The sequence below is a fragment of the Salvelinus namaycush genome, chromosome 21 (assembly GCF_016432855.1).
Source record: "Salvelinus namaycush isolate Seneca chromosome 21, SaNama_1.0, whole genome shotgun sequence".
Lineage (NCBI taxonomy): Eukaryota > Metazoa > Chordata > Actinopteri > Salmoniformes > Salmonidae > Salvelinus > Salvelinus namaycush.
The window spans coordinates 51,614,081-51,669,636 of NC_052327.1; the positions used below are offsets into that span (position 1 = coordinate 51,614,081).

The following is a 55,556-nucleotide window of genomic DNA, read 5'->3' on the forward strand; positions in this document are numbered from 1 at the left end:
AGGATACAGAATACAGGATACAGGATGCAGGATACAGGATGCAGGATACAGGATGCAGGATACAGGATACAGGATGCAGGATACAGGATGCAGGAAACAGGATACATGATGCAGGATACAGGATGCAGGATACAGGATACATGATGCAGGATACAGGATGCAGGATACAGGATACAGGATGCAGGATACAGGATACAGGATGCAGGATGCAGGATACAGGATACAGGATACAGGATACAGGATGCAGGATACAGGATGCAGGATACAGGATGCAGAATACAGGATACAGGATGCAGGATACAGGATACAGGAAACAGGATACAGGATACAGGATGCAGGATGCAGGATGCAGGATGCAGGATGCAGGATGCAGAATACAGGATGCAGGATACAGGATACAGGATACAGGATACAGGATGCAGAATACAGGATACAGGATACAGGATACAGGATGCAGAATACAGGATGCAGGATACAGGATACAGGATATAGGATGCAGGATACAGGATACATGATGCAGGATACAGGATACAGGATACAGGATACAGGATGCAGAATACAGGATACAGGATACAGGATACAGGATGCAGGATACAGGATGCAGGATACAGGATGCAGGATGCAGAATACAGGATGCAGGATGCAGGATACAGGAAACAGGATACAGGATACAGGATGCAGAATACAGGATACAGGATACAGGATGCAGGATACAGGATACAGGATGCAGGATACAGGATACAGGATACAGGATGCAGGATGCAGGATACAGGATACAGGATGCAGGATGCAGAATACAGGATGCAGGATACAGGATGCAGGATACAGGATACAGGAAACAGGATACAGGATGCAGGATACAGGATGCAGGATGCAGGATACAGGATACAGGATGCAGAATACAGGATACAGGATACAGGATACAGGATGCAGGATGCAGGATACAGGATGCAGGATACAGGATGCAGGATGCAGGATGCAGGATACAGGATACAGTGATTTGATTTGAAACTGTCACCTGTAACTAAATGAAGGGCACTATGGTAGATGGCAGCTAAATGTTTAACAGTAGTAGCAGCTGCACTTTAATAAATAATATCACCGTAATCAAGAACAGATCAAAAGGTTGACTGAATAATCTGCTTCCTACTGCTTAGAGAAAGACACCATCTGTTTCTGTAGAAAAATCAAACTTTAAATCTTATCTTATTAACCAGCTCATCAATGTTTTTAAATGTCAAATCCATATCAATCCCAATGCCTAAGTATTTATATACGGGAACACGTTTGATTGGAGAACAATCTAATGAGTCAACATGTAGTTCATCTGAAACATTCTTACAAGAGTTTGAAAACAACATGTATTTCATTTTGCCCGTATTAAGCACAAGTTTTAAATCAGCAAGTGATTCCTACATAGCTATAACATCTGACTGTAGTTTAGACACAGCCAGATCAACAGTCAGATCAACAATCAGGGTAATAGCAGACATAATAGTAGCATCCACATATAGATTAAGTTTACAATTTTGTACAGATTGACCAATGGTGTTTATATAAACTCAGCAAAAAGAAGAAACGTCCCTTTTTCAGGACCCTGTCTTTCAAAGATAATTCGTAAAAATCCAAATAACTTCACAGATCTTCATTGTCAAGGGTTTAAACACTGTTTCCCATGCTTGTTCAATGAACCATAAACAATTAATGAACATGCACCTGTGGAACGGACGTTAAGACACTAACAGCTTACAGACGGAAGGCAATTAAGGTCACAGTTATGAAAACTTAGGACACTAAAGAGGCCTTTCTACTGACTCTGAAAAACACCAAAAGAAAGATGCCCAGGGTCCCTGCTCACCTGTGTGAACGTGCCTTAGGCCTGCTGCAAGGAGGCATGAGGACTGCAGATGTAGCCAGGGCAAAAAATTGCAATGTCCGTACTGTGAGACGCCTAAGACAGCACTACAGGGAGACAGGACGGACAGCTGATCGTCCTCGCAGTGGCAGACCACGTGTAACAACATACCAGGAGTTACACCAGGAATGCACAATCCCTCCATCAGTGCTCAGACTGTCTGCAATAGGCTGAGAGAGGCTGGACTGAGGGCTTGTAGGCCAGTTGTAAGGCAGGTCCTCACCAGACATCCCCAGCAACAACATCCTCCTCCCTCATGTGGTACCCTTCCTGCAGGCTCATCCTGACATGACCCTCCAGCATGACAATGCCATTTACATTTACGTCATTTAGCAGACGCTCTTATCCAGAGCGACTTACAAATTGGAAAGTTCATACATATTCATCCTGGTCCCCCCGTGGGAATTGAACCCTGGTCCCCCCGTGGGAATTGAACCCACAACCCTGGCGTTGCAAGCGCCATGCTCTACCAACTGAGCCACACGGGACCACAGCCATACTGCTTGTTCTGTGATTTCCTGCAAGACAGGAATGTCAGTGTTCTGCCATGGCCAGCGAAGAGCCCGGATCTCAATCCCATTGAGCACGTCTGGGACCTGTTGGATCGGAGGGTGAGGGCTAGGGCCATTCCCCCCAGAAATGTCCAGGAACTTGCAGGTGCATTGGTGGAAGAGTGGGGTAACATCTCACAGCAAGAACTTGCAAATCTGGTGCAGTCCATGAGGAGGAGATGCACTGCAGTACTTAATGCAGCTGGTGGCCACACCAGATACTGACTGTTACTTTTGATTTTGACCCCCCCTTTGTTCAGGGACACATTATTCCATTTCTGTTAGTCACATGTATGTGGAACTTGTTCAGTTTATGTCTCAGTTGTTGAATCTTGGTATGTTTATACAAATATTTACACATGTTAGGTTTGCTGAAAATAAACGCAGTTGACAGTGAGAGGACGTTTCTTTTTTTGCTGAGTTTAAATAGTGAAGAGAACAGGTCCCAAACAGGTCCCAAAATCAACACCTGTGGTTCACCTTTATGTACTTCAAGAAATTCAGACTTAACCCCATCAATCACGAGTTCTGTCACTGTAAGATAGTCATGAAACCATAAACAGGCGTCAAAGCTCAGGCCTTTTGAGGAAAACGTATTCAATAAAACAACATGATCAACAGTATCAAAAGCTTTTGACAGGTCCACAAACAAAGCAGAACATGTCATTTTAGTGTCTACAGCATGGACAAGAAGTTGTAGCTGTAATAGTGCTGTGCCCAGGACTAAACCCTGATTGGTTTACATTCTAAATACAAAAAAAGAGCAAAGTTGTACATTTACCAAGGATTCAGGAATCTAAGCTAGACAAGGAAGCCTTGGAACGGGGCGATAATGATGAAGATGACCCCTATCCCCTCTTATGACCCCTATCCCATCTTATGACCCCTATCCCCTCTTATGACCCCTATCCCATCTTATGACCCCTATCCCCTCTTATGACCCCTATCCCATCTTATGACCCCTATCCCCTCTTATGACCCCTATCCCCTCTTATGACCCCTATCCCATCTTATGACCCCTATCCCCTCTTATGACCCCTATCCCCTCTTATGACCCCTATCCCCTCTTATGACCCCTATCCCCTCTTATGACCCCTATCCCCTCTTATGACCCCTATCCCCTCTTATGACCCCTATCCCCTCTTATGACCCCTATCCCCTCTTATGACCCCTATCCCATCTTATGACCCCTATCCCCTCTTATGACCCCTATCCCCTCTTATGACCCCTATCCCCTCTTATGACCCCTATCCCATCTTATGACCCCTATCCCCTCTTATGACCCCTATCCCATCTTATGACCCCTATCCCCTCTTATGACCCCTATCCCCTCTTATGACCCCTATCCCCTCTTATGACCCCTATCCCATCTTATGACCCCTATCCCCTCTTATGACCCCTATCCCCTCTTATGACCCCTATCCCCTCTTATGACCCCTATCCCCTCTTATGACCCCTATCCCCTCTTATGACCCCTATCCCATCTTATGACCCCTATCCCCTCTTATGACCCCTATCCCCTCTTATGACCCCTATCCCCTCTTATGACCCCTATCCCATCTTATGACCCCTATCCCCTCTTATGACCCCTATCCCATCTTATGACCCCTATCCCATCTTATGACCCCTATCCCCTCTTATGACCCCTATCCCCTCTTATGACCCCTATCCCCTCTTATGACCCCTATCCCCTCTTATGACCCCTATCCCCTCTTATGACCCCTATCCCCTCTTATGACCCCTATCCCCTCTTATGACCCCTTTCCCCTCTTATGACCCCTATCCCATCTTATGACCCCTATCCCCTCTTATGACCCCTATCCCCTCTTATGACCCCTATCCCATCTTATGACCCCTATCCCCTCTTATGACCCCTATCCCCTCTTATGACCCCTATCCCCTCTTATGACCCCTATCCCCTCTTATGACCCCTATCCCCTCTTATGACCCCTATCCCCTCTTATGACCCCTATCCCCTCTTATGACCCCTATCCCCTCTTATGACCCCTATCCCATCTTATGACCCCTATCCCCTCTTATGGAGCGGCAGCACAATAACTGATTCTCATAATTTTGGAACATTTCCTGATAACAATGTTAAATAAAACATGTGGAGAGTTTTCAAATCAAATCAAATGTATTTTTAAAGCCCTTCTTACATCAGCTGATATCTCAAAGTGCTGTACAGAAACCCAGCCTAAAACCCCAAACAGCAAGCAATGCAGGTGGAGAAGCACGGCGACTTCTTTTTGTTGTTGTTGACATTATTAACCTCAGTGAGAAAGGTGGGGGACACACCACCCTACTGCTTAAAGCCAGACCTGCAGTCACACACAACTGTCTGACAGATAACTCTCTTCTTTATGCTTATGACACGTCGTAGAAAAGATATGCCTCGTCCAATCTATTTACTGTCGTCGACTGTTCCATCATTGTCAAGCCGTACAATATACAGCGTACAAATTCCTATGGGACCAATGATGGTGTATATAAATGCGTACGTCTAGGTCTGTGTATGGGACTAGGTTATAGAGAGGCAAGGCTGATATAGCCTAATGTTTAAGCGCCATCATCTAAACCGGGGTTTCCCAAACTCGGTCCTGGGGCCCCTCCTGGGTGCATGTCTTGGTTTTTGCGCTGTCACTACACAGCTGTTTCAAATAACCAACTCATCATCAACCTTTGATTATTTGAATCAGCTGTGTAGTGTTAGGGAAAAAACAAAACTTGCACCCGGGGGGGCAGGACCGAGTTTGGGAAACCCGGATCTAAACAACTCATCCCCCCTATTCACCATCATATATCTAAATAACTCATCCCCCTATTCACCATCATCTATCTAAATAACTCATCCCCCCTATTCACCATCATCTATCTAAACAACTCATCCCCCCTATTCACCATCATCTATCTAAATAACTCATCCCCCCTATTCACCATCATCTATCTAAATAACTCATCCCCCCTATTCACCATCATCTATCTAAATAACTCATCCCCCCTATTCACCATCATCTATCTAAATAACTCATCCCCCAAATTCACCATCATCTATCTAAATAACTCATCCCCCTATTCACCGTCATCTATCTAAATAACTCATCCCCCTATTCACCATCATCTATCTAAATAACTCATCCCCCTATTCACCATCATCTATCTAAATAACTCATCCCCTCTATTCACCATCATCTATCTAAACAACTCATCCCCCCTATTCCCCATCATCTATCTAAACAACTCATCCCCCTATTCACCATCATCTATCTAAACAACTCATCCCCCCTATTCACCATCATCTATCTAAACAACTCATCCCCCTATTCACCATCATCTATCTAAATAACTCATCCCCTATTCACCATCATCTATCTAAACAACTCATCCCCCTATTCACCATCATCTATCTAAACAACTCATCCCCCTATTCACCATCATCTATCTAAATAACTCATCCCCCCTATTCACCATCATCTATCTAAACAACTCATCCCCCTATTCACCATCATCTATCTAAACAACTCATCCCCCTATTCACCATCATCTATCTAAATAACTCATCCCCCTATTCACCATCATCTATCTAAATAACTCATCCCCCTATTCACCATCATCTATCTAAATAACCCATCCCCCTATTCACCATCATCTATCTAAACAACTCATCCCCCTATTCACCATCATCTATCTAAACAACTCATCCCCCTATTCACCATCATCTATCTAAATAACTCATCCCCCTATTCACCATCATCTATCTAAATAACTCATCCCCCTATTCACCATCATCTATCTAAATAACTCATCCCCTCTATTCACCATCATCTATCTAAACAACTCATCCCCCCTATTCCCCATCATCTATCTAAACAACTCATCCCCCTATTCACCATCATCTATCTAAACAACTCATCCCCCCTATTCACCATCATCTATCTAAACAACTCATCCCCCTATTCACCATCATCTATCTAAATAACTCATCCCCCCTATTCACCATCATCTATCTAAATAACTCATCCCCCTATTCACCATCATCTATCTAAACAACTCATCCCCCTATTCACCATCATCTATCTAAATAACTCATCCCCCCTATTCACCATCATCTATCTAAACAACTCATCCCCCTATTCACCATCATCTATCTAAACAACTCATCCCCCTATTCACCATCATCTATCTAAATAACTCATCCCCCTATTCACCATCATCTATCTAAATAACTCATCCCCCTATTCACCATCATCTATCTAAATAACCCATCCCCCTATTCACCATCATCTATCTAAACAACTCATCCCCCTATTCACCATCATCTATCTAAACAACTCATCCCCCTATTCACCATCATCTATCTAAATAACTCATCCCCCTATTCACCATCATCTATCTAAATAACTCATCCCCCTATTCACCATCATCTATCTAAATAACTCATCCCCCCTATTCACCATCATCTATCTAAATAACTCATCCCCCTATTCACCATCATCTATCTAAATAACTCATCCCCCTATTCACCATCATCTATCTAAATAACTCATCCCCCTATTCACCATCATCTATCTAAATAACTCATCCCCCCTATTCACCATCATCTATCTAAATAACTCATCCCCCTATTCACCATCATCTATCTAAATAACTCATCCCCCTATTCACCATCATCTATCTAAATAACTCATCCCCCCTATTCACCATCATCTATCTAAACAACTCATCCCCCCTATTCACCATCATCTATCTAAACAACTCATCCCCCCTATTCACCATCATCTATCTAAATAACTAATCCCCCTATTCACCATCATCTATCTAAATAACTCATCCCCCTATTCACCATCATCTATCTAAACAACTCATCCCCCCTATTCACCATCATCTATCTAAATAACTCATCCCCCTATTCACCATCATCTATCTAAATAACTAATCCCCCTATTCACCATCATCTATCTAAACAACTCATCCCCCTATTCACCATCATCTATCTAAATAACTCATCCCCCTATTCACCATCATCTATCTAAATAACTCATCCCCCCTATTCACCATCATCTATCTAAACAACTCATCCCCCCTATTCACCAGCATCTATCTAAATAACTCATCCCCCTATTCACCATCATCTATCTAAACAACTCATCCACCTATTCACCATCATCTATCTAAATAACTCATCCCCCCTATTCACCATCATCTATCTAAATAACTCATCCCCCCTATTCACCATCATCTATCTAAATAACTCATCCCCCTATTCACCATCATCTATCTAAACAACTCATCCCCCCTATTCACCATCATCTATCTAAATAACTCATCCCCCTATTCACCATCATCTATCTAAACAACTCATCCCCCTATTCACCATCATCTATCTAAATAACTCCTCCCCCTATTCACCATCATCTATCTAAATAACTCATCCCCCTATTCACCATCATCTATCTAAATAACTCATCCCCCTATTTACCATCATCTATCTAAATAACTCATCCCCCTATTCACCATCATCTATCTAAATAACTCATCCCCCCTATTCACCATCATCTATCTAAACAACTCATCCCCCCTATTCACCATCATCTATCTAAACAACTCATCCCCCCTATTCACCATCATCTATCTAAATAACTCATCCCCCCAATTCACCATCATTTATCTAAATAACTCATCCCCCCTATTCACCATCATCTATCTAAATAACTCATCCCCCCTATTCACCATCATCTATCTAAATAACTCATCCCCCCTATTCACCATCATCTATCTAAATAACTCATCCCCCGTATTCACCATCATCTATCTAAATAACTCATCCCCCCTATTCACCATCATCTATCTAAATAACTCATCCCCCTATTCACCATCATCTATCTAATAAACTCATCCCCCCTATTCACCATCATCTATCTAAACAACTCATCCCCTCTATTCACCATCATCTATCTAAATAACTCATCCCCCTATTCACCATCATCTATCTAAATAACTCATCCCCCTATTCACCATCATCTATCTAATAACTCATCCCCCCTATTCACCATCATCTATCTAAACAACTCATCCCCTCTATTCACCATCATCTATCTAAATAACTCATCCCCCTATTCACCATCATCTATCTAAACAACTCATCCCCCTATTCACCATCATCTATCTAAACAACTCATCCCCCTATTCACCATCATCTATCTAAATAACTCATCCCCCTATTCACCATCATCTATCTAAATAACTCATCCCCCTATTCACCATCATCTATCTAAATAACTCATCCCCCTATTCACCATCATCTATCTAAATAACTCATCCCCCTATTCACCATCATCTATCTAAACAACTCATCCCCCTATTCACCATCATCTATCTAAACAACTCATCCCCCTATTCACCATCATCTATCTAAACAACTCATCCCCCTATTCACCATCATCTATCTAAACAACTCATCCCCCTATTCACCATCATCTATCTAAACAACTCATCCCCCTATTCACCATCATCTATCTAAATAACTCATCCCCCCTATTCACCATCATCTATCTAAACAACTCATCCCCCCTATTCACCATCATCTATCTAAACAACTCATCCCCCCTATTCACCATCATCTATCTAAATAACTAATCCCCCAATTCACCATCATCTATCTAAATAACTCATCCCCCTATTCACCATCATCTATCTAAACAACTCATCCCCCTATTCACCATCATCTATCTAAATAACTCATCCCCCTATTCACCATCATCTATCTAAATAACTAATCCCCCTATTCACCATCATCTATCTAAACAACTCATCCCCCCTATTCACCATCATCTATCTAAATAACTCATCCCCCTATTCACCATCATCTATCTAAATAACTCATCCCACTATTCACCATCATCTATCTAAATAACTCATCCCCCCTATTCACCATCATCTATCTAAACAACTCATCCCCCCTATTCACCAGCATCTATCTAAATAACTCATCCCCCTATTCACCATCATCTATCTAAACAACTCATCCCCCTATTCACCATCATCTATCTAAATAACTCATCCCCCCTATTCACCATCATCTATCTAAATAACTCATCCCCCCTATTCACCATCATCTATCTAAATAACTCATCCCCCTATTCACCATCATATATCTAAACAACTCATCCCCCCTATTCACCATCATCTATCTAAATAACTCATCCCCCTATTCACCATCATCTATCTAAACAACTCATCCCCCTATTCACCATCATCTATCTAAATAACTCATCCCCCTATTCACCATCATCTATCTAAACAACTCATCCCCCTATTCACCATCATCTATCTAATAACTCATCCCCCCTATTCACCATCATCTATCTAAACAACTCATCCCCCTATTCACCATCATCTATCTAAATAACTCCTCCCCCTATTCACCATCATCTATCTAAATAACTCATCCCCCTATTCACCATCATCTATCTAAATAACTCATCCCCCTATTCACCATCATCTATCTAAATAACTAATCCCCCTATTCACCATCATCTATCTAAACAACTCATCCCCCCAATTCACCATCATCTATCTAAACAACTCATCCCCCTATTCACCATCATCTATCTAAATAACTCATCCCCCTATTCACCATCATCTATCTAAATAACTCATCCCCCTATTCACCATCATCTATCTAAATAACTCATCCCCCTATTCACCATCATCTATCTAAACAACTCATCCCCCATCCAATATTGACTTAAAAACAAATTAAGAGCTAACGAGCAAGGATATTCACTTGGGCTGAATCCCAGGCATGATTGAGTAGCAGTGACACCCCAAGCGTAAACATCAACAGTACATAAGTGTTCAGATGGAAGGGAGGGAACAACAGAACACATCTAAACCCACCGCAAGATGTGTTCTCAAAATCAATCTAAAAAGGGCGAGGCGCAGCACAGTCAGAGTTTATTTGAGAGGCGCCATTGAAATGCAATCACAGGTAACTAGCCCTAGAGGCTTGAAACTATGCCCAAACGGTGCAAAGAAATCAAATCACTAATGCGATTATTGCGTTGAAACAAGTCCACCAGTCGATTCAGTTTACATCTCAGAGGAGGATGCATTCCCTCAGATCAGTAATTTCATTACTACTTCTACACTGAGCCGCAAACAGCCTCTACAGTCAGCCTAACTATGTTTACACACAGGGGGGGCAAAGACCTGACCTGAGTGTACTTAACACACACACACACACACACACACACACACACACACACACACACACACACACACACACACGTCATTACGATCTGTGCCAGGCATCTAGGCTGCACCCATAGAAACATAATTACTAGATTGGGCATGGACAGTAATTTTATGTATATGACGGCATCACCTGGCATTAACGTCTGGCATGTCTGTAAATATTATCTTAATGAGTGTGATTACGTCTAAACCCAATTACTGAGGGCTGTAACTGTAGCACAGTGGGAGGGCTGTAACTGTAGCACAGTGGGAGGGCTGTAATTGTAGCACAGTGGGAGGGCTGTAACTGTAGCACAGTGGGAGGGCTGTAATTGTAGCACAGTGGGAGGGCTGTAACTGTAGCACAGTGGGAGGGCTGTAACTGTAGCACAGTGGGAAGGCTGTAATTGTAGCACAGTGGGAGGGCTGTAACTGTAGCACAGTGGGAGGGCTGTAACTGTAGCACAGTGGAAGGGCTGTAACTGTAGCACAGTGGGAGGGCTGTAACTGTAGCACAGTGGCTTGTGTATGTGGAGCAATCTACCTGTAGCCTCTAGGCCAGACATTATAGTGTCGTTTCCTGTAGCCGTTTCTCACTATATGGAACGATTACTGTATATAAGACATTATGGTGTCATTTCCTGTAGCCGTTTCTCACTATATGGAACGATTACTGTATATAAAACATTATGGTGTCATTTCCTGTAGCCGTTTCTCACTATATGGAACGATTACTGTATATAAAACATTATGGTGTCATTTCCTGTAGCCGTTTCTCACTATATGGAACGATTACTGTGTATAAGACATTATGGTGTCATTTCCTGTAGCCGTTTCTCACTATATGGAACGATTACTGTATATAAGACATTATGGTGTCATTTCCTGTAGCCGTTTCTCACTATATGGAACGATTACTGTGTATAAGACATTATGGTGTCATTTCCTGTAGCCGTTTCTCACTATATGGAACGATTACTGTATATAAGACATTATGGTGTCATTTCCTGTAGCCGTTTCTCACTATATGGAACGATTACTGTATATAAGACATTATGGTGTCATTTCCTGTAGCCGTTTCTCACTATATGGAACGATTACTGTGTATAAGACATTATGGCGCTGGGGTGGTTGTGGGGCCTTCCCTGTGCCTCCATGCATGTAAGCAGCAAGAATCGAGGACAGAGCGGTCTGTGGCCGCCCGGTGTTTATGCTCTAGGGATGTGGGGGGGGGGGGGGGGGGGGGTGTGATCCATCACCGGGTAGCAGCTGTCTCGGTTACCCAGGTGTCTAAGCACAGCCTTGCACAGTCATCTCACCTTCTCCTTTGGGTCGCATACGTGGTGCAGCTGGGTAGGGAAAACGGCTTCGAATTACCTTCAAACTTGCACTCACCAGCTGGTGTTTCCTCAGGTGTGTCTGTAGTTAGTAGTATGAATATATACTCAGTCTGAATCATCCATAATATTAGTGGAAGCCCAGTAAATTGAACCACCAGGGTAAAAGTGTAGGCAATCAGCATGTATTTACATAGCCGTGAAATACACAGAGTATAGAAAACATTAGGAACACCTGTTCTTTCCGTGACAGACTGACCAGGTAAAAGCTATGATCCCATATTGATGTCACCTGTTAAATTCAGTTCAATCAGTGTAGATGAAGGGGAGGAGAGAAGTTAAAGGATTTTTAAGCCTGGAGACAATTGAGTCAGTGTCAAGTGTCAAGAACTGCAATGCTGCTGGGTTTTTCACACTCAACAGTTTCCCGTGTGTATCAAGAATGGTCCACCACCCAAAGGACATCCAGCCAAATTGACCCAACTGAGGGAAGCATTGGAGTCAACATGGGCCAGCATCCCTGTGGAACGCTATCGACACCTTGTAGAGTCCATGCCCGGAGGAATTGAGGCTGTTCTGAGGGCAAAAAGGGGTGCAACTCAATATTAAGAAGTTGTTCCTAACGTTTTATACACTCAGTTTATATAAGTGGTGCCGTGTGCATGTGCTGTATCACCCATGTAAAAACATGATTTAAAAAAACATCAAGGACGTACACTTCATTCTTTATGAACGATGAACAAGTTGTCTGTTAATGGGGGAAAAGAACAGCAGTACTCAGATAATTACATAATAAACAAGACAAGAAGTGTCAGAGTGTTTCAGTGATGCATTTTAATTACACAATATACATGTTCAACACACACACACTGCTTACATCGGATCAATAGGAGAATGGTAATTAAAACAAATCAAGTCAATATCTCTGTCCATCTTGCCTTCGGTCCCTCAGGAGTGATGAAGACATCATCCTGACTACACAGTCATCAACCTGGGACCTTATTTAAAACATCTCAGAGTAGTATACTGCCCTACCATGAAAAAAGGCAGTAACAGCTCATAACATGGAACTGAGAAAAATGGCTTTTATTTACCTTGGTTTCACAGTAACTTTATGCAGTTACTGCTAACATGACCGCCATTTTCTCCAAAACACAGAGGCAGGATACTTGTCCACCTGATTAAGCACGTGTTTAATGTAGCAAAAATGGCTAACTCATTTGCGACCAGATGAGCAGTTACTGCCTTCTTGCTTGGTAGGGTACTATAGACTACTGATCATCATTTGACTTTCTGACCGTAATGAATTAGATTATCTGGAGAGAGGACCTGATCCTAGAGCAGCACTCCTAATCTGAGATGCTTGATGAATACAGGACTCAGGTTTGACAGTTGAAATGAGTCTATGCTGTGTAAGATCATTAAGCTATGTCATCATTCACTTGCCACAGCACTACTGTAACAGTTCCTGAGCAACAGTAGCAGTGCAGTAAGCAGCAGCCTATAATAGAATACAATCACTCTGTTACACCGGCATGATTCAAACTAACAGTAATAATACCACAACATGGCAGACGATAGCATAGCACAGGGGAAACAGCACTTCAAGGTAGCTAGGATGGAGATAACAGACCTGGGTTCAAATACTATTGGAAATCTTTCAAATACAAATTTGCTTTAGCCTTCCTGGAGTGTGGGTGGGCAGGGTTTGCCATTTTGGGACTATCCTATTGGTTATATTGTGCCATGCAAGCTCAATCAAGCACAGCTTAAAAAATGCGTTATACAAGGTTGTGTAAATTCAGCCAGTAGTTTTGAAAGTAGCGCTCGTGTACAACAACAGTACCCATTTCGTAGAATATGTAACGAAAGCCAATTCGTAAAATACGTCCTGAATTTGTATGTGCTGAAGATCCCATTCAATTTCTTTAAGTGTTTTAAATAGTACTTGAACACATGTCTGGAAAACAGCAAATTGGAGATAGGAAAGTGTTCCTAACCTGTTATTAGTGGATGCATAACATCAGCATCGCTCATGCAAATAAATTATAGAAGGATAAAAATTACTCTAAGCAAAAAAAATAAACAAAAGCAGCATGGATTTAAATCTAAATAATACAGCGTCAAAAGACTTCATTCAGGAGCATTTTAAATCTTAATGCATTTCAAACTATATCTACAACTTCACAATAGTAATACAACAGTCAAGTCATTGTTCTGTAACGCATTCTTAAAATCAAACAAGAGAGGAGTGAACATTTTGCAGCTTATAGGCTACATAAGCCATAGATCCTGATTAGGACTCTACTCTGATTTAAAGCAGCCGTATGTGCGAACTAGCCAGGTCAGTGGCTAACATCTTCCTCTAAATATCATGGTACATTTTTTTAATAAACAATTTATATAGTATATGTCAAAAAAGTTGTACCCTGATGTATTTACCAATATCACCGTCAACATTAAAATAATCAAATGAAGGACCACTAGCTGCATTGGTGTTAAAAAGTACTAGAAACAGAAATGTAAAGTGACCAGCCATTAATCTTTCTCTGAGGCATACATTCAAGTAAAACCTTGACATCCAACCGTTGGACATGACAAGATAGTTATCCCCCCCCCCCCCCAAATGGTATATGTTTGTTTATGGTCCTAACCTTTAAAATTAAGTTATTGGTGGCAGATTAGGTTCAAGTCAAAGTTAAAAAGACAAAAAACTATTTAAATCCAAAATATATCCCAGATATATCTCTTATACCGTGTCAGGATATAAATGGTTGTGATCTTTTGTTCTTTTTAAAAGGTGAAAAGGTGCTTCATTGGAGAACAGTCAGTCCAGTCGTCAGAAGAGGAAACCGCTTGTGTTCCAAATAGCACCCCATCTCCTATAGAACGCACTGCTTCTAACCAGAGCCCTATATAGATCTATTAGTGGGGTATTGGTAAGTTATCTACTCTGGCTTACAGAGTATGATAATAAGAAACATTCTGTTGATGTTGCCAGACCTCTCTCTCCAAGTGCTGCCAGAGCATAGGAACAGTCACTGTCAAATGGGTGCAGTAACACATACATGGGTGCAGTAACACATACATGGGTGCAGTAAAAACACAACAATAAACGTATTCTACCAATCTAAAATACATTGTCTACAACCACAGAGACTAACATATACATTATATTATTCTATGTATGATTCAGTGTTAGGAGAGAGTTTTAGGTGAAGTTAGTGTTGTGTGGTGGTGGAGTCTGAGACCTACTCCTCTACAGCTTGGAGTTGAAGATGGGAATACCATCGTACATGTCATGTTTGAGCTTGGCCCACTCCGTCAGCCTCTGGACGGTGGTCTTGTCCCTGGTGAGTATCCGGGCAGCTTTCTGCAGCTTCTCCTGGTTCCGGTCCAGATAGCGCAGGCCCTCGGCCTGCAGCAGGTTCAGCTTCTCACCACGGCTCTCATCCAGGGCGATGTCCTCGTTCATATAAGGGTTGAAGCGGAAGTACGAGTCAGGTGGAAGGAGGGCATCGAGCATGATGTGGACTTCTGATTGGGAGAATAGGGAGGGGGTGTGAAGGTTACACAAAAACACAAACAGGTCAAAATGGCACAAATACATCACCTTTGAAAAACTGTTCCCGTCAATGTTACCTCACTCACTTCTCTGTGGGAATGTGAGTCTCAGTTCAGGAGACATGTGCCATTATAGTACATAACAGATAGACTTTGACTCTGTTCAACACACTTTTCAGACGACAAATCTGGAGGCTGAGTGGTGGATTCTGGGTCCCAACCAATGCTCTATATAAAATCATTATCACCACAAATACGCTGAGATGGTGGAAGGATTGTTTTCACTGTTCTCATTATAAAAACACTCCACCCTAGAGCTATAGATCAACTAAAACTGCATTCCCTCTGTTGCGGCGCTGCGACTGGCCCTCTGTGGTATCAGTGGTGTAGTAGTAGTAGTGAAACAGATGAGTGCTGTGTGTGATATCAGTGGTGTAGTAGTAGTAGTAGTGAAACAGATGAGTGCTGTGTCTCTCTGTGTGGTATCAGTGGTGTAGTAGTAGTAGTAGTAGTAGTAGTAGTAGTAGTAGTGAAACAGATGAGTGCTGTGTCTCACTGTGTGGTATCAGTAGTGTAGTAGTAGTAGTAGTGAAACAGATGAGTGCTGTGTCTGTGTGGTATCAGTAGTGTAGTAGTAGTGAAACAGATGAGTGCTGTGTCTGTGTGGTATCAGTAGTGTAGTAGTAGTGAAACAGATGAGTGCTGTGTCTCACTGTGTGGTATCAGTAGTGTAGTAGTAGTAGTAGTAGTAGTGAAACAGATGAGTGCTGTGTCTCTCTGTGTGTTATCAGTAGTGTAGTAGTGAAACAGATGAGTGCTGTCTCACTGTGTGGTATCAGTAGTGTAGTAGTAGTGAAACAGATGAGTGCTGTGTCACTGTGTGGTATCAGTGGTGTAGTAGTAGTGAAACAGGTGAGTGCTGTGTCTCTGTGTGGTATCAGTGGTGTAGTAGTAGTGAAACAGATGAGTGCTGTCTCACTGTGTGGTATCAGTGGTGTAGTAGTAGTGAAACAGATGAGTGCTGTGTCTCTCTGTGTGGTATCAGTGGTGTAGTAGTAGTGAAACAGATGAGTGCTGTGTCTCACTGTGTGGTATCAGTAGTGTAGTAGTAGTAGTGAAACAGATGAGTGCTGTGTCTCTCTGTGTGGTATCAGTGATGTAGTAGTAGTAGTGAAACAGATGAGTGCTGTGTCTCTGTGTGGTATCAGTGGTGTAGTAGTAGTAGTAGTGAAACAGATGAGTGCTGTGTCTCTCTGTGTGGTATCAGTGATGTAGTAGTAGTAGTGAAACAGATGAGTGCTGTGTCTCTGTGTGGTATCAGTGATGTAGTAGTAGTAGTGAAACAGATGAGTGCTGTGTCTCTGTGTGGTATCAGTGGTGTAGTAGTAGTAGTAGTAGTAGTAGTGAAACAGATGAGTGCTGTGTCTCTCTGTGTGGTATCAGTGGTGTAGTAGTAGTGAAACAGATGAGTGCTGTGTCTCACTGTGTGGTATCAGTAGTGTAGTAGTAGTAGTAGTAGTGAAACAGATGAGTGCTGTGTCTGTGTGGTATCAGTGATGTAGTAGTAGTAGTGAAACAGATGAGTGCTGTGTCTCACTGTGTGGTATCAGTAGTGTAGTAGTAGTGAAACAGATGAGTGCTGTGTCTGTGTGGTATCAGTAGTGTAGTAGTAGTGAAACAGATGAGTGCTGTGTCTCTCTATGTGGTATCAGTGGTGTAGTAGTAGTGAAACAGATGAGTGCTGTGTCTCGCTGTGTGGTATCAGTAGTGTAGTAGTAGTAGTAGTAGTGAAACAGATGAGTGCTGTGTCTCACTGTGTGGTATCAGTGGTGTAGTAGTAGAAGTGAAACAGATGAGTGCTGTCTCACTGTGTGGTATCAGTAGTGTAGTAGTAGTAGTGAAACAGATGAGTGCTGTGTCTCACTGTGTGGTATCAGTAGTGTAGTAGTAGTAGTAGTGAAACAGATGAGTGCTGTGTCTGTGTGGTATCAGTGGTGTAGTAGTAGTAGTAGTGAAACAGATGAGTGCTGTGTCTCTCTGTGTGGTATCAGTGGTGTAGTAGTAGTGAAACAGATGAGTGCTGTGTCTCTCTGTGTGGTATCAGTAGTGTAGTAGTGAAACAGATGAGTGCTGTCTCACTGTGTGGTATCAGTAGTGTAGTAGTAGTAGTGAAACAGATTAGTGCTGTGTCTCACTGTGGTATCAGTGGTGTAGTAGTAGTGAAACAGATGAGTGCTGTGTCTGTGTGGTATCAGTAGTGTAGTAGTAGTAGTGAAACAGATGAGTGCTGTCTCACTGTGTGGTATCAGTAGTGTAGTAGTAAAACAGATGAGTGCTGTCTCACTGTGTGATATCAGTGGTGTAGTAGTAGTGAAACAGATGAGTGCTGTGTCTCACTGTGTGGTATCAGTGGTGTAGTAGTAGTGAAACAGATGAGTGCTGTGTCTCTCTGTGTGGTATCAGTGGTGTAGTAGTAGTGATACAGATGAGTGCTGTGTCTCTCTGTAGTATCAGTGGTGTAGTAGTAGTGAAACAGATGAGTGTTGTGTCTCTCTGTGTGGTGCTCCTGTAGTTTGGGATGAATCTTTCTCGCTCTACACCCATCTCCCCTTTCAGGGGGTTATTTATAACCAGCAGATTAACACGCTTAAAACACTGTTTTCCTCTTCAAAAACACTCTCCCCTAGCACCACGGCACTCACTGAGACCACCTCAGCCCTCTCAGTGCGTAAGCCAGTGTAGCGTTCAGGCTGTGTTGGTGTGTACAGAGATAAGGTGTGTACAGGCTGTGTTGATGTGAAGTGGACCTGAAGTCATGCAGGGGCTATGTGGGTATGCCTGTTTTAACGGGCTCCCAAGTGGCACAGTGGTCTAAGGCACTGCATCTCAGTGCAAGAGGTGTCACTACAGTCCCTGGTTCGAATCCAGGCTGTATCACATCCGGCCGTGATTGGGAGTCCCATAGGGGTGGTGCACAATTGGTCCAGCATCGTCCGGGTTTGGCCGGTGTAGGCCGACATTGTAAATAAGAATTTGTTCTTAACTGACTTGCCTCGTTAAATAAAGGTTAAATAAAAACCATTTACTCCAACCACAGACGGCATTCATTTCATCTCATCCTTACTGGGAAAATGTGGTGAGAATCAAAGTGGCCATTAGAACATAGTTACACTGCTATTGTCATTTTACAACTGCTTACTTATTTATTTTTCGTATTTTAAATGTTTAAACTGCATTGTTGGTTAGGGGCTCGTAAGTAAGCATTTCACTGTAACTGTACTGTTGTATTCGGTGCATGAGACTAATAGAATTTGTATTGCTGAAGTGATGCAGAGATGTATTACAGGGTGTATATCAGAGGGTACATGGACCCACCCAGACGTACCCTCTGTGTCGGTGGCAGAGCTGATGACGTTGGTGAGCTTGGTCTTGAGGCTGGTGTACGTGGTGTTGTTTTTGCCAGCCGTCTCCACGCGGCCCGTACCCAGTGACACCACACACTGGACAGGGGTATTGGGCCACAGGCATTGACACTCATGGATGGCCAACGCTGTGGGGTTGTTGATGAGGAGACCTCCGTCCTGGGGACAGAGAGAGAACAAACTATTATGATCCTGCTATTGCTATGCCCATTTGGGGCTCCCGAGTGGCACAGTGGTCTAAGGCACTGCATCTCAGTGCTTGACGCATCACTACAGACACCCTGGTTTGAATCCAGGCTGAATCACAACCGGCCGTGATTGGGAGTCCCATAGGGCAGCATCGTCTGGGTTTGGCTGGTGTAGGCCGTCATTGTAAATAAGAATTTGTTCTTAACTGACTTGCCTAGTTAAATAAAAGTTCTAAACATTTAAATAATACAGTATAGAATTTAAAAAGTCATGGCTACAGTTATGTACCAGCATCATTTAGCATTTAATAGTTATTGACACACTAAGTTAATTTCAAAGATTTCCATGCTTGTTGCAGTTTGGAAAGTAGGAAAAGCCAAAACGTCAGTTGTTAAATAATTTATGAACATCTGTGGAAAGGAAGGTAACAGAACAGATCAATGGTGTAGTTTCACACGTACAGGACACAGACACGCGTACAGGACACAGACACGCGTACAGGACACAGACACGCGTACAGGACACAGACACGCGTACAGGACACAGACACGCGTACAGGACACAGACACACTGCTGTAGCTTTTCTCTTCCCTTCTGTCTGACTGGCTTTGATATCGAACAGCCACCCAGGAGCAAGGTGGTGTCCACCCAGGAGCAATGTGGTGTTCACCCAGGAGCAATGTGGTGTCCACCCAGGAGCAATGTGGTGTCCACCCAGGAGCAATGTGGTGTCCACCCAGGAGCAATGTGGTGTCCACCCAGGAGCAATGTGGTGTCCACCCAGGAGCAATGTGGTGTCCACCCAGGAGCAATGTGGTGTCCACCCAGGAGCAATGAGAGTGTATGGTCTGAGGGGGGTGTTGAATATGCATGAGGCTGGGGGTGTTAGGGAGGCTGGGAGCCTCGGGTTGGCTACAGGATCAAACACTGAGGGGCCAGCCCTCATTAGGAAGGCCAGGCTGGGGGGGTGGGAGTTCTGGGGCCCGGAGTGTCTAGCTAGAAACTCTCTGGGGGAAGATTTAACAAGAAAATGTGGAATAAGTCAAAGGGATGTGAATACTTTTTGAAGGCAAAAGTCTCAACTAGAAGATGAATAAGTGTATTCCTACGAACTTGATTACTTCAACATTTTGTGAAAATAAGGCAACCCTTCCTAGACTACAGTACCAGTCAAAAGATTGGACACACCTACTCATTCAAGGGTTTTTACTATTTTCTACATTGTAGAATAATAGTGAAGACATCAAAACTATTAACACATATGGAATCATGTAGTGAGCAAAAGTGTTAAACAAATATAATTTAGGTTCTTCAACGTAGCCACCCTTTGCCTTGATGACAGCTTTGAAAACTCTTGGCATTCTCTCAACCAGCTTCACCTGGAATGCTTTTCCAACATTCTTGGAGGAGCTCCCACATATGCTGAGCACTTGTTGGCTGCTTTTTCTGCGGTCCAAGTCACCCCAAACCATCTCAATTGGGTTGAGGTCAGGTGATTGTGGAGGCCAGGTCATCTGATGCAGGACTCCATCACTCTCCTTCTTGTTTAGGTATCCCTTACACAGCCTGGAGGTGTGTTGGGTCATTGTCCTGTTGAAAAACAAATGATAGTGGGACTAAGCGCAAACCAGATGGGATGGCTTATCGCTGCAGAATGCTGTGGTAGCCATGCTTGTTAAGTTTGCCTTGAATTCTTAATAAAATCACCGACAGTGTCACCAGCAAAACACCCTCACACCTCCTCCTCCATGCTTCACGGTGTGAACCACATGAGCAGAGATCATCTGTTCACCCACACTGCGTCTCACAAAGACAAGTGGTTGGAACCAAAAATTTTACATTTTGACTCATCAGATCAAAAGGACAGATTTCCACCAGTCTAATGTCCATTGCTTGTGTTTCTTGGCCCAAGCAAGTCTCTTTTTATTATTGGTGTCCTTTAGTAGTGGTTTCTTTGCAGCAATTCAACCATGAAGGCCTGATTCACACAGTCTCCTCTGAACAGTTGATGTTGAAATGTGTCTGTTACTTGAACTCTGTGAAGCATTTATTTGGGCTGCAATTTCTGAGGCTGGTAACTCTAATGAACTTATCCTTTGCAGCAGAGGTAACTCTGGGTCTTCCATTCCTGTGGCGGTCCTCATGAGAGCCAGCGCTTGATGGTTTTTGCGACTGCACTTGAAGAAACTTTCAAAGTTCTTGAAAATGTTCTGCATTGACTGACCTTCATATCTTAAAGTAATGATGGACTGTTGTTTCTCTTTGCTTATTTGAGCTGTTCTTGCCATAATATAGACTTGGTCATTTACCAAATAGGGCTATCTTCTGTATTCCACTGCTACCTTGTTACAACAAAACTGATTGGCTCAAATGCATTAAGGAAAGAAATTCAAAAAATTAAAACTTAACATGTCACACCTGTTAATTGAAATGCATTCCAGGTGACTACCTCATGAAGCTGGTTGAGAGAATGCCAAGAGGGTGCAAAACTCAAAGCAAAGGGCGGCTACTTTGAAGGATTAAAACATTTTTTTTATACATGATTCCATATGTTTGATGTCTTCACTATTATTCTACAGTGTAGAAAATAGTAATAATAAAGAAAAACCCTTGAATGAGTAGGTGTGTCCACACTTTTGACTGGTACTGTATATGGAAACACTTCCATTGTGGTTGGTGGATGTGGGCTTGTCGATCGGTGTGTGTGCTGTACTCTGTGATGTACTCTTAATGGGAGGAAATCATGCTGCAGCCAGAAGCACTAGACAAAGTCGACTGACCGACCGGACAAAACAACTCAGTGCTTTTATCATCACTCGACCCACTGAGTGACTCCATTTTTCTTTAATTATGGCAGTGGCTTAGATACGGCACATCGCAGCTTCTTTTCCTTGATAGCTGGAGTGGCCAGATTTCAAATAGCACCGAGCACAATGCCTTCCACTCATAACCAGTGTGACCTAGTCTCCCAGTGAGCCGAGAGTAGAATCATTCTGAATGCTACAACTTGTCAATGACTCGGCACCTGTTAGGGTTATAGACAAGGGTCGGCTCATTGAAGCACAGGCTGCATCCCGAATGGCAGCATATTCACTACATAGTTCACTACTTTTGACCAGGGCCCTATAGGCCCTAGTCAAAAGTAGTGCACTATGTAGGGAAGTCTGTTTTTAAACACTGAAGACTATGAAGAGATTCCACGGTGTTATTATTATACTGGGTCTGGGTAGAAGACTGTTTCCAAAGACTGGTTTTGTTCACTGTGGGCGGCAGGTAGACTGGCAGGTAGGAGTGTTGGGCCAGTAGCCAAAAGGTTGCTGGTTCAAATCCCAGAGCTGACAAGGTAAAAATCTGTCGCTCTGACCCTGAGCAAGGCAGTTAACCCACTGTTCCCTGAAGACATGGATGTCAATTACGGTGTCAGACTTCTGATGCCATTGTATGCTTTGCAACACTGCTTGGGGTCTTTTCAGCTGAACACTCACTACAGTTTTTCTTTCCCAACTGATGCCAGTGCCACACCGAAGCACTGTTTGAGGTCTTTGGGGGGGAACTATCTGAGAAGCATACTGGTATGGCTTATACACTTGGACCATTGCCATGTTCTCACAGAAAGGGTCTCTTCAGAGTATAATTTGGACGGGAGGGTTAAAGTTAGAAACAATTATTTACTTAGGGGCCAAACTGTGGCAAATGAGCTGGGCACACAGAAAGAGGCAACAGAAGCTGCCTGTCAAACTCAGCATGACGCAGGTCAGGGGTCACTTCCCTTCAGAGGGATTTAGAGCTATAATGCAAGTCTCATTTTAATACCTCTATCCCGTAGCCAATGCCTGTATAGAAAGCAGCTCTTCCCACAGGTCAAAATGTCCTCCTTTGGGTGAAGGGTACAGCCCCTCTATTGAGGTGATTTGACAGAGTGTAACCCCGGTGCCAAAGGCTAAACTGCAATTGAAATATTGAAGAAAGGTTCAGGACGGCAGCTTAGCACCCCTTCAAAGTAGAACCCCCAGAATCAAAGGCAGAACAAGACAGAAAGGTGGAGCATGATGCAGAACTGCAAGCCAAAACATACTTACACTACATGCCCAAAAGTATGTGGACACCTGCTCGAACATCTCATTCCAAAATCATGGGCATTAATATGCAGTTGGCCCCTTTTGCTGCTATAACAGCCTCAACTCTTCTGGGAAGGCTTTCCACTAGATGTTGGAACATTGCTGCAGGGACTTGCTTCCATTCAGCCACTGATGTTGGGCGATTAGACCTGGCTTACAGTCGGCGTTGAACATTCGTGGCTGAGCCATTGTTGCTCCTAGACGTTTCCACTTCACAATAATAGCACTTACAGTTGACCGGGGCAGCTCTAGCAGGACAGAAATTTGACAAACTGACTTGTTGGAAAGGTGGCATCCTATGACAGTGCTAATGTTTGTCTATGCAGATTGCATGGCTGTGTGCTCGATTTTATACACCCGTCAGCAACGGGTGTGGCTGAAATAGCCGAATCCAATCATTTGAATTGAATAATAAACATTGTTTTGTATATATAGTGTAATATGTTTGCTGGTCTGGTGTTAAAAGATAGATCTTGTCCTCATACTCCTCCTGGGGCAACATTCCTCCTCTGGTGTTGTTCTCTCTCCTTCAGGCACTAATGGCTGATACACAAATCAGACTTGTTTTAGTCAGGCCACAAGATTCCTACTAGCTAATAAGGCTCTGCCTGCACCTGTGGGAGCATGTTTGACTGCTAAGATATTGGCGAATTAAACGGAATTAGTGTGTAAAAGAAGAAGTAGCAGAATACGTTCCATTAAGATCATATATACGAGAAGGGATGAAAGGATAAAAAAATAAATAGCTACAATTTAAGAGACGGTTAGTTCCTACTTCAAATTAATTCTGCTGCCATTACTGCCAAGACCTGTTGGCTTATCTGCATTGTTCCACTAAGCTGTTTTTAGGGGGTGTGATTTAGATAGAACCCAATTCCCATCTAGCGTTGTGATCAGTAAAAGTCATTTCACGCATCAGCGTTTGTCAGCGCCTATTAGCAACTTCCTCCTCACAAATATATATATATATATATATATGAGTCTCTCCATCCCTCTCCCCATACCTCCCTCTCAGCTATGCGCCAATAGCCCCTTGGGTGAGGGCCAAGATGAGTGGTCACAACACATGGGACACTCTGGTCCAAAGAGCCGGGTCCAGTACATGTGTTCCATGCTGCATTCACTCTTTTCAGCTCCAGTCAGCTGTTCTGGTCATTAGGAGCTGCTCTCAGAACGTCTGGCTGAGTCCCATAGTGCACTCTATTCCCTATATAGTGCCCTACTTTAGGCCGAGCTGGAGCCCAGTGCTGCTGGCTTGATTTACCCATAAGGACTTTGGCACTGAAGCTTAAACACGGTTTAATTGGGGAGAGGTTACATAAATCATTATGGACCATCTGATGGATGCTACCCAGTGTGTGTTACAATAGCAGCCCTGTTTTCAGGAGCCGATCCTTCAGCCTCCACGGTCATATTCAGCTAGGCCCTCACGGATATACTGAATAAGGTTTAGCATGAGTCTTCCTGTTCAACTCAGGATGTTAAGCTCAAACAGGTATAAAATCATGTTTACTACGCAATCAAGTGAATTAATCTGTCTGTTCTATTGATTAATTGTCCAGATTAAACCAACTCTTAGCTATGTAATCACAAGTATATTGAACAAGGTTTGCTAAATCAAGGGTGTTTGTTAAAGCAGATACACAACCTTAAATAATATCTATCCATCTGATCAAGTGAATAAATCAGGCTGTTCAATGAATCAATTGTCCAGATAACAACTAATCCATAGTCCCTTTCACCAATGAGGATGAGACAGACATACAATGGTGTTAGTGTGATGTCACCACCATCATCATCATCATCTAGGAATGAGTGGCCAAGTCAAACCAAAAGGTCTCCATGCCACATTATGTAATTACGCAGCCTGGTTCTCCTATTTGACCTTTGACCTGAGAGGACAGAAGGGTCAGAATGAGGTCCAAGCCGTCCTCCCACGAAGAAAATGGAGAGGGATGAAGTATTCATCTGTGTGAGACAGAGACACGGAGTGACAAATATGCCCTCAGGTTAGGAAAAGCAATTGAGTCTCTCCCACCCACCCACCCGAGAGCACTGAATTATCCGCTCCTCCTGCTGTGACCCCTGACATGTGACAGCACCCTCTTAGGCAATAGGTCATATTTGGCTGCCTCATATTCATATGGCACATTTTCACAGTCCCATTATAATAAATAAAGCAAAGTGATTTCCCAAGTGCATGAATCAGAAATGTCCCAGGGGAGATCAGTGGAAGTACAGGTCTAAGTGACTGAACTCACATATGAATGTATTAATACGTGATCGACGGACAGCCCGTTTTACAACAGCGGCTTCAATGCAGAGATTTCTATGAGAAAATCTCATTTGAGCCACTCCAGAGAGATGGCTGGTGCAGAGGTAGTACTGTGAGGGATAAGGGGGATAGGGATAGAGAGAGTGATGGAGGGAGGCAGTACTGTGAGGCATAAGGGGGTTAGGGATAGAGAGAGTGATGGAGGGAGGCAGGTTCTCACACAGCAGTCAGTCAATGTATATCAGTGGACTAGCCTAATGCCTAAAGAAGTGTGCTAGCACAACCAGGTGGGTGGCGTAGTGTGTGTGTGTGTGTGTGTGTATCAGTGGAGGCTGCTGAGGGGAGGACAGCTCATAATAACAGCTGGAAAGGAGATAATGGAATGGCACCAACACATGGAAGCCCTGAGTTTGATGTATTTGATACAATTCCACTTACTCCGCTACAGCCATTACCACGAGCCTGTCCTCCCCAGTTAAGGTGCCACCCACCTCCTGCGGTGTGTAGTGTAGTGTGTCTGAGAAAGAGATGGGAAGAGAGTGTAATGTGTGTCTGCAATAACAGAGTGAATGTGTGAATACCAGGGAGACAGTGTCTATAAGGGAATAGAGGGATACAGGAGTTGGATAGTAGCCTGGTGGAAAAGCTCCATGTTCCTCCAGGGTTTAACACAGGAGGAGAGCTGGCCCTGAGGAGGAGAGGAGCAGACAGAGCCCAAAGCACTTATTTATCCCCTATCCCTCCTCCACTTCTCCCCTAGCCCTCCTCCACTTCTCCCCTGTCCCTCCTTCCTGTCCTTTCTCCCTAGCCCTCCTCCACTTCTCCCCTAGACCTCCTCCACTTCTCCCCTAGCCCTCCTCCACTTCTCCCCTAGCCCTCCTCCACTTCTCCCCTAGCCCTCCTCCACTTCTCCCCTAGCCCTCCTCCACTTCTCCCCTAGCCCTCCTCCACTTCTCCCCTAGCCCTCCTCCACTTCTCCCCTAGCCCTCCTCCACTTCTCCCCCAGCCCTCCTCCACTTCTCCCCCAGCCCTCCTCCACTTCTCCCCTAGCCCTCCTCCACTTCTCCCCTAGCCCTCCTCCACTTCTCCCCTAGCCCTCCTCCACTTCTCCCCTAGCCCTCCTCCACTTCTCCCCTAGCCCTCCTCCACTTCTCCCCCGTCCCTTCTCCCCTAGCCCTCCTCCACTTCTCCCCTAGCCCTCCTCCACTTCTCCCCTAGCCCTCCTCCACTTCTCCCCTAGCCCTCCTCCACTTCTCCCCTAGCCCTCCTCCACTTCTCCCCTAGCCCTCCTCCACTTCTCCCCTAGCCCTCCTCCACTTCTCCCCTAGCCCTCCTCTACTTCTCCCCTAGCCCTCCTCCACTTCTCCCCTAGCCCTCCTCCACTTCTCCCCCAGCCCTCCTCCACTTCTCCCCCAGCCCTCCTCCACTTCTCCCCCAGCCCTCCTCCACTTCTCCCCCAGCCCTCCTCCACTTCTCCCCTAGCCCTCCTCCACTTCTCCCCTAGCCCTCCTCCACTTCTCCCCTAGCCCTCCTCCACTTCTCCCCTAGCCCTCCTCCACTTCTCCCCTAGCCCTCCTCCACTTCTCCCCTAGCCCTCCTCCACTTCTCCCCTAGCCCTCCTCCACTTCTCCCCTAGCCCTCCTCCACTTCTCCCCCGTCCCTTCTTCCCTAGCCCTCCTCCACTTCTCCCCTAGCCCTCCTCCACTTCTCCCCTAGCCCTCCTCCACTTCTCCCCTAGCCCTCCTCCACTTCTCCCCTAGCCCTCCTCCACTTCTCCCCCGTCCCTTCTCCCCTAGCCCTCCTCTACTTCTCCCCTAGCCCTCCTCCACTTCTCCCCTAGCCCTCCTCCACTTCTCCCCCGTCCCTTCTCCCCTAGCCCTCCTCCACTTCTCCCCTAGCCCTCCTCCACTTCTCCCCCGTCCCTTCTCCCCTAGCCCTCCTCTACTTCTCCCCCGTCCCTCCTTCCTGTCCTTTCTCCCTAGCCCTCCTCCACTTCTCCCCTAGCCCTCCTCTACTTCTCCCCCGTCCCTCCTTCCTGTCCTTTCTCCCCTAGCCCTCCTCCACTTCTCCCCTAGCCCTCCTCCACTTCTCCCCTAGCCCTCCTCCACTTCTCCCCTAGCCCTCCTCCACTTCTCCCCTAGCCCTCCTCCACTTCTCCCCTAGCCCTCCTCCACTTCTCCCCTAGACCTCCTCCACTTCTCCCCTAGACCTCCTCCACTTCTCCCCTAGACCTCCTCCACTTCTCCCCTAGACCTCCTCCACTTCTCCCCCGTCCCTCCTTCCTGTCCTTTCTCCCTAGCCCTCCTCCACTTCTCCCCTAGCCCTCCTCCACTTCTCCCCTAGCCCTCCTCCACTTCTCCCCTAGCCCTCCTCCACTTCTCCCCTAGCCCTCCTCCACTTCTCCCCTAGCCCTCCTCCACTTCTCCCCTAGCCCTCCTCCACTTCTCCCCTAGCCCTCCTCTACTTCTCCCCTAGCCCTCCTCTACTTCTCCCCTAGCCCTCCTCTACTTCTCCCCTAGCCCTCCTCTACTTCTCCCCTAGCCCTCCTCTACTTCTCCCCTAGCCCCCCTCGCCAAGCCCTCCTCCCTGTCTGCCTCATCTATGGAGGCAGCACAAGGCTGATAATAGCATCCCTTCTGGCCAATGACAACACAGAAAGAAATAAACTCTGCCAGGTTTACTAGCAATACTAGATAATAGCCTACATATTCAATATTTCAGTAGTACACTGGTACTTGAAGCAGGTGAAACCACATACTCAAAATGTCTTTATCTTAAAGGTTTTTAACTGAACATTTTCTGAAGCCCTCTCTTCAACGCTTCATTCTTAGTTCTCATCCTCTCCCGTCCATGTGAGTGACAGTGAATGTATAGACTGTATAGAGTGTAGTAAGTATGTATAGAGGGCCAGTATTCATTCTGCCAGGCCAGTGAGGAGTCTTCCTGTTTGGGACAGCACCGTGTGAGACAGGAGATTGCCACACAAACATGCCCCATTCCTGCCCACCGCCAAGGGAGATGTCTGACCGTTCTTCAGTTCTCCATGCATGGCATTCCCTGGCTGGCATCCTGGTATCCTTTGTCAACTTCTGAAGTCTTCTAGTTCTGTGGTCTTTAGAGGGATAATGGCAGCTTTAATGTGGTATGGCTCCTCCCTCTTCTCTTCCTCCACCAGAGAGGCATTCTCTCTATGGTTGTAGTGTCGTGATGTAATAGCGCTGTAGCTCCTCTGCTTCAAAGGTCTTCTTTCTCCACTGTTTACCACAGTTCTAGAATCAGAATCCTGTCAGTTAGAGCTTAAAATGTCCACCAATCCAGGGCTGCTGAATCTGGAAAGAAATTAAAGCGCAATCAAAACAATCTTGAAATGGTTGCTTGAGAATTCCAGAATTTCCCGGCATTCATTCAGCACATGGACATGGCTGTTTTATGGCACTTCCGACGATTGTTTCGGGGTTGAGAGGTAACGGAAGGGCGACCTATGACTCCCTCACTGGGGAATTCTGACATCACACACACACACAGAGACACCATGTTGTGCAGACTCTTCGCTTCAGAAAAACATCCACTCAACCAAAAGAAGGGTATCGGACTGCTGGTGGGCTTCTAAATATTGCTTATTGGACTGGAGAAATTATGAAAGATTATAGAATTGAGAAAATGTCATGATTTAATCTTACTCCAATGCAACCCCAATGTAAAAGTAATGGTATGGATAACAAGACCTTGTTGAAACCCAGGTGTCGTTTTTACATTTTAAGTACTAAGGTGACCCACTTTCCCCAGTTAGAGGTAAGAGCTTCCCCAGTTAGAAAGCACCTAGCGGGCTAGCAGAGATTTGACAAACATCCATAATGGAGGTTGTCTGCTTGCTTCTCTATTTTAACGAGGCTGATGTAGATGTAGCAGTCAGACAGTGTGGGATGAGGAGTGTGTGTGTGTCTCTGGGAGAGATGAGACCAGGAAGTAGCGAGGTCATCAACCATTCTATTTCATATGCCAGCCAGAGTTCCCCACTCACCTAGAGAACTTACACCAATTCCAATTAAGAGTGTTGGGAGCACAGGATTCCACCTTTGATGTAAAATGTGTGTGTTTCCTAAGCCAATTGGGAGGATATTGCCAGGATTACATTATGAGATGTCAAGCCCAGGCAGACATGAAACCACACACATCATTCACCTGGGGTTGAAGAGAGACATGATCCGATGTCTCTAGTAGCAAGCCAGATGGGCTTACTGATGAATAAGCCCCACCCAGCACTGTGTGTGTGTGTGTGTGTGTGTGTGTGGGCGGAAGAGGGGACATAATATTATTGATCAGTAAAATAGCTGAGTGGAGGGAGAGGAGTCAGGATGTAGGTATTTGTTGTTGCAGTGCTCTTCTCCTGTCTAATGGAATGCGTCTTTAGATGCCTATTTAGAATGGATAATGACGTTAAGTATCTCAGGCAGGCTTGCGTCTCAAACACCACCCTATTTCCTATGCACTACACTAATAGGTCTCTGGTCAAAAGTAGTGCACTATTTAGGGGATAGGGTACCAAACCCTTAGTTTGACCGACTCTTCCTGCTCTCCGTCCAAATGGAACTGCCTGGAAACAAACAAACACTGACGGGAGAGGGATTGAGCTCCTCCATTTTACCACGCTGATGGTTTTCACATTAAACCAAAACTCCTGAAGTGTATTGAGGAAATTGGGATGATCCAGGATAATGTGAAGCAGGAACAGACTGGAGGGAGGCCATAAAAAAACCTCAGTCCTTTAAATACAGGCTGCTGCGAAGGACACATCCTGAAGTATTCTACCATGAATAATAATCCTGTTACAACGCCTACATCAACCCCCGTCCATACTGACCGTGTTAGACCCTTGGTCCTGTATGACTCAGTTGGTAAGAGTGTGGAGATAGCAACACCAAGGTTCTGGTGCAAATCACATACACTATAAAACATTTATGCAGTATACTTTCTGTGCTGTAGGCCTATGTCACTTTGCATTAAGTGGTATACATTATTTAAGTGGTAATGCAGGTTTGGAGGATATATTGGCACGGGTGTTTGGCCCGAAACTAAGTCGAGCGCCGGCAAACAGTGACAGTATATCCTCCAAACACCTGCTGATGGCATTATCACTTTTATACAATGTTACCAACATATTAAAATGACTTACATATTTTCATTAAAAACATTATTTTGATGAATTAATTCATACCATTTCATCCTTCCACAAGATATAGTCCCGACACAAATCTAGGGTTGCTACCCAAACCGGCTGGTCATTCGTTCTATCGGTTCGGTTACCAGAGACGCGCCTCAGTCATTGTCTTTCTGTTCTGCATCTTTGGACGCGACCCAAGTCGTTCATTCTAAATGGTCCATTTCCATACGGTCTGGTAACGTTCTTATCCCTTGCTTGCTAGTCAACTACAGCTAATTTACAGTCATGTCAAACAGTGCAGCCAAAATAACGAAGTAGCTGTATTTGTTCAAGCTTTTTTCTAGTGACATTTATTTGGATACATCCATAACAATAAGCTAATGAGGTGCGATTTCGCCTGGCTTAGAAAACGTGCTCACTTGTCAGAACACTGTTGTTCAGAGGAGCTAGCCAACAACACAGCTAACACAATCACTTCAAACTGAAGCTGGAAAGACTGTAAACTAGCTGCACTTCATCTCACCTGTTTTCTTCTGGTCTTTGTGTGCATCCATAAAAATTATGCTGATTCATGATTTCAACTGGCTGAGTAAAGCAGTCTGCCATGTCCTGACTCCCAACACGTTCATTACCATGGGACAGCTGGAGATCAAATTTGAATATTGAAACAATGTTGTAAATGTCGGAGACAGACAGCAGGGTTTATACAAATCTCCGCTGTTGAAGCCTGTTGGTCTAAAAGAAATGTGAGATAATGTCTGGATGTTTTTTTTTATAGTGGAGATCAAGTTTATAAATTGCTTGGCTGGGCTGATGAGACAGTGGATTGTGCAGTCAGATGGAACAGAGTAAATGGGCATTTTAACGTAATAGATTTAGCTGGTGGTAACTTGTGGAATAGACACCGGCTGGAATGTGGTTGATAACCAATCAGCATTCAGGATTAGAACCACCCCTTGTATAATATATTAACACTAAGTCGTAAACTACACAGGCCGTCAGAGAGCTAAGTGCTGGATCCCTCTAACCGGAGAGGATGAGGGAAAAGGGATGTGGAATAGGGAAGGCAGACAGGAGAGAGAGCGAGGCCAGGGAAGATATTGGTGTATTGGTGGCAGCTGTAGTGTAGAGCATTGTGAGGGACAAAGCATTAGGGTTTCTAAAACTCGTCTTACCTGGTGAAGGTCGTGTCCCAGGGCAAACTCCTGGAAGTACCCTGGGGCAGCGGAGGACGCTCTGACAGCCTGCCACAGCTTGTGTTCACAGCCCCCCAGGTAGTGGGAGCGCACCCCTGGCTGCAGGTTATAGTTCCTGAACACATAGGCCTTCAGAGGAGTGCCCCTGTTCACGATGGTACTCACTGCTGCCATCTGGTGGTAAGAGGGTACATGACATGTTTTGTTTTTCCATTTGGCCCCATTTGATAAAGCTGCTGGTGATTTAAAATGTCAATGTACATAACCCTGTATTGAAGAAGAGTGGCATTAATAGAATGTGTTGCTATATCCACTTAGTCCCCATAAGAGAAACAGGAAGGGTGGCATATACATTAAATAGGACAATAACATTAAAAGCAGAACACCACAAATGCACTACTATAGAAGTTATATCACCGTAGTGACAACATTTAGAGCCATAAACATACTTTAGAACACAGTAATGCTCTGAGGACTGATTGAAATTAAATCTATACAACTGTTAGTCATTACACTGTCAGATGTTATAAAAGCCTAATAACACCACAGACAAGCACGTATTCTGACACATACAGTGTAATCCTTACCAAACACCTCATTATTATTTCACTGCCTAGCCTCAGCCTGGCTGTCGTACATGGAACTAGTGTATGTGTGGATTCTGTGTCAGCCGAGCCACCGGAGCTGCAGCAGTAGAAGTGTGTGTGTGGTAGAAATGGTTCCAGCCAGCCAGTGAGACGATGGCCAGGGGCTTTCTCAGTGACCTCATTATTAAGAGACGGAAGAACTTCCTTTTCATGGTCCTCCCCTAGCAACCGTGAGGGTGTGTATGTGTGTGTTTGCCAGCTCCACACTGTTAGTCACGCCATGTTACAAAAACTCACCTTTGGGCATTTGGGGTTTCTTGATGTTTCCACCATCAGATCAGAGCCCATTTTTTCTCTGTGGGAGAAAATGAAAGGAGAGCTTAGTCTGGGGCTGTCTGAACAAGTTACTAGCCTTAAAATCCTTGCTTCCTCTGTACTCGTTTTCTCCAGTCCCCTCAAAGCTCATTGGAGGAAGTCAGAGGAAGGGACATTTGATCATCTCCACCAATGAGCTTTGAGAGGAATTGATCTGCTGTGCTGTTCTTAATTCATGAAGTTAATCTATTCCATTATATTAAATACTGACTTGAGAATGTTCTCCCAGGTCTCGGAGTCGTAGAAGGCGTGGCTCCAGCCCATCTTGACGGTTCCCACGATGACGTTCTGCTTGAAGACGTCAGAACCCAGCTTCCTGTAGAGCACCTCACACTCATTTAGAGGGATCTGGAATACACCCAGCATGAAGCCCAGGATGGAACCTGACAGAGTGAGAACAGCAGGATATTCAGCCACACAGGACAGAGGATGTACATTTTAAAGATCATTATTTGTTAGTCCAATAACACCAACACATTTTCAGATTGAGGCCTGAGGAGAAACATGGATAAACCCTACCCCTTATAACTAGACACTACAAAACAAACCCTACCCCTTATAACTAGACACTATAAAACAAACCCTACCCCTTATAACTAGACACTATAAAACAAACCCTACCCCTTATAACTAGACACTATAAAACAAACCCTACCCCTTATAACTAGACACTATAAAACAAACCCTACCCCTTATAACTAGACACTATAAAACAAACCCTACCCCTTATATTAAAACCAGCTAATTGCAGCATTACCACAAAAATGGAAGAGGCAAGTAGAAGGGGGTTTCATTTAAGGACCAAAAACATGGACAGCTGTGTCATATAAATTGCAAAATAGTTGGGAAGAGATTTGATGTACCGATTCCATGGCACATAGTTCATGAATTGAAACGCAAAACGCCAGATTCAAAAGTTCTAATTTTTCAATTTAAATTATACAAAATTATTGCAACCAATAGAATGTTATATATATATATATATATGGGGGATACAATGTTCCCAGCTCTGCAGATTTTGCTGCGAGGAGGCAGAGTCATTAGATCATTTATTTTGGTACTGTCCATATGTAGCTTGTTTTTGGTCACAGGTCCAGGAATGGCTGAAGAATTGCAACATTTACCTAGAACTAATGCTGCAGATAGCAATACTGGGTTATTTGAAAAGTCATAGTCAATCAATCAATAATATAATAATTATTTAACAAACATTTTTATCTTTAATTTACAATCTGTAGAAGCTATGAGAATAGAAAGGTTCAGTACTTTTGTGAAGCATCACAGCACAGTAGAAAAATATATGGCTGCTAGAAATCCAAAATGGATGGTGTTAAGAGATAGATGGGAGGGGTAGAATGGAGCTGAAGGGTGGGACTAATAACAACAAGATAACCAATGTAAAACATACGGGGTGTGTAAAATATATATAGGTTCAGAAATTTTGTGAAATAGCACAGTTACAAATAGAAATCAAACTGGATGGACATCAGAAATAGAGGAAGGACTAAGAACAAACAAAATATAACTATTGTAAAATAGATTGCGTCTGTAAAATGTGTATAAGATGTTTAAACTGAAGGTAGAAGCCTAAGTGTTATTGTTTATTAGTTTACTCCAATTGGGGGAGGGGTGGTAGGGATTGCAGGGAATAATATAGGTATATTAAAAAAAAACGTATATATGAAAAATATATGGGGGATTGGAAATGATGCAGACAATTACATTGATGGATGCAGACAATCTATCTGCAATATTAAATATGATCCTCCCCCTAAAAAAAATGTATAAATAAATAAACACTACACCTTATCAATAGACACTACACCTTATCAATAGACACTAAAACACTACACCTTATCAATAGACACTATAAAACACTACAACTTATCAATAGACACTATAAAACACTACATAGACACTATACCTTATCAATAGACACTATACCTTATCAATAGACACTATACCTTATCAATAGACACTATACCTTATCAATAGACACTATACCTTATCAATAGACACTATACCTTATCAATAGACACTACAAAACACCTTATCAACACTATAAAAGCTCTAGCCTCCCTTGAGAATCCCTCAACAAGGTTTCAGAGCTGCTGTCTGACAAAGGGAGGCCACAATGTAAATGTCATTCTTCCAGTGGTCCCTGGACCAGGGGCAGACCTGGGTTCAAACAGAATAGTCCCAAAACAGAAACCCATGTACATCTGGCCACCCAGGCACGCTAGAGGAAACGCTCAAAGTATTTGAAAGATTTCAAATAGTATCAGGGTCTGGGGCTTATGGAGCAAGAGGCAAACTGGATAGGAGGCTAATTGTCTGTAGGATCATCCGTTATGGGTATCATTACCCAGGGATGATCAATCCACAGACACTGGCTGGGATTAAAATGGCCACCAAAAAAACCAACCAGTAACAAGCAGATCACTGCTAGCGTCTACAGGCGCTATGACCATATAGTGATGTACATGACAAGACAGTCTCCTGCCCTGTAGACAAGACAGTCTCCTGCCCTGTAGACAAGACAGTCTCCTGCCCTGTAGACAAGACAGTCTCCTGCCCTGTAGACAAGACAGCCTCCTGCCCTGTAGACAAGACAGCCTCCTGCCCTGTAGACAAGACAGCCTCCTGCCCTGTAGACAAGACAGTCTCCTGCCCTGTAGACAAGACAGTCTCCTGCCCTGTAGACAAGACAGTCTCCTGCCCTGTAGACAAGACAGTCTCCTGCCCTGTAGACAAGACAGTCTCCTGCCCTGTAGACAAGACAGTCTCCTGCCCTGTAGACAAGACAGTCTCCTGCCCTGTAGACAAGACAGTCTCCTGCCCTGTAGACAAGACAGTCTCCTGCTCTGTAAACACCTCCGCTAACAGCCAAACCACAAACCCCATCTCTCGCTGTTTCTCCAGTAGCATTTCCCACACCCATCACCAGTCACCTGACCCAGGCCGCCTGCTAGCAGCTCCACAATACCAACCCAAACAATACTAACAGCAGCTCAATCCTAACCCAACACAACCCAAATCTGTGCCTGCCTTCCTGCTGAACTCTCTCTGGGGCCCAAACCCCACCTGGGGAGAGGATGTCCCCCCCCCCCCCCCCAGCTGCTGCCAGCCACTATCCAAGAAGACAGGCCCCTGTCCCAAAACTGGCATGACAGGGTGAACCCAGGGTGTGCCAGCCAGCCAGACCATCGTGCCCAGAGCGAGACGGGCAGCCAACTCCAAACGTGGTGGCTATCCTTAATGTTAAAGTTTAAAGCACTTTACTTAGTCAAGGTAATCCCCTCCACCAGATACGCTAACACACTGGCCAGCCGTCTCACACGCAGAAACACACGCACACAGACCTTCTGTGAGCCAAGGGCGTGGCTGTCTACCTCCAACTGGAGCGGATTAGGGACAATGGATACGGAGAGGGGGAGACAGACAGAGAGCATGGCCGGGGAAGATAGAGGTTTGGTGGCAGCTGTAGGGTAGCGCTTTGTGAGAGGGAAAACATTAGGCTTCCTAAAATGAGAGAAATGGTCAGGCCATGATGGATCTTGAGAGGAAGAGCAGGGGGTTATGGTAAGCAGCACCACCTTGTGGTGGTTGAGAGTACTACAATATTATATTGGGCCTCCCGAGTGGCGCAGAGGTCTAAGGCACTGCATCGGAGTGCTTGAGATATCACTACAGACACCCTGGTTCGAATCCAGGCTGTATCACAACCGGCCGTGATTGGGAGTCCCATAGAGCGGCGCACAATTGGCCCAGCGTCGTCCGGGTTTGGCCGTCATTGTACTTAAGAATTTGTTCTTAACCGACTTGCCTAGTTAAATAAAAATGTTTTTTTCTGTCATATATAAATAGACAGACAAAACATGACAACTGCCAGTAGATTATGTAGGTCTGATAAGGATTTCCATTATCAGCCACAGTAGTCAAATCCTTCAATAGCTGTTCTATTTTTTATGTAACGTTTAATCTTCTTTTTCAGCTACTGGGAATGAATAAACAAAGAAAAAAATTATACAAAATTATTCCATTACATTTTTTTTTCTTCCCTTCTCTGGCACTCAAAATACACCAGTCATCTACCTTCTAGTATTATATAAACTGGAGACCATTAATCAAGTCTGAAATAAGAGAGGAGATCTGTTGAATTAAGAGCTTGCCCACAACAGTACAAAAGAAAATGACAACAAGACTAAAGATTTGCCCCCTAATGTGCCATAATGCCTGTGTCCTGGCATGCAGTGCAGGGTACACATCAGAGAGCAGGAACCTGGGTCAGCCATGGGACTGAGCAGAGCAGGAACCTGGGTCAGCCATGGGACTGCAGAGCAGGAACCTGGGTCAGCCATGGGACTGAGCAGAGCAGGAACCTGAGTCAGCCATGGGACTGAGCAGAGCAGGAACCTGAGTCAGCCATGGGACTGAGCAGAGCAGGAACCTGAGTCAGCCATGGGACTGAGCAGAGCAGGAACCTGAGTCAGCCATGGGACTGAGCAGAGCAGGAACCTGAGTCTGGGTTCAGTCCCAGTACAGAGCTGACTGGGAGGAGCAGTGAGCACTCTGCTCTGTTTAGAATGATCCACCCTGCAAGCTGCCCTCTCACAAACACGCCCTCCTCTCACTAACACGCCCTCCTCTCACTAACACGCCCTCCTCTCACTAACACGCCCTCCTCTCACTAACACGCCCTCCTCTCACTAACACGCCCTCCTCTCACTAACACGCCCTCCTCTCACTAACACGCCCTCCTCTCACTAACACGCCCTCCTCTCACTAACACGCCCTCCTCTCACTAACACGCCCTCCTCTCACTAACACGCCCTCCTCTCACTAACACGCCCTCCTCTCACTAACACGCCCTCCTCTCACTAACACGCCCTCCTCTCACTAACACGCCCTCCTCTCACTAACACGCCCTCCTCTCACTAACACGCCCTCCTCTCACTAACACGCCCTCCTCTCACTAACACGCCCTCCTCTCACTAACACGCCCTCCTCTCACTAACACGCCCTCCTCTCACTAACACGCCCTCCTCTCACTAACACGCCCTCCTCTCACTAACACGCCCTCCTCTCACTAACACGCCCTCCTCTCACTAACACGCCCTCCTCTCACTAACACGCCCTCCTCTCACTAACACGCCCTCCTCTCACTAACACACTATTAGCCAGAGATAAAGTTGGTTAGGAGGACAATGCAACATACCTGTGCTGACACCACAGATGTAATCAAACAGTTGGTAGATGGGTTTTCCCGTCAGGGCTTCCAGTTTCTGCAGAGTCTGAAGGGCAATCAGTCCCCTGGACAGCAGAAAACACACACATCATGAAGAGTACTGATATAGATTCTCTACGGTATGTAAAAGTGAGTGGGGACGAAGTAATAACACAGATAACAACATCCGCCAGTGACACACACATTCAAGTGGAAAACATTGGATAAACTTGAACGTGGTGAGCGATGGCAACAGTCTTTCCATCGCTCTTACTAGCTCTCTTATTTTCCTTTTTTCCCCCTCACACACACACACACCCTACTGTACCTGGTTCCCCCTCCGTCGATGGACAGGACCCTGATCCCCTGGCCCTTGACAGGGTTGGTGTATCCCACCAGAGTGAGGGCCTCCCTGACTGCTGCCTTCAGAGACGGGTCCTCAGCCTGGCGGAGACGCAGTAGGCAAGGGATCGCCTTCTCCTGAGGGCCACACACACAGCAAGATATAACAATATATAGTTGACATCACTGACACCCATATGGTCAGTTCTAGAACTAATGTAAGTGGTTTTCAAATCAGTCAATTCAGGAACTACGCTGAAATTGCACATTCTTCTCAAATAAGCGTGGTAAAGAATTGGAATTTAAGTTTACTTCATGAATTTACTAAGTGAAAATGTAAAAAAAAAAAAGTGCCCCAAACCTGCCCCCAAGGAAGAAGGAACCATAGCGCACCAGTCCCTGGTACTAAAAAGTTCGGCAAACACAAACTTAGCAGAAGCTTTTATCCAAAGCAACAGAGTACAGCGAGTGGCATGCATACAGTAGGGTACGCATTTTAGTACATGTGACTCCTGTGGAACAGAAGTCATGCCTCCAGCATACACACACATTGACCTTAATACAAACAACACCTTAGAGATCAGAGGAAATAGCACACACCATCTGTGACCAGTGGTTTGACATTACTATACTGTAACTGAACAGACTTTAAAAACACTCTACTGTATCCTCAGTTGAGCACTGTTGACGAGGTTAACCAATGTTTCCTCAGGCCAGAAACAATGGCCTTGGGTTAAGTTGTCCAATGGGACAGTCCCTACAGATACAGGTATGTGTAATGTAAATAACCTGCATGATGATAAGGGAACATACACTGAGTGTACAAAACATTATGAACACCTGCTCTTTCCATGACAGACTTCAGCTGGATTCACCTGATCAGTCTATCATCCCGTATTGATGTCACCTGTTAAATTCAGTTCAATCAGTGTAGATGAAGGGGAGGAGACAGGTTAAAGAAGGAGTTTTAAGCCTTGAGACGTATTCTGTATGTGTGCCATTCAGATGGTGAATGGACAAGACAAAATATTGAAGTGCCTTTGAACGGGGTATGATAGTAGGTGCCAGGCGCACCGGTTTGAGTGTGTCAAGAACTGCAACGCTGCTGGGTTTTTCAAGCTCAACAGTTTCCTGTGTGTATTAAGAATGTTCCACCACAGAAAAGACATCCAGCCAACTTGACAGAACTGAGGGAAGCATTGGAGTCAACATGGGCCAGCATCCCTGTGGAACGCCATCTACACTAGAGAGTCCATGCCCGGAGGAATTGAGGCTGTTCTGAGGGCAAAAAGAGGGTGAACTCAATATTAGGAAGGTGTTCCTAATGTTTTGTCACTCAGTGTATAGGCCCACATATATAGGAACACATTTCTCTCAATTTATGACTTTATCTTATACAAGCACTATGTTGGCTAAACTGTTGTCATAGCAAAAGTTGGAAAGGAAAAGGAGAGCCGGACACTATAGGAGCTCAGATTCAATCATTTAAATAACCTAATAACCAACATTTCATCAGCGTCGAAACGTTGGTTATTAGGTTATTAAATTATTGCGTCGGAGCTCCTAGAGTGTCCGGCTCTCCTTTCCAAGTGTTCTACTCTGCTAGCCAGCACCTCGCCTACACAGGTGTGTGTTTCTTTCGCCTCTAGCCATAGCAAAAGTTGACATGTAGCAAGTCAGAGAGCTTAAGGACGTGCCCTGGTCAAACGTAGTACACTATATAGAGAATACGGTACCATTTAGACAGAACCCAAAAGAGTAAGACAAACAGAACAGCCGCCCCAGATATTCTCACCAGACAACATGATTATAAGAGTGTCTGCTAAATGACTTAAATGATTATGTATGCAGAAAAACACTGCTGTACTGCATACTGCTCTGAGGGGAAAGATTTAGGTGAAGAATTGATCAGGATGGAGAGATGTGAGACACTGCTGTAATACAGTTGTTAGTGTGTGTGTGTCCAAACTACTGAACAGCAGTAAATAGTGCCATTTCCCCCCCCCCCCATTAAGTTCAAATCCACATTAGTGAAACATTGATTTTCTGACCATGCTGATACGATAGGCGTTTACAGCAGTCAGCCAGCCCACCTTGACAGCCGCGCCGCGGGTCTCTGGAAACTCCAGTAGATGATAGCTGAGCTCCTCCACTCTGTTGATGTAGACCCTGACATCAGACGCTCGGTTTAACGCCTTGACCAGGGACCGGGTCCGGTTGTCCACACTCACCCTAGCTATGATCTAGGAACAGATCACACACAGGTTAGACACTTTCTCAATCACCACAACAACAACAAGTTAAGTCTGGCTTATCTAATACCTCATTTATTATTACTTGATTTAGCCATGATGTCAATAACTCAGACACAACCTACCTACATTTTCACTTTACATGTATTTAGGGGTGCTTGCTCTAAAATGACCGGTCTATAAGCCTGAAACAGTTTATTTTGTAAGAACCAAAAACCATCTATATTGCTAGAATGTTAAGAGGATTTCTTCTCCTACCACAGGAGGTCGCTGGCATCTTAAGTGGGGAGGACGGGCTCGTGGTAACGGCTGGAGCAGAATAAGTGGGGAGGACGGGCTCGTAGTAACGGCTGGAGCAGAATAAGTGGGGAGGACGGGCTCGTAGTAACGGCTGGAGCAGAATAAGTGGGGAGGACGGGCTCGTGGTAACGGCTGGAGCAGAATAAGTGGGGAGGACGGGCTCGTAGTAACGGCTGGAGCAGAATAAGTGGGGAGGACGGGCTCGTAGTAACGGCTGGAGCAGAATAAGTGGGGAGGACGGGCTCGTAGTAACGGCTGGAGCAGAATAAGTGGGGAGGACGGGCTCGTAGTAACGGCTGGAGCAGAATAAGTGGGGAGGACGGGCTCGTAGTAACGGCTGGAGCAGAATAAGTGGGGAGGACGGGCTCGTAGTAACGGCTGGAGCAGAGTAAGTGGGGAGGACGGGCTCGTGGTAACGGCTGGAGCAGAATAAGTGGGGAGGACGGGCTCGTAGTAACGGCTGGAGCAGAATTAGTGGGGAGGACGGGCTCGTAGTAACGGCTGGAGCAGAATAAGTGGGGAGGACGGACTCGTAGTAACGGCTGGAGCAGAATAAGTGGGGAGGACGGGCTCGTAGTAACGGCTGGAGCAGAATTAGTGGGGAGGACGGGCTCGTAGTAACGGCTGGAGCAGAATAAGTGGGGAGGACGGGCTCGTAGTAACGGCTGGAGCAGAATAAGTGGGGAGGACGGGCTCGTGGTAACGGCTGGAGCAGAATAAGTGGGGAGGACGGGCTCGTAGTAACGGCTGGAGCAGAATAAGTGGGGAGGACGGGCTCGTAGTAACGGCTGGAGCAGAATAAGTGGGGAGGACGGGCTCGTAGTAACGGCTGGAGCAGAATAAGTGGGGAGGACGGGCTCGTAGTAACGGCTGGAGCAGAATAAGTGGGGAGGACGGGCTCGTAGTAACGGCTGGAGCAGAGTAAGTGGGGAGGACGGGCTCGTGGTAACGGCTGGAGCAGAATAAGTGGGGAGGACGGGCTCGTAGTAACGGCTGGAGCAGAATTAGTGGGGAGGACGGGCTCGTAGTAACGGCTGGAGCAGAATAAGTGGGGAGGACGGACTCGTAGTAACGGCTGGAGCAGAATTAGTGGGGAGGACGGGCTCGTAGTAACGGCTGGAGCAGAATAAGTGGGGAGGACGGGCCCGTAGTAACGGCTGGAGCAGAATTAGTGGGGAGGACGGGCTCGTGGTAACGGCTGGAGCAGAATAAGTGGGGAGGACGGGCTTGTGGTAACGGCTGGAGCAGAATAAGTGGGGAGGACGGGCTCGTAGTAACGGCTGGAGCAGAATAAGTGGGGAGGACGGGCCCGTAGTAACGGCTGGAGCAGAATTAGTGGGGAGGACGGGCTCGTGGTAACGGCTGGAGCAGAATAAGTGGGGAGGACGGGCTCGTAGTAACGGCTGGAGCAGAATAAGTGGGGAGGACGGGCTCGTGGTAACGGCTGGAGCAGAATAAGTGGGGAGGACGGGCTCGTAGTAACGGCTGGAGCAGAATTAGTGGAGAGGACGGGCTCGTAGTAACGGCTGGAGCAGAATAAGTGGGGAGGACGGGCTCGTAGTAACGGCTGGAGCAGAATAAGTGGGGAGGACGGGCTCGTGGTAACGGCTGGAGCAGAATAAGTGGGGAGGACGGGCTCGTGGTAACGGCTGGAGCAGAATAAGTGGGGAGGACGGGCTCGTGGTAACGGCTGGAGCAGAATAAGTGGGGAGGACGGGCTCGTAGTAACGGCTGGAGCAGAATAAGTGGGGAGGACGGGCTCGTAGTAACGGCTGGAGCAGAATTAGTGGGGAGGACGGGCTCGTAGTAACGGCTGGAGCAGAATTAGTGGGGAGGACGGGCTCGTGGTAACGGCTGGAGCAGAATTAGTGGTGGAATCAAAAACATTAAACACATGGTTTCCATGTGTTTGATGCCATTCCATTGGCTCCGTTCCAGACATTATTATGAGCCGTCCTCCCCTCAGCAGCCTCCACTGATGCCTACATGACATAGTTGTATATGGAGGGTATAGCCTATGGTGGAACTTTGCCAGGACTCATGTCACACCAGTTGTGACTCCAACGTATGATGTGACAGTGGCACGATGTGCTAGATAGAGGGTTCCTAGAATCCCTCTTCAAAAATAACCCTGGTGGGCATTCTGGAATCGACAGCCTAGTAAACAGGTGTATTTTGCCTGTGTATGTTGTTGTATTGATATGAAAACAACAGGCCACAGTAGTGACAAAAAACTAGTTATTGACAAACCGGTGCGCCTGGCACTTACTACCATACCCCGTTCAAACCCCGCACTTAATCTTTTGTCTTGCCCATTCACCCTCTGAAGCACACATACACAATCCATGTCTCAATTGTCTCAAGGCTTAAAAATCCTTCTTTAAACTGTCTCATCCCCTTCATCTACACTGATTGAAGTGGATTTAACAAGTGACATCAATAAGGGATCATAGCTTTCACCTGGATTCACCTAGTCTGTCTGTCATGCTTCAACAGGTCACATTCCTTTTCAACATGATTCCAAACAGTCAGACCCTTGACAGACGGTATAATGTAGGCCTACCTTCTCTCTTTGGAGCAGCAGTCTCTTGGCCCTCTCCTCTGCAGCCTTCTGTTCCGTATTCACCGCCACCTCTCCTTGCCATGGCTTTGCCCCTGCCTCTTCTGCCTTCAGCCTCTTCTGCTCTACAGCAGCACTCTTGGGTTCAGCAGCCGCCCTGCTGAACCTGGGGACCAGGGGAGCAATGTAGCTCCCTACAAAGGCCTGTACAGTGTCACCAGAGTAGGATAGGTAACGGCCGATACCCTTTTTAGAAGATGGGGAACTTACGGGTGCAGCAGCAGACCCTGAGGACGTTTTGTCTGACATCGGCAGGTGGTCAGTGGAACCACGGTCTGTGTTTTGCGCTTTCTCCTCATCAGACTTTGTTATGCTGCTGAAGTACGAGTTCACGTGGTGGGACAGGTAGTTGTATGTCTCATCCAGGTTAACAGAGAAGGAGCTGGGATGGAAGAGTTGTGTTGTGGTCTGTTGGGAGACTGTGGTGGTGGCTCTCTCAGGTGCACTACTCTCTGTTGGTAGTGGTGATTTGACCTGCTCCAGCCTTTTGGAGGTCCCGTTGGTGGCCACAGTGGTTGGGACAGTGGATGCTGCACGCTGCACCCTCTGTCTGACTTCCTGGATACTGGGGCCTGAGACAGCAGCATTTGCCCTGGCAATGTTGGGGCGAGGGGTGGCAATGGGAGGGGCGCTTGTGTTAATGCCAGGAGTAGGGCCAGGTGTAAGATATGGAGTAGGTGTAAGTGTTGGAGATAGAGTAGGTGTGGGTGTAGAAGCAGTGGCTGTAGTAGGTGGAGGACTAGGGGCAGACACCGAGGCAGGGATTGGAGAAGGTGTAGTAGCATTAGCATTAACAGTGATGTTAGCGGAGGTATAGGCAGGAACTGGGGCTGGGGTTAGAGCTGGGGCTGGGGTTAGAGCTGGGGTTAGAGCTGGGGCTGGGTACCCTACAGTACCATGACCCTGTGGTGTTAGCCCCATCTCCGGGCTGGCTTCCAACACTTTGCCAGCCTCAATGGCGTTCTGTTTGGGTTTGGCTTTGAGCCGGGCTATCTTGGAGAGGAGCTCAGTGTGTGACCCGCTCACCGCCTTGGAGACGGAGTCCAGGGTGCTCCTGAAGCGCGACATGGTGTGGCTGAGACCAGTGGACCAGCGTGAGGTGGATGTATTTAAGTAGTAGGCGCTGGTGTGGAGGCCAAGCCTGTGTCTTATATGACTAGCTCTGGAGAGCCATATCTTATTGCGAATTCTACTTTTTGTGCTGTGGGTATACTTCCAGCTGAGAAAGCCAACTTTGTGGCTCAGGCCTGCTCGGACATCAAACCTACAAGGAGGGTGTTGCTGAGAAGACAATGGAAGTGATGCTGCTCGTTGACCTTGTGTATGCCAGAAGTTCGCTGCTCTGCTTACTTTAAGCACACAAGAATCTGGAACACATCTCAGAGACATCCCTCTTGGTCTTGGAAGGCAGCTTTCATTTGTTTATTCCTTCATGAAGCTGGTGAACAATAAAAATAAACATTACTAAAAGAGGTACTGTGTAGTATCAACACATTGGAGATGTATGTAACTAACTGGTAAGGCCAGCTCTGGGATAGGCGGCTGTTATCTGGATGGCTTACTAGTGGCGCTAGCGTGTCGATTGCATAACTGCAAATGCACCCAATGACCAATGTGTGTTAGCTAGCCGCAGCTAATATAAGTTATATCACCATGTTGTAGATGTGTTATCCCATTGGATTACAATCATATCTATAGCACTTTTTGATTAAAGCTGGGGAAGTAGGCAATCTATGCATGAACATTAGCTAGTTTACAACAACAGCTAGTTAGCTAGAATTGCTAGCTACCGGTTTTCCAGAAACAGCCACTAAACGGGTAACGTTAGCTATATTAAATGTAACAGTCTAGCCAGGCAATGATAACATACCAGTTTCTTGTTGACCGTTTGTGGAAATCTGAAGAATTCATTGACTCTCGTAACAGCGAAATCAAACGAACATGTAAACACGGCTCACAACAAGCTTCTTGGTATGTGTTGAGGTCATTCGACTCGACAGTTTATAACCACGGACAAAAAAAAAACGGACAAAAAAACAGAGGAAAACAATGATCACGCGGTCTTTGATCTGACCTACAATTGGCTATTTATCACCTGCCACTATCAGCCCACTGAGGGGAATTCGATTAATGGCCCGGGTGAACTGGGTTAGTTGTTTGCATTCGATTTGGAACCGGACTGCCGAACGGGCGTGAGCTAGGAGTCTATTACATTAACAAAATAGTCTAGTCTAGTGACTGCTCTAACAAATGGGTGAATTCGATTATGCTGAGCCGCGGAACACCGTTCTATGGCCCGTGACGTGACCGTGCAAAAGCGGAGAGGGAGGAGCGCCCTTCTCAAATCAAACTGTAATCTGCGCCGCTCGGTCGTGTTGCCATCAAGGCAGCATTGTGCATCATCCGGAAACCTACATCTATTAAAATAGATATGCACTACCTGTCAAACGTTTTAGAACACCTACTCATTCAAGGGTTTCTTTATTTTTCCTATTTTCTACATTGCAGAATAATAGTGAACACATCAAAAGTATGAAATAACAGATATGGAATAATGTAGTAACCAAAAAAGTGTTAAACAAATCAAAATATATTTTACATTTGAGATTCTTCAAATAGCCATCCTTTGCCTTGATGACAGCTATGCATCAAAGTAGACATCATGCAAGACTCCTGCATGTCATCTCTATCTGACACATTTGCTAACAGGTATTGTGTCAATTTAGAACTTGCACTAGAGCGTTCACAGAATTGTCAATTGAAAGAAATTTAACCAATTTAATCATTACAAAATGTAGCTAACATTAGATCGTTAATCCAGTGATTCTTATCTTTGCCTGATGCGGCAATTTCGTCCACATCATCATGGCATTTGTAGTGTATTATAATAACCACATTAGCTAATTAGCATTTCATTTTGGGGGGGGAAATACAGGTGAATGAATATATTTATAAAAGTTATCTTGTCCTAGAGAGATTTACACGGATATCAAAACGTGACCCAAGGGTAAACCTACACGAAATAAAGACCTTATTTTAAGCGTTTCTAAAATCCCCTACGTGCAAAATGAATGATGGAAAAACGATTGGAACGATTTCCTTGTTTCACCGCTAGGTTTTATGGGTATTATGACTCATCCTGCGGTATTCTATGAACGCAGAAAACAAGGTCTGACGTTAACACAGGCTTAGGAGATCTTATATGTTTTGTTCTATGAGATAATAGCAGTCAGTTAACATGACCTTTATGAGTTATGAAGCCTTTATGTCATTTGTGTTTTTTTATTTATTACATAAATTCTTAAAATTCATTAGTTGATGAAGATTATCTCGTAGAACAATATGCATAAGATCTCCTAAGCCTGTTTACCACAGACCTTATTTTCAGTGTTTATCCAAAAACCCTAGAAAAACGCCATACATTTTACTCATAGTCTTTCTCTAAAGAACAATGGCGGAGTTAGTGCCTACAAAAAGACACCATTACTATTCTCTCTATTATAGCCTCTGCCCAGTCCCTAACAACCGGACGTTCCGTTTTTGGGGGGAAATGGAAAGAGAACCTGTGATGGGACCTCCGCTTTTGGATGTTAACAAGGCGGCACGCCATCTTAACTTCTCCTCCACATTTACTGGATTGGTTGAACAGTGCAGAAGAGAACCTCCACGGACAGTTTTTTTTTCTTCTCGTCAAGACCAGTATGTAGGGAATCTAGTTTCAGGCATTTATTTTACGCCTGCTACATTAGGTCAGTGCAATTATAGTGTATGTGACAGCATTGGCAGCGCCATTGAGGCTATCTCCATTTTAAAGTAGTCGATTTTCTTCTTCTTCATTTGGCTGATTGCTTCCAACTCATAGGATATCCCACCCAGTTGACTACTTTAAAATTGTGGAAGCCCTCAATGGCAATGTCCATGCTAAACTAGTTTTTATCAAAGTTGCCGAAATGCCAAATGGATCCACATATATCAGTGCATTCGTAACAACCGACCTAACCATTACGAAACTTCTACTTGATCAAATAAGCCTCACATAGCAAATTAGCAATTACATTTTTTGTTGACCAAATTCGACACTCATTGACCTTCATACAAAAAAATATTCACTTTGCAAGCTTATTTTCAACAACAGATTTTGGGGCGGTGCAAAACCTCTCGCTTTGCCTCTTCCTCTCTGGCCAGGTGCCCCTTCTGGCCAGGTTCTGGCCAACGGTGAAGTTGGCTCAAATAAAAATGTAGATTAAGCACGAGGATCTGTATTTTCACATACAAACACTTTATCTGCCTTCCCAATGAAACTAGTTAGAAAATTCAAACATATATTTTATGGAAAATAGATGTTGTATGTTTCTGAACGATACACCATGCTGCGTTGTTGACAATATGACAGAGCAACGCAGATTACCGTTCAAACAGATGAACTGGTGGAGGGGATAGAAGAAGAAGGGTTATTTGGCATCAGCTTTGTGTGATTATTTTTAATGGCGAGCATGGAGAGGCCATAGATCAGATTAGTAAATTCGGCTAAGGAACAGAAGTTGGGTATTGAAGACAATACAGGGGATGAAGGCGCAGCAAGAGCGTGGTGAACAGATATATATTGTTATGGATAGCGAGAAAGAAGGAGAAGAGCTGATGCAGAGGGAAGATGTGTGTTGAGGAAGAATGGCGCCAAGTACAAACCGTACTCTGCTGTCTCTGATAGCTCAGAAACGTAAGCTGACAAGAAAGTGAGGATACATTACCTGCAGTGGCAGGTGTGGTGAAGATCTCTGAGTCTCGCCCTGATGGTCATGCAAAGTGCCTAGTGGGAGTGGCCTAGTGGGAGTGACATTTTTTAAGAAAGTGGATCCCTGACTTTTGGCTGGCCCAAATGTAGTCTCAGGCTGGGTAGAAAATTTTAATCAGTGAAGGTAGCTCGAAGTGGACTTGTGATGATTTTCTGTGTTTCTTCTACCCAGAGCGAGCGAGCTCTCCGCGTCACGCGCTTTGGGACAAGAAGTGATTACTGGGGTGTTTTTAATGTTGAGGTGGAGCAACTGAATTTAAAGATTCCATGTGTCTGTGACGCCCGCCATTTGGTGCAACACAGACCCGGTGACGAGCGTGGTGAAACTGAGAAGACAATCTGTCCTTTTTAGTTCTGAAGCAGTCTTCACCTGATAAAGTCATGTTGGGATATGCCAGTTATCCATGAGAGCTTTTGTGCCGAACCCACTAAGGTGTTTCAGATGCCAAGCTTCAGATGCCAAGCCTGGGCAAATACAGAGTGATACAAATGTATGTTACAGAAAGGTTGGCTTCTTAGCATTCATTGCCATGGTTATCAACTGTACCACTGAAATTGAATGTAAATCACAGAAAATAGATGTTGTGGTGGCAGCTGCAGGGAAGTACTTGGGTATACGAGATTTTACTGCAGAAGAGTTACAGGGTGTGTTGAACGAAAGAGTCCCGTCCTCCCAGGCCGGTGTAGGGTCAAAGTAGTGGGATGGGATAGTGGTATATAGGTGTAATAGTGGTATATAGGTGGATGGTTAGTTGGTGGTTCAATTTTATCCTTTGCCCCTTCCTTTTTATTTTTGTATCACAAAATGTAAGGTGATCGACAGCACATTCCTGCACAGTAGATGGCAGCATACACAAACAAACTGTGCGAACGCCATGACACCAAAAAAGAAGAAGAAGAGGACAAATCATTAATCATGTCTGGAATTACAAACTGAGAATTGGCAAACAAACTGGCAGCACCAACCCTGCTACAGGAGCCACACCAAGGCCTCCTGTGCACACCCAGAATGGAGCATTGGCAGCTACTCTGATCCACTGCAGCAGCTCCACTCCTTTGGAGGGTGCTTCATCAGTGTGGACTGAGCTCTGCCAACACTGCTCTCCCAGTTCCCGCCCCAGCCCCTGAATCCAGCGACTTGAGGGAGGTTTTTGTCAGTCTGCTCTGCTCTCACATGGTTGGCCAGGGACCTTAGCAAAGTCTCAGCTCACTCAACAAATAGCTGCAGATGACTCTGTGCCTCTTAGCTCCAGTGGTGGAAAAAGTACCCAATTGTCATACTTGAGTAAAAGTATAGATACTTTCACAGAAAGTTACAAGTAAAAGTGAAAGTCAGCCAGTAAAATACTACTTGAGTAAAAGTGTTAAAGTATTTTGGTTTTACATAAATAGCAAGAAATGTAATTGTTAAAATATACTTAAGTATCAAAAGCAAAAGTATAAATCATTTAAAATTCCTTATCTTAAGCAAAGCAGACGGCATAATTTTCTTGTTTTTAAAATGTATGGATAGCCAGGGGCACACTCCAACACTCAGACATCATTACAGATAACCAGGGACACACTCCAACACTCAGATATCATTACAGATAACCAGGGACACACTCCAACATTCAGACATTATTTACAAAAGATCCATTTGTGTTTAGTGAGTCCACCAGGCCAGAGGCAGTAGGGATGACCACGTGTTCTCTTGATAAGTACGTGAATTTAACACATTCAAAATGTAAGGAGTACTGTTGGTTGTCAGGGTAACAAGTACAATATTTTCTTTAGGAATGTAGTGAAGTAATAGTCAAAGTTGTCAAACATATAGATAGTAAAGTACAGATACCCCAAAAAACAACTTAAGTAGTACTTTAAAGTACTTAAGAACAAATTCTTATTTACAATGACGACCTACACAGGCCAAACCCAGACTACGCTGGGCCAATTGTGCGCCGCCCTATGGGACTCCCAATCACGGCTGGTTGTGATTCAGCCTGGACTCGAACCAGGGTGTCTGTAGTGACACCTCAAGCACTGAGATGCAGGGCCTTAGACCGCTGCATCACTCAGGAGCCACTTGATGCCTCTAGGGCAATTCAGAAGGCTGATTGGGGACCTTATTACTGATGAAGGTGTTTGTTTTTTATGACCATGTTTCTCTTTCTACTTGCATTTTGAATTTATATTGATGAGTGTATTTTCTGTAATTTATGTAGTTCTGGGCTCATCTGTAAAAGAGACCTTGGTCTCATTATGACTCCCTGATAAAATAAAGGTTAAATAAATCCGTGTTTTATATCTGTGGTCATGTCGTCTTCAACAGAGGAAAAGAGGGATGCTGTTTACAACGTCCATTTACACCAGTACATTCGTAACAACCTACGCTTTACGAAACTAAAATTCGATCTAGGCCTCACGTTGGAAATGAGCAATTTATCTTCATACAAAAACAAACCCGCTTCCACAGGTTTATTTTCCCGCGGAAAGTGAGGAAGTAAGGGCGGAGTCAGAAATCACTTGGTAGGGAGCTGCCCAATCACATTGCGATTCGTGTTGTTTTCGTTCAGTGTGATGGAGCGTCAAAATAGAGCGTCGCGATAACAGCTAGCTAACTGAAGTTATCCTTCACAGTTCAGCAAAAAGGTAAGCAAAGCTGTATTGTCGCAGCTATGTGTCCTCACATAACTTCATTATTAGTGTCATTGAATTATTGGTTTTAGATTTACTGGGAAATCAAGCTTGCTAGTGCTAAATGCTTAACTAGCCACCTAGCTAACATTTGCTAACCACCTATATATAAACTAGCTAACTAGCAAGCTAATTTAACATCATCAGCAATGTCGTTTGTTGTGCCAGCGTCATTGGGATTAATGAAAAAAATACATGGAAAATATTGGTAACATCGTGTCAGTTCAGGTAAACTGACTTTTCTTAGTGAGTTGATACTTCGCTCAACCAGGCTCAATTTGTCTGGCTGGCTCCATCAATATTGCCTAACGTTAGTCAAGATGACCGTGACTCACAGTGTGAGTCACTATGCAGATGATCAGTGTAAATTTGATAGCTGTATCACTGCTCTCAACTCAAGGCACTATTTAACTAAAGCTGCTATACAAGATTATGTGGGAACAGGGGGATCTTTATGTTGGACATGATATTAATACTAGTAGACATTAAGACCTTTTCTGCTCACTCCTTTGCATAAATCACAAATGTCACTGGTTTCAATGCGTTGACGTTTTGAACATGTGTATGCTGTAGTGTAGCTTATCTCAACCATAGACGTATAGGTCAAGATATGGGATCTCAACTGTTCTTCTACTCTCCCAATATCTACTTTACAGAAGCCACCAGCACCATGGCAACTGCACAGTCAGCATTAACATTTGCAGTGTGTATCCTGATGATAACAGAGTTGATACTTGCCAAGAAGGACTACTATGACATACTGGGTGTGCGGAAAGATGCCAACGAGCGTCAGATAAAGAAGGCTTTTCACAAGCTGGCAATGAAGTATCATCCAGACAAGAACAAGAGCCCAGATGCTGAGACAAAGTTCAGAGGAATTGCTGAGGGTAAGTGTAATAGGAAATTCCAGGTGAACAAAAGAGAAGTAATTCCGGTTTATTACAAGTTGCAACAGTGAGTCTCCTCCAGAGCAGAAGCCGAGAAAATGTCTAACTGGCCTTCTCAGCATAGGCGCTTGTATCCTAATCAGAGAGCACAACATGTTCTGTAAACACCAGCCCGAGAGGCTTGTAGGAAGTCAAAACAAACAGGCAGTGACTTGGTCAGCTGCTACAGAATCACACGGTGTTCACAGAATGTCATCAATACAGCCGTGAATAATCAGTGTCCTCGGTTCTTTTACCTCCAGTCTGGAGTCAATCACTATCAACAGACATGAGAGTAATCCATAACAACATTCAGCTTCTAGTCTAGTGACCCTCAACCTGCACCTTGAGTGTAACACTGGAAATGATGTGTACTAAAGAAACTCCAAACATGCTAAAGGTTGTGTTGATCACTCTAAACTAAATATGAACTTTGGTCATCTTAAATATTCCCATTATTCTTTACTCTTTCGTGTCTTTTATTTATGTAAAAATGTCCATCTTCTCACATTCCTTCCAGTGTGCTCTTTCTTTATTATTGTGCTGTAGCCAAATTACATCATTGTTGTGCAAAACGAGTGGTTTTATTTTACACTGTACTGCTAATAGAATCATTGCTTTGATCTGAAACCTTTTCTTGCACTTCTGTCATCTATATAGCATATGAAACATTATCAGATGAGAAGAGGAGACAAGAGTACGACCAGTTTGATCACGGCACATTCTATAATGACATAACCAAAGACCGAAACGGTCCAAACGTCCACCAGCCCTTCAACTTCAACGACATGTTTAAGGACTTTGATATTTACAGCCAGAACCGGCACGCCCATCACCAAAGGCACTTCGAGGACCACTTCCGGACCCACCAGGAGGCCCACCACAGCAGACACAAGAGACACTTCCAGGGTGCCTTTGGAGCAGCAGGTGGTGGTGGCTTTGACGACATGTTTGACGACATGGAGAAGATGTTTACTTTTGACAGGGACACTACTAAGCGAACGGAGAGCACATTTCAGGGTACTACAACGAAGCAACACTGCAGAACAGTGACACAGCGCAGGGGGAACATGGTCACCACTTACACTGACTGCACTGGCTCCTGAGGACAGAGGTCTTGTCGGTATCCACGTCCCCTGGGTTGTGTTCATCAGGCACGAAATGGAAGAAAGCAGCCTGAAATGGGGGGGTACTATCTGAACTAGTCCAATAAGAAAGGCTTGTTTTCCATTGCACAACATTTTGAAATGTTTCTCTACGTTGTGCTCTAATGAACATGACCCTGCCACAGCTTGCACATGGGTAGGCCCCTGTGGTGGGAGCAAGCTGTTTTTGTTGCTGCTGTGACCTAAATGCTGGTCATTGCTATTTTGTTGAGTCACAGTAGCTAATGAAAACACTTTTTTAGCACACTCAGTTACATTTTTAACAATGAATTAAAGCACTGAAAAGCTTTTGAAGCATATCACTCACAGTATAGTTACGAATTTAAATGTAGAGAAATATTTTTTGGGTAGTGTTAAGTCTAATCTGGATCCAGATTTTCATTAGCTACTTAGAATGATATATATCATTCTATATACCGTATATTTAGAAACCCCCTTAATATTTACATAGGCTTTTTGAGGAGAAGCTATTCATTATATAGTCCCTTGCAAACCTAAAGATGCAATTGAACATAGTATCAGTATTGTTGGCTTAAGCAACTTCAATTGTCCATGAGAGTTATTTTATTTAATGTTTTTTTTTTTTATGGAAGAATGTTTTCACTTGTGCATTGTTATTGTAATTCGTCAGCCAAAACGTTTCAGTAACTACTACCACTGCCGAACCTAGACATTTTCTGTGTGCATGTAGTATTTTGTATAGCCTACGGCTCCATTGTGTGAATCCAGCAACCTTTGGTTGGAACAAAACAGTGTGGATAATGAACTGTGACAGGTTTGCTTTTGCTTGATAAATAGAGAAAGTCTGCAAAAATGTTCCCTCAGAACATTTACTAAAACTGTATGGCAGCATTTTGATGCTGCCTGAAGTTCCTTTTTTTGTGGTAAGGGATGCTCGCCACTTTAAGTTGAAATTAGGAAAGAAATATTCAGATTGACAAGAACTTGTATTGGCAAAGATCATATCATGGAAACTTTTTGCTGTTGATGTAACTAGCTACATTGTTATGATTTTCACTCCAGAGGAAATGTAACATCTCTTCTGCTGTCTGCATGGACCACTTGAATTTATAAGCTAACATTGGTGTAAATAAAATCCAGTGTTGTTCATCCAACACCTCATAACCTCCCCGTTACCTCATGTTTCACTAGTCTGTAGACTAGAAATATCTGTTCTCCTGGGCTTGTATTCAGAAATGTTCTCTGAGTAGGAGTGCTTATCGAGGATCAGTTTTGCCTCTTTTTTTTATTTTTATCAATGTGAATAACATTCTACATGGTCAGGTGGAACTGATTCTGGATCGGCAGCAAACCTATGCCGAGACGCTTGATGAATATGTGCCCAAGTTTATGTCATGTGCAATATTTTAAAGCCAGCTCCTCTTGTATTCATATGTTTCGCCACTGTTACTAGCTGGCTTTGTGATATGTTGATGTATGACCCATATAGCACTTTAGTTATTGTAATCCTATGGATAAAATGTGTTACATCTTGACTGGAAATAGGGTATAGTCCTTCGAAAATGGAGGGGGAAAAAATCTAAAAGGCTTCAGGAAATTAAAGATGAGAACAAACGATGTGTATTTTCATTCTGTGAAATTGTACCAATCTTTGTCAGGTGTGTGGCAGGTTTGCACACTCAAGTCTAATTTTCTCTGCAACCTAACTTTTATTTGGGGAAGTGCGATGATATGGTGTGTGTGTGTGTGGTCCTACGAGGGAAACCATGCAGTTTATTAGGCTACAGATGAAATAAGGTTGGTGAACGGTGATGAGCTTTCCAATTTCCAATAAATATCGAACGTCCTATTCTGGTGACACGATGATCGACGCTTTACTGACGTTTGACAAATAAAATATTCTCGCTCTCATTCATAATAATGTTATTGTAGAGTAGCCTTCCCCGCACTGTATCTGCGAGCAGTTTGCTCGAGCGCACGTGCCAATACCAGAGTAGGTACATTTTCTATTTAACGCAACCGTTTTCGTGACAACTAATCGGTAGAGTTTTTAAAATCCGATGGAAACATTGAACTTTACATTTTTATTCGGAACATGTGAACAGAAAAAGTACATTTTGTGTGCACTACGTCACCACACACTGTTTTTTATGCGCAACAAGTCCGTTTGGAGGAAACACCTCCCAAAGATGTTTAACTAACCCAAGATAGATCACAGCTTTTTAATCTAAATTAATCATAGTGTGCAGAGACAAGCACGAGCTAGCGAGAGCCCATTGGCCGTTGTAGCATGTATTTCCGTTAGGGAACGCCTACTCTGTGCGTGTGCATTAACTCAATTCGCCCTTTGCACTCCTTCTAAACAACGC

General features: G+C 44.6%; 2 protein-coding genes across 2 annotated transcripts; one reads left to right on the plus strand and one right to left on the minus strand.

The window, feature by feature from the left end:
• Positions 1-12,854: 12,854 nt before the first annotated feature.
• Positions 12,855-45,663, minus strand: LOC120066466 (calcium-independent phospholipase A2-gamma-like). Its single transcript, XM_039017860.1, has 10 exons — positions 45,537-45,663; positions 43,610-45,104; positions 40,588-40,737; positions 38,481-38,632; positions 38,144-38,238; positions 33,137-33,308; positions 32,848-32,905; positions 31,943-32,137; positions 18,988-19,183; positions 12,855-15,575 (listed from the first exon to the last, which is right to left on the minus strand). The coding sequence occupies exons 2-10, from the start codon at positions 45,053-45,055 to the stop codon at positions 15,298-15,300; spliced, it is 2,742 nt and encodes a 913-aa protein (XP_038873788.1). The 5' UTR covers positions 45,056-45,104; positions 45,537-45,663; the 3' UTR covers positions 12,855-15,297.
• A 5,341-nt stretch (positions 45,664-51,004) lies between these two features.
• LOC120066467 (dnaJ homolog subfamily B member 9-like) lies at positions 51,005-54,804 on the plus strand. Its single transcript, XM_039017861.1, has 3 exons — positions 51,005-51,089; positions 51,791-52,021; positions 52,721-54,804. The coding sequence occupies exons 2-3, from the start codon at positions 51,805-51,807 to the stop codon at positions 53,164-53,166; spliced, it is 663 nt and encodes a 220-aa protein (XP_038873789.1). The 5' UTR covers positions 51,005-51,089; positions 51,791-51,804; the 3' UTR covers positions 53,167-54,804.
• Positions 54,805-55,556: the final 752 nt, after the last annotated feature.

Bases quoted from the DNA above. Each gene is read 5' to 3' on its own strand.
- LOC120066467 (XM_039017861.1), top strand. From the start codon at position 51,805: ATGGCAACTGCACAGTCAGCATTAACATTTGCAGTGTGTATCCTGATG. The intron at 52,022-52,720 runs GTAAGTGTAATA...TCATCTATATAG, and splicing joins GTTCAGAGGAATTGCTGAGG to CATATGAAACATTATCAGAT.
- LOC120066466 (XM_039017860.1), bottom strand. From the start codon at position 45,055: ATGTCTCTGAGATGTGTTCCAGATTCTTGTGTGCTTAAAGTAAGCAGA. The intron at 38,239-38,480 runs GTACAGTAGGGT...TCTGCTGTCCAG, and splicing joins ATCGACGGAGGGGGAACCAG to GGGACTGATTGCCCTTCAGA. The intron at 33,309-38,143 runs GTATGTTGCATT...TCACTCTGTCAG, and splicing joins CATCTGTGGTGTCAGCACAG to GTTCCATCCTGGGCTTCATG.